This window comes from Lontra canadensis, unplaced genomic scaffold (genome assembly GCF_010015895.1).
Source record: "Lontra canadensis isolate GAN:19392208 unplaced genomic scaffold, GSC_riverotter_1.0 scaffold50, whole genome shotgun sequence".
NCBI lineage: Eukaryota > Metazoa > Chordata > Mammalia > Carnivora > Mustelidae > Lontra > Lontra canadensis.
In genome coordinates, this window is record NW_022631044.1 from 7326726 (window position 1) to 7398476 (window position 71751).

Sequence of the window (71751 nt, forward strand, 5' to 3'; positions counted from 1 at the left end):
TAGATGTGAAGATCATGGAGGAAAAGGCCCTTCTTGGGCCTGGATGGGGATTAAGCTACAGTGTTGTCAGAGGCCAGGTCCTGGAAGCAGAAAACTTCCCTGGGGATGGATCGAGATTGAGGATGACTGTGTGTATCTGTGTGTCCATCTGTCCTGACAGGGTGCTTCCCTTACCCTTGCTGGCTGCATCCCCCTCCTTTCTCTGACCTCAGCATTTAAGCTGTTTACTTAATGCAACTGACCAGAGACCCCCACAGTGCTAATTTCCAACCGAACAATGTACTGCACCTCCAAGCCCACCAGCAACCAGTGAATCAGAATCAGCCACACCTCCAAGTTAGAAATCTCTCAACACCTCCGGTACCAGCTCAGTGAATTCCAGCCACAGGTAAGAATTTGGGAATTTTTCCAATCACTCTGTCTTGCGAGGCTGCATGACAGAGGACTGTAAAGCCCCCTAGTTTGCCCAGAAAGACCGCGAGGGCAGAGCTGCCTGCACGCAGTGAAGGGCTCCTGTGCGTTGTTCCAAGCCGTAACTACCCCGTCCCGGGGAGCCCGATCTGCCCCCAGCCTGCAGCTCCAGGACGGGTTTCCAAAGCACACACAGTTGCACCTGTACACGGATCAAGCCATATGGCAGAGCGCCCTGGTCTCCGGTAACCAGTCGCCGCTGGGAAGCGCGATGCCTGCACGGAGACATAATCCTCGAACCCTTGACCGGGCCAAAGCATTGCACGGGGCTAAAAGTCGGTGAGCAGGGGGCCTGCGCCCCCTGGCCGCCCTCACACGGCGGGGCGCCACCGCCGGTGGGCACGCCCGGGGCCAGCCCCCTCACAGAACCGACTCCTTGGATTCCAGCTCAGGGGCGCTGGATGCAGGGCCGGCGGGGTTCTGGTGCGTCACCAGAGGCGATGTCTCCTCCTCCGATTTGCAGTTGGGGACGGCCTCCACCTTCACTTCGCTCAGCTCCTGCTCGCCTTGCTTCCCGGCCTTCTGGTTGAGGTGGTGGAGAATGCCGGCACCCAGCGCGTCCCCTTCCACGTTCACCACGGTGGTGGTGCGGTCCCTGCGGGGGGAAGAAAAGGCAGGCCTTGCCGCTGCTGCCACACAGCAGCCTGGGCCTCACTTTACTCCAAACTGTTTCGGTCAATATTTCTTACTCTCGGGAAAGTAACAGACCCTGATTGTGGAAAACCTGGAAAGAAGAGAAGCATCAAGAAAACAAAAGTCACCCACCCACACTTCACAACTCCCAGTGAGGTTAGTAACACCTTTCTATGGATGTATTCTATGCGGAGTAGACACCATCCTGAGGGTCACGCACAGCTGGGACAGACAGTGTAGACTGGGTTTCAGACCCAACTTCTCTCCCGCTTAGCAGTACACTGTGGGAACACCCCTTCTTCTTCTCTCAACACTGTGTCTCTGCTGAATGTTCAACTTTTCCTGTATTCTATGGCAGTTGGCAAACACCATCTCATAGCACTGTCCTTTTCCAGAAGCTTGTCTTCCCACAGGTTAGTCCAATAACCACCCTCTCTCCTGAGGCTCAGAGCAAGTACAGTGCCCATTTTGCAGAAAGGGAGAAAAATGTGAACTTGCCTGCCAGCACCACAGAAGCTGAGGGCTGTGTAAGCAGAGGCTACGGGGTGGTGGATGGTTCACGTGACTTCAGGTCTCTACTAGGCCATCTGCCTGGTGCCCTTTGTCCCTGTTTTTAACTAACAGTCTCTTAGAGGCCTGCCTTCCTCAGACAGAAGCAGCTGGCTCTAACACTCTGCTCCAGTCCTGTCCAACACACCAGCTAAGGAACCGAGTTCCCTCTAATGAGCTGTATAGACAATGCGGGTCTTCATTTCACCCTCCTTGTTCTAAAGGATTCTGAGAAGTCCCTGAAAATTTCTGGAGCTTACACAAGAAGTTGGAAACCACCATTCCCAACCACAATGGGCAGAGCCACGAGCCCAGGGCCAGACTCTAGTTTTTAGGTGATGCCATGCCTGGCTCGGGCTAGCCTGGCAGGCAGTGTCTTTTTTCACAAATGTTTACTTGTTTACTATGCTCTACCACAAACCTGGAACTCTTCCATGCACTGTGGATATATTAACTTATTTCATCTCCAACCCAGCTCTGTGTAGGTTCTATTATTATTCCCATCTCACAGGTGAATGGATCAAAGTCCAGAACAGTTCCTATCACACAACTAGTAAATGGTAAAGCTGGGATTTGAACCCAGGTACCTGGATTCCAGGGCTTATTTCTTACCCATATGCTCTACTGTCCAACATTAGCACCTCAGGTGACCTTCCCTATAAAACATGTATTATTTATACCTAAAGAAGGTATCAAATGACTCAAGGAGTCCACACTCAGAATCAACACTCACTGTTCTGTGCCTCTACAGGAGCCCTGGTGATGGTGGCCTGAATCACATCTCCTTCGTAACTCCTCCTCCCCTGAGCCCAATCCACTCACATCAACTGGGTTCATCTCCATTTCCCTTGATGAAATCACTCCTCGCATGTTTCAGGCCAAGGACAATCATTCCCAAAGGCTCACTGCTCCAATGGCTATGACTCTTATGCAGCCAACAATCTCCATTAGACCCTGGTCCCCCCCTTGGGCCTGCACTGAGAGCCCAGCCTGGGTCTTGGACTCCCATTTGCCTGGATGCTCTAACCAAGTTCTCAGTAATGACATTTCATGGTCATTTATGGGCCTTTGACCCTTATACTGTTTAATTTTTCCTAAATTTTGTCTTGCCTGGGACACCTGTGTGGCTCAGTTGGTTAAGGGTCTGCCTTTGGCGCAGGCCATGATCCCAGTCCTGGGACCGAGGCCTGCATCGGGCTCCCTGCTCAGTGGGGAGGCTGCTTCTCCCTCTGCCTACTGCTCCCTCTGCTTGTGTGTGTGTGTGCTCTCTCTTTTCTCTCTCTGACAAATAAACAAAATTACAAAATTTTGTCTTGCCAGCTCAACTCCTTCACAAGGCATGTCTGAAGTGTCTCTTCTCCCAGACACAGCAGGATGCCAAGCTCCTAGGGAAGGCACCACAGACATTCTTTTATTCACTGCCCTTAGGACTTGCTACTTACACAATCCAGTCCACAGCCAGGATCAGAGAAAGGTCATGAGTGGGCAGGCCGATGGCCTCCAGGATAATGGCGATGGTGAGGACCCCTCCAGCTGGTACGCCTGCTGCCCCGACACTGGATGCTGTGGCTGTCACTCTAGGGGATGGCACAGAAGACTAGCCATTAATACAGAGCATGGTGTGGGCACAGAGAAAGGCAAAATATGGTGGCTACAGCTTCGAAACCAAAAACCACACAACCCTAGATGCTGCCAGCTGAGCCCTTCAGAGATGATTCACTCTCTTCAAGTAATGAATTCATGCTGTCATTTTCCAAATGGGACCTCCCCAAGTCATGGTGAGATTGGTATTCATGACGTGTTTCAAAGGAAATCACACACACAACGAAAAACCCCTCGAGTTTTGACCCAGACCTAAGGATGAAGAATAATGAACTTACAGAATCGTGAAAATCTGTCCTGCCTTCAGCTCGATGTTGTTGAGCTGGGCAATAAACACCGCGGCCACACACTGGAAGATGGCTGCCCCGTCCATGTTCACCGTGGCCCCGATAGGGAGGATGAACCTGCTGATCCTCTTGTCCACACCGTTGTTTTCCTCAATGCACTTCATCATGGAGGGGAGGGTTGCTGAGCTGGAGAGGGAGAAACGGCCAACTGTGACAACAGTCCTTTCCAGCCCGGCTAAGAGACTACTCAGTGCAGACCCAGGAACAGAGCAGTTAGCATCATCCTAATGTCTGGTTTTTTTTTCCCTTGAAGAAAGAGGAAAAATTGGAATTGTTTCAAAGCTTCTGTCATGGGCACCTGGGTGGCTCAGATGGTTAAGCGTCTGCCTTCGGCTCAGGTCATGATCCCAGGGTCCTGGGATTGAGTCCCACATTGGGCTCCCTTCTCAGCAGGGACCCTGCTTCTCCTTCTGCCTCCCTTTCTCTCTCTCATGAATAGATAAATAAAATCTTTAAAAAAAAGTTTCAGTCACAATGTGCAATAATGTCAATTCCTGAAGTATTCAAAATCGGACCCTCTAGATTTACCTGTTACGTTTTTACTTGGATACACGTGTTCATATTTCAAGAAACACCACATTGCCTCATGGTGCAAAATGTTCTCAAGACAACAAAGAACTATTTATTCCATATGTGCATCTCCTCTCTTGAATTGTTCCTCTCCCTGCCTCCCTCCCCCCTGGAAGTAAAAGGCAAACTATGACTTTTTTTCCTTTTTGGCTGGCCAAGAAGTGGCAATGGCTGTGAGAGCCTGGAGAGGGACTGTGTTCCTGGATAACTGGAAGAGTAAGTCCTATGCTCTCCAGCCAGCCTCGTGGGAGGCTGCCACAGCTGAGAAGCAGATTTGTTTCTACGCCACAGAAACTTACCTAATTCTTTTTACCACCCCAGCGCGTTATCACAGAAATAGCCACTGAGGATGGGAGGAAACATGCAGTAGGGAGGCAAAAACCAAATTTGTGAATGTAATGTGCTGTCATCCTTTGATAATTTTCCTTCTTCTTTCCTTCCTTCCTGCCTTTCTCCCCTCCTTCCTTTCTTTCTTTCAGATTTTATTTATTTGTTTGAGACACAGAGAGAGAGAGGATAAGTAGGGGGAGCAGCAAGCAGAGGGAGAAGCAGGCTCCCTGCCGAGCAAGGAGCCTGATGCAGGGCTCCATCCCAGGACCCTGGCATCATGACCCGCGCTGAACGCAGCTGCTTAATCAGCTGAGCCACCCAGGCACCCCTTTGAAAGTTTTCTTTAACACACCTGGAAAGCCCAATTTTTTGGAAGGATTTCTAGTAATGACAAAATGCAACTTTTGTACTAAATTAGATAATCCCACAATACTGTGGACTCCCAGAGAGCTAAGCACTTGTTCCTCATCATGATACCTTGGTCTTATTTTGTGATTCATGCATTTAGAGGGAGAATTGGGCAGGCATCATTCTAGAAACTTCCCTGTAAGGAGTTATGTGGTAAGTGATTGCCTTCTTTCACTCAGGCAAAGGTCTTAGTAATTAGGGTGAGGACCCACAATTGGGTTAAACAATGATCTGACCTCTAAGGAGCAAGAAGGAAAAGGGAGTGAGATGATCCCGCATTCTGGCATCCCAGAAACCCACTTCCATAGAAGTATGTGGCTGGACTCACCTGGTTCCACATCACTATGGCTCAGAGCAGCTGAGAGCACCCAACTCACCTGGAGCAGGTGGCAAACGCTGTTGCAAATGGTGTGAGGAGGCCCAGGAGGAACCTGAATGGGTTTTTTCTTGTGAAAATAAAATAAATAAGTGGCAGAACAATTCCTCCATGAATAAAATGGCCCAATATAGATGTGAAGATATATTTTCCAAGGCTGGTCACCAGCACAATGATGTCCTTCATTTCCAAAATCTTGCTTCCAACCAGGAACATGATGCCCACAGGTACATACCTAGGGCATGAGCACAGGTACCTGTCAGTAAGAGTGATGTGATGATGGGCCCAGGAGATCCAGGCCCTTCCTGATACCCAGCATGGGGCCTTTCAACTAAGTGGTCTTCGTTTCTCCCTAGGATGATTCTAAAGGTGCCTGGCTGGTTCAGTCAGGAGCGCACACAACTCCTGTTCTCATGGCGGGGAGTTTGAGACTCAAATGGGGCATGGAGCTTACTTAAAAAAAAAAAAAAAAAAAAAAGAAGGAAGATCTCTCTAGAATGATCCCGAGGAACTGAAAAGGATGGGCCCATTTTATAGGCTGTGAAACTGAGTAAAATTAACATGATAAATCACCATGGGTCATAAAGTCAGGATCAGAACCCAGATTTCTTTCCCCTTGGATATGTTACGCTCTTTTAAAAAAAAAAATTTTAAGATTTTATTTATTTATTTGGAAAAAAGAGAGAGGGAGAGACCACAAGCAGGGGAAGTGGCAGGAGGAGGAGCAGACTCCCTGCTGAGCCTGATGTGAGGCTCGATCCCAGGACCCCAGGATCATGACCTGAGCCGAAGGCAGATGCGTAACCGACTGAACCACCCAGCCGAAGGCAGATGCTTAAACGACTGGAAATATTATGTTCTTAAGAGAGGGATGCTACCAACCACATGGGCTGCCAAGGGGAAAGCCGAGGAACTCAAGATCAAAGCCTCTGGGACTGAGAATTCGACCTTCAGCCTTGGTCAGTCTTGTTCTGAGAACTTAGAAACACAAAAGACTAACACCTATTTTGCAGAATTGCTGTGATACAGAATTGAGCCAAAGCTGGGACTTTTGTTAAGTTTTCAGTTCTTTGTGGTTTGGAAAACATGATTCCGTGGGAAAAAGTCATTAACAATGACCCTCAGGGAACACTCATTCGAACGTGAAGATTTTTTTAATGGTGAGACAGGAAGAAGAAAGGGAAGGAATGAACTATGGGAGCTACAAAACCCCATAAGTCAGCTGTTTTGAATTTAATATAAATTTAGGAAGAATTTTATAACCATTGACTTTATTTGTAAGTTTCAATCACATATAATAATATCACAAATTTGAAAGAGTTCAAAAGGACGAGTCAAGTGTCCCTTCCACATTTGCCTCCCAAGTAATCAGTTTCCTTCCCTGGAGATAGCCACTGTCACTGGTTTCCTGAATTTTCTTTACAGAGATATTCTAAGCAGTGTTATAATGTTAAATTTCATAGACCTCATGAATGCATTCTCCTTTCAAAAAATTAAAATATAGGTTAGGCCCAAATCCCCTTTCGGCACTCACGTCAGACCCCTCCTTTAGATAACTACTCCCACTTGCTATGCATTTAGGTACATCTATATGTATATAAACCCATTTATTTATTTTGAACCTCACATTATATCTCTGAGGTCTTTTCATGTCAATACATGGAAATCTACCTCATTTTGTCTTTTTAAATTGTAGCAAAACATGCATAACATAATATTTACCATTTTAACCTTTTTTAAGTGTGCACTTTAGTGGTTTCAAGTACATTCATATGGCTGTGCAGCCATCACCACTATCCATCTATCCATGTCCTGTATGCTTCCATGTCCTATACTGAAACTACGTATTCATTAAACAATAACCTCTTGTGTCCCCAAGTGGTTCCTGGGATAACCCCCAGTGGTTCCACAATAACCCCACTTGCGTCCCAGTGGTTCCTGGGAACGACTGTTCTATTTTCTGTGTCCATGAATTTGACTATTCCAGGTACCACTTGTAAATGGAATCATACAATATTTGCCCTTTTATGACTAGCTTATTTCACATAGCATCATGTCTTCAAGGTTCATTCATGTCAGAATTTCATTCTTTCTTAAGGCTGAATCATATTTCATTGTATGTATATATCACGTTTTTCTGATCCTTTATCGATGGACATCTGGGTTGTTTCCACCTTTACCTTTTTCTTTTTAAATATTAGCCTCAAAACTGAAATATTATACATCATCTTGCCTTTGTTCTGCTGTTGGACCTCCAGACTGTTCCCAGGTTTGCATCATTACAAACAATGCCGCAAGCAGTCTCTTTGTGCCTACCTTGCTGCGTTCTCTAGGTAGAGACACCAAGAAGTGAACTGGTGAGTTATGGTGTGTGTATATTTTAAATTTTAGTAGATTTCAACAACTTGTTCTCTAAAGTAGCTCTTCGAATTCATAGTCCCACCAGCTGTCCAGAATAATCTTTTCCCTGCACCACTGCTTCTGATTCAGGGATGACTTTGCCCATGGGACATTCGGCAATATCTGGAGATATTTTTGGTTGTCACAGCTTTGCGGAAGGGGTCACTGGCATCTAGTGGATGGAGGCCAGGGATGCTTCTAAACATCCCACCCTTTGCTCAAAACTATCCTCACTCTTATTAATGCCTGATAAGACCAAACTTCTCATTTTCCTAATCCTAGTAAGTTGGGCATCTCTTAAAATGTTTATTGGTCATTCAGGTTTCCTCTTCTATGAATTACCTGCTCACATACTTTGTCTACTTTCTAATAGTATATTCAGTCTTTTTTCTTTTTCAGAACTCCTTGCATTAGTGCTTCTCGGATGATCTTTGGTGTATTTTTATCCAGCTGATCATGGACCAATATTCTTATAAAAGACAACAGAAATAAAATATTAGAAAAGTGGTCAGGTGCTTGGATGTTGCAACAATATGAAATTGCTACAAAAGTTTCTAAACGCTTATTCTTAATTTCCCTGTAAATCTCATTGCAGACAGATAAATAGTTTGTGAACTGGTACCAGTCCTCCAGAAATTGATGCTTTCAGATATGTGTCTGTGTGTCATATATACATTATATATAAATAAATATAATTTTTTTCAGTAATTGTCCTCTTTTGTTCAATGTATCTTTTGTAGGCAAACATTTTGTATTCTGCTGTAGTCAGATTTAGCAGTTTTTTATGGCTTTTACTTTTTGCATTCATTTAGGAAGAGTTTCCATACCCCTATGTTTTCTTCTAATAATTTAGGACACTCCCCTCCTCCCTTCTTCCTTGGATAGTTTTTTTTTTTAAGATTTTATTTATTTATTTGACAGATAAGAGATCACAAGTAGGCAGAGAGGCAGACAGAGAGAGAAAGAGAAGCAGGCCTCCCGCTGAGCAGAGAGCCCGACGCGGCGCTCAACCCCAGGACTCTGGGATCATGACCTGAGCCGAAAGCAGAGGCTTTAACCCACTGAGCCACCCAGGCGCCCCCTCCTTGGATAGTTTAATGTGTGAGTTGGCACCCTGAGTTTTATTGGAACAACCACGTTTATTCATTTATAAATAGTCTACAGTTGCTTTCATCCTATAATGGCAGGGTTGGTAGTTTTGTCAGAGACCACATGGTCTGCCAAGTTTGCTGAGCCTGTATTTAAGCCATTGAGGCATTATTTCTGAGAATAGTGCAGGACAGGCAGGTGCTTTGACATTTTAGTGGGTAATGAGCAAAGGAAAGAAAGCAGAAAGAGCTGCTATTGGAGATCCCTCTCAAACCTGGTTAAGATCCTTTAACCAGGTAAGTCATTTTACACCCCAATTCTGTGTGACATACACTTGGCTGGGCAACAGATCTCCAGGGGCAGTCAGACACACAGCAGGGTCTGCCTGGCCAAACACCTGGTTATGTAATTAGTATATCGATTTGAAGGAATGACTATAAATTGGTTTTCAAATTGAAAACAAATGTCTTAACATAGGAACATCACTTTCTTGCATAATTTCCTTTAATCCAAATGTTGGGAGGATTTTAGACTAAAAAAAAAAAAATAAGACAGGAAAAGAACCTGACATGTGATGAAAACACTTTTTCCTTTCTGAAAAATATTTTTCTGCCCAGAACAACAACAGTCATATGAGCAGTCATGTTTGCAAATGATGGAGTCAGACTGTGAAATTTTTGATTGAGGAAGATAAACACCACCACCAGTGGGGGCTCTGGACTTGGCCTCCCACTCAATTCCAAACTTTACTACCAAATTCCAGGCTTCTCTCCTGAGATAGTTAAGGGTTGCCAGTAAGGAAAATGTTTCATATATGAAAGGATACACTATGTTTCTGGACAATATACAAGTAGAAGCTAAAATGCACAGCAGTTTGGCCCAAGTAAAACAGCAAGGTAAAACTTTTAAGGGATGGGCATTGGGATTGGTAGGCTTTTTGAGAAGTCTCTTTGAGACCTCTGGGCAAATTTTTCTTTTTTTTTTAAGATTTTATTTATTTATTTGACAGAGAGAGATCACAAGCAGGCAGAGAGGCAGGCAGAGAGAGAGGAGGAAGCAGGCTCCCTGCTGAGCAGAGAGCCCAATGCGGGGCTCGATCCCAGGACCCTGAGATCATGACCTGAGCCAAAGGCAGCGGCTTAACCCACTGAGCCACCCAGGCACCCCTCTGGTCAAATTTTTACTTGTTAGCCAGAAATCAATCCATTGGTTTTTATTAAACAACTGTGCTTTTATTGATGTTCCATAAAGAAATATTTATGTAAAGGGAGACCATTCCAAGTTTATGTATGCATGGAGTGAAAATGAATTTGTCTTCCATGCTGTGAAATATTATAGGAAGGGGCCCCTTTGAAGCTTGAAGTCGACTGTTTTAAGATAAATAAACCTTATTTTATGCAGCAGGTAGCATACTTACTGAGTTCATTGCCCTACAAGATGATATGGGCATCCTATATGATATGGATAATGGTGGAACCTCATAACTAAATCGATTACCAGGGATAGAACCATAACGGGTCACTGTGGGTGCTGAAGAAGGGACTGGTAATAATGGCACATTCCTGATTCTCTGAGTGCCTGGACAAGAGGAAGAACTGTCTCCACCTCTACCACCCCCTGTATCAAGTCGGGCCCATGGTACATCAACCACAGGCTGGGTGGCCCCACAGGGCTGACCTAACACAGCAGACTTGGGTTCTTTTCTGGATGGCAAGAGAGAGGAGAGGGAGAGTAGCAGGCAGGCCAAACTTACCACATAATCCATGACACCAGCACCATCGTCGCCTCGTTGAAGGCATTAAAGAAACGGATGAGCTCTTCTCCTTCAGAGCCAAGTTTCTTTAGGGCCACTCCTAACACGAGTGCAAAGAGGACCAATCCTAAAATGTTCATTCCTTCGATCTCGGTGCCAATGGGGATCTATAGGATCGCAGGGGACAGAGGGTCTAAGTTTACAGCGGATGAGTGAGAATTCAAGTAGAGGTCAGACAATAACTTCAAAGGGTTACTTTTATTTTATCAGGTAGCATTTTAAAGGCAGGACTTGAATTCAAGACCCTGAGATCAAGACTTGAGCTGAGGTCAAGAGTTGGATGCCTCACCGACTGAGCCACCCAGACGCCCCCAAAGGGCTGCTTTTAAAAGAAAAGCTGGTTAATATAACGTTGTATGTCAACTACACTGCAGTAGTAACTATAAAAAAAATTTTTTTTTAAAAAATTAAAGAAGAGCTGGTTGGTGAAATTTCTTTCACATCGAGATTGTAACTGTGCCTCCCAAATGTCAATAAATCTTTTGTGGCTAGACTATTATGGTGGCCTCCTACCTGACAAATTTCACAAAAGGTTTTCAGGCTATTCTTTCCTGAGTCACTGACTTAAAATAAAATATATAGATATACTATATTCCTTATTTTGTTTCCATAATGCTCAATCTCACTACTATAAGCATGTATTGGACAAACATTTTATTCCATCAAAGCACATGAAATTCTGAACGGGAAACATACATCAGCATGGTAAAAAGAGAAAGAGCATTTTTTACCATAGATCCCAGCTCTGGGACTAGATAACTTCTCTGATCTTGTGAGATGAAATGAATTGGACTAATTAGTAGCTTTCGACCTTTTTTTTTTTTTTTTTTTTTTAAGTACAACTTCTCCTCAAAGAAAGGCTGGTAAAGCGCAGAGCCCCTCAGCCCTGAGAAGCTGTCTGTGTGGGGTGGGGAAGGGGCAAAGTACCTTCTTCTTCCCATGACAGCTCTGTAGCAGGACCAAATAATCCTTGAGGTCCCTTGTCCCTTCCAGCTCTATCATGAAGGCTGGGACCTCACCCAGTGTCCAGCCATTAATAGCTACTCAAAAAATATGTGTGAATGAATGATGGCTATAGTGAGTTAAGCCTTTGAGACAAGTTCTATATGTAGAGATGGGCTAAATCACCTATTCGTTACATTTCAGGACAGCAGAAGGGGGTTATAAAATATTTTTTGAAGAAAGGGACATCAGTTCCAATTTGATGAAATGGATCTGCTGAAGATTCCAATGCTGCCGATGTTGGCCTTTGGCCATGTTGCTAAGTAACCTAAGGAGCAAACCTAATCTATGTTTTTCAGATAGTTCCTTCAAACCCCAGAGTTTTCGGCCCTGCTGAGAAGAAGATGTATCATGTATGCTCCCTCAATTAAAAAGCATTATTTGCTTTGTAAGTTATTTGCCACAAGTGATCTTATAAAGAGCTTTACCTTCTCATGGGTTATATTTCCAGAGCTGGTATTGTGGGTCACCTCTCTATAATCAGTTGCATACTGGGAACAAGAGGAAAAAGAAGACATTGTCAGTTCATAGGTAAAGGCCGACCAGAGAAACTGAAAAAGGACTGTTGGACCTCTTGCTATTCTTATTCACTCTGAGTGTTCTAGGAATTCCTCACTTGGTTGGCCTGACAAGGGCCTCTAAGAACTACACAAAAGTTACTTAAGACCAAGGCAGCATACACCCCAAGAGGCCTCTGAGTTATCTAGGGACTCACACATTAGGGACAATGGTTTGGAGAAGGTCTGCACAATTTCATGCTGATAGTTTGAAAATTCTAACAGCTGACATGTTATACTATTTGACTTTTGGTATTAATTTCATAATGTTCCACTCTGTTCCAGAACTTATTTGAGCCTGAATGCTTTCAGCACCTACTTTTTTTTAAAGATATATCTATTTGAGAGACAGAGAGCAAGAGTATGAGCTGGGTAGGGGCCAAGGGAGAGGGAGAAGCAGACTCCCCTCTGAGCAGGGAGCCTAATGCAGGGCGATCCCAGGATCCCATTATCATGACCTAAGCCAAATGCAGACACTTAACCTACTGAGCCACCCAGGTTCCCCTCAGCATCTACTTCTGATCTTTCTAATCTGCTTGGTTCCCACTCTGCAAAGCAAAGGATACGAGACAAGATGGTGTTTTCTGGTTAAGTCTTGTGGAAGACTCACTTATCAGAAGTAAAATGACTCTCCAAACTTGGGTCCTACAATCGACCTCACATACTTCTGCACAAGGCACTCAGGGGTCTACCTATCGCAGAATGCACGAATGAATGGAGTATCTTAGAAAATGCCTTTCCTGACCTGTTCTAAGGACACCTGGTTCCGGACTGTCAAGAGGAGCCCATTACGGGGTACTGCTTTGTGCCTGCCTTTGATGCGGTCTGGTCTCTCTCACCTTTGATTTATCAGGCTTTCAGACAAGCAGAGGTGTTCAGCTGTCCCATGATTACCAGTGACGGGAGACAAAACCCACCCCACGCCTTCTGTGACAGGCACTGAAAACCCCATAAAACTTTTATTTTTTTTCCTACCTTACATTATATACATAAGCCACAGCTGTGCTTATATGCAATTTTTTAAAACATTATTTACTTATTTATTTGAGAGAGAGTGAACACAAGCGGTGGGGAGGGGGCAGAGGGAGAGAGAGAAGCAGACTCCCTGCTGTGCAGAAAGCCCGATGCTGGGCTCTATCCCAGGTCTCCAGGATCATGACATGAGCAGAAGGCAGCCACTCAACCAACTGAGCCTCCCACGTACACAGCAGAATTTTTTTTTTTTTTAAAGAGAGAGATTGAGGGAGAGGCTGTAAATAGAAACAGAAGAGTCTGCTTGGAAAAGGCAATGAGATTAGTCCACCTAATCTAGACCTTTATACTCCTTCTTCTTATAAAGCATGGCTACAGGGACGTTACTCGCAGTCTTGCCAAAATTAGGTAAAACTAGAAACAACTTGAATGTCTATCAATAAGGGACAGACAGAATAAAATTATGATATGCTCACATAGTGCAATAGGGCCATTAACATTATGCAGAAGGGTATTTACCAACATGAAAAAATGTTTATAATATGCTGCCTTAAAAAAGAGGTTAAAAACAATGTGTAGTATGTGTACATACCAACAGATATGTTAATACAGTTATTTTTATTTCTAACACGTGTGTGTGTGCACATGTAGAGAGAAAATGTATCTGAAGGATGTGTACCAAAATGTTAATGGGTATCTCTAGGCTGTGATTATGAGTGATTTTTAATTTCTTCCATGTTTTTGCACTTTATTTTTTATTTATTAATTTTTTTAAAGATTATTTATTTGTTTATTTGACAGACAGAGATCACAAGTAGGCAGAGAGGCAGGCAGAGAGGAAGGGAAGCAGGCTCCCTCCTGAGCAAAGAGTCGGACTCGGGGCTCAATCCCAGGATCCTGGGATCATGACCCGAGCCAAAGGCAGAAGCTTTAACCCACTGAGCCACCCAAGCACCCCTATTTTTTATTTTTTACATAAGCATATATTACCTCTATAATCAGAAAAAAGATAAAAGTATATTTTTCAAACATTATAAAATATTTAAGAGACCCCAAAATGTGATTTAAGAGTATTTCTCAGGTGATATGAAAAATGGTGGAACCAGTGGGATATTTTAGAAAACCTTCTTGTTTGTTTTTTGTTGTTGTTGTTATTTCACTTTGTTTTTTACTCCAAGATCCACGCTATAAAAATTTAGGCCCAGGTTACCAAGTTTTGTAACAATACTACCCCTCTCTGACCCACCTTAAATAACCCCATAGCATCATTTATACACCACCCTTGTAAGTTTCCTAATTTTTTGCAAAGCATCAAGCCTTACCGTACGGAAAGCGGCAACCACAAGGTTTGAGGGAAACAGGTTTCTGTTAGAAAAAAAAGCACTTTGTCAGTGTTCTTAAAATTCAGTGTTCAAAGTGTCCACTTTCGGATACCCATTCCTGATAGCCCAACACACAGTGTTTCCTCTCCCTCCCCCTCCAGCAGTTACTGTGGTCTCCGCTTGATCCAAGAACCCAGCCATGCCTCAGCTGCTGGCTGGGTCACAATACTCAGAGCGCACCAATTTTTACCCTTATCTCCATTGTGGTTCTCTGGGAAAACTGCATCACTTTCCTATCCCCTAGAAGTTAAGCCCTACTGCAGTGTTTTTCAACAGGAGTGGTACTGCCCACTGGTGGAATCCAAGGGAGTGCTTTCATTGTTGAAATAACTGGGGGGCATTCCTGCCATTGGGGGAGAGTTATAGGGGGTGGTGCCAGGTCCCAGCCACTCATTCTACTGAGTGTGGCCTTCACACATCCCAAATGTCCCATATGACATACTTGTAGATGAAAACCTTATTTATAAAGACCTCAGCCTAAACTCATTCCAAAACGAGGTTTTGTTTGTCTTTTGGTACAATTTGAACACACACTGAATTTTCTAGGAATGTAATTACTGTGTAAAACATAGAATGAGTTTTTACTTGTTTTGTTCAGAATGTTTCTAAAAATTGCTCATCCTCCTGGAAAATCACATCACCAATGGCAAACTTTAGGATCTGGGTTCCTTAATTACACACACCAGTATCAAGCAACAGCCTGCATTTACAGCTGTCTCATTAATGGTGACTATAAATTCAGAAGCAAGCGCCTAACCACTTCATTTTAGGATCTCTACATATGGAAACACATTATTTTTATTATAAGTTAAGTCTCTTTTTATCCTTCTGTTGAGTCACATTGATGCTCTGAAATTGAAATGCACTGAAATTCTATTTATGGATTTCATTTCAGGATGAAGGATTTTATAAAATATTTGTTGTAAAAGGCGGGCAATAGGACGGGTCAACTTAAGCTAGATTTTGAAGCCAAAATCTCTTCATGGGAACAGTTTTTGATGAGGACCTCCTTTGCAGGCTCTATGCAGGATGCTGGTCTTGATATATAACAAAATCCCACTGATGACCCATTTGTAAAACACTGAATCATTTACAATTTGTGCCGAACACACCCATTAATACTTACTTCTGTGGCTGAGTTGTTTACCTAGCACTGGAATCTCCAGGCAACCATTTGCAGCGCCTTTGGTATCAGAGTTAGGCAGGTCTGACTGCAACCCAGGTTGGCAAGCAATCTAAAATGACTCCTGGTAGTCACACATTGTACAATACCCTCCCCTTGAGTGTGGGTGGGGCCTATGACTTTCATCTAGCCAACAGAATACAGCATGCTGATGGGATGTCATTTTCACGATTAGGTTACATAAAATTGGGGTTTATTTCTTGCTGTTAGACTTTCTTTATTGCAACTCATTCTTTTTTTTTTTAAGTTTTTTTATTTGTTTATTTGACAGACAGAAATCACAAGTAGGCAGAGAGGCAGGCAGAGGGGGGCGGGGAAGCAGGCTCCCTGCCGAGCAGAGAGCCCGATGCATGCGTGGGGCTCAATCCCAGGACCCTGGGATCATGACCTGAGTGGAAGGCAGAGGCTTTAACCCACTGAGCCACCCAGGTACCCGCAACTCATTCTTTATTAAAACTCATTGACCTGTACATCTAAAATGGGTGCATTTTACTATATTTAAATCGTATCTCATATCTCCTTAAAAGGCTAAAAAGTGAGATACAGTGCTAACTGCAAAGAGTTTACAACCAAAAAAATACATACGTTCAAAGGGATGACCACACTTTCTATAGCTCAGCTCTCGGATATTAGTCCCTAGGAAGGCACCAACTGAGGGCAGTGAGATGTAGCAACCATAAAATCATCCTCCTTTCCCCTGGTCCCTCTGGTTGTCACAGAGCAGGCACAGTCCCTCCTGCCTATACTAAGGGCAAGGAGCTGAGGCTATAGAGTAAAGCAAATACACTTCTCTGCACTCTTCACAAATTACGTCCTTGGTGTTGTATCTAAAAAGTCATTACCGTACTGAAGGTCATTTAGGTTTTCTTTGTTTTCTTCCAGAAGTTTCAGAGTTTTGCGTTTTACATATACTGTCTGTGATCCATTTTGAGTCAATTTTTGTGAAAGGTGTAAGGTCAGTATCTAGGGGCCAAATTCCAGCTGTTCCGCCCAATGTGTTGAAAAGACTATCTTTGTGCCATTGTATTGCCTCTACTTCTTTGTTAAAGATCAGCTGACTGTATTTACACAGGCTCTCTGTTCCATTGATCTGTTTGACTGTTCATTCCCCAACACCACACTGTCTGATTACTCTTGTTTAATGGTAAGTCTTATATAGTCGGGTAGTGTCAGCCCTCCGGCTTTGATCTCCTCTCTGCAAGCTTCTTACCCCTCTCTCCTTTGGCTCTTAAACACAGACACTGCTATGAAGGAACTCTAGCTTCCTTACTCCCGAGCTCTCCTGCATTCAGGGATCAGCTGCTTGTCATGCAGGTAGGTTTGCCCCTCACAGCTCTATCTTTAGGCTCACATTCACACAATAACTCTGTGTGCTTTCAAAATAAGAAACATTTGAGCGGGAGGAGATTTTAGAGGTGGTCAAGATCAACACCCTCATTTAACACATGGGGACACCAAGAACCTGGAGACATTAAGCTGGCTTACATCTCCCATTCATGCTCCATACCTAGACTAACATCATCCAATATGGTAGCCATTGGTTGTTGGACACTTGAAATATGGCTGGCGCTAGGGAGGATCTGAATTATTTTATTTCATTTACATGTAAGTGAGATAAATGTAAACACTTGTGGCTGTGTCTATCCTACTGGACAGTGCAGATCTAGAGTTTTGAGATCCAGAGTCTGGGAGTAAGAAGGACCAAATAGTCTTTCCACGCTTCACATTTACACAGTACCCGATTTCACTGGGTGTTAGAGGCCTTCAAATCGCTGAGCTCTTCAACTTACTCAAATTCTCAAATATTTCCTTTTTCTGTTATTGGATCCCTAGAAATTTTCCTAAATTACATAATACCAGATCTACACTGGACCAGTTTCTCTAACATTAGTAGGCTGTGAAAGCAATTCACTAGTTAAAGCCATTATTTTATAAAATATGTAATACATTAGACAGAATTGAAAAAACCCGCATGTATCACATTTAAAATGCTGTTTTGGCACTTGTTTCATGTTGTGTATGAGGGTGGGGTAGGGAGGGGGTAGATGTGTACTGAAGCCATAATTTAAAGTACATTTCTTAGAGTAGGTCTAAGTCAAACACATCTGCAAAAATATCAAGTCCATTCTAAATCCAGAGTCCACGTCCGACCAAATTAGAAAAGAATGAATGGACAAGCCTTTCCAGTGCTAGAAGAACCTTTGGGTACATTACTTAAACCGAGAACCTGGTAGGAGAGGAGGCTGAACTTCTGTTAGTGGTGGTGAACATGCACGCAGCTCACACAATGAAAAACTTCAAAAATGTTCCTTCTTTATACATCTGGTACTGTTTGCTCTTCTGATCCTATTTGTCAAGGGTGGTATGCATTTCCCTGTCCTATAGGAGAAGAATGGAAAACAATTTACTGTTGCTTAGGTATATTTTTTTGTTCCAGAAATATTTCCTCTTATTTAAGTTCAAAAATTCTTTACTGAATTTATGAAGATTTCAAAGACTGTTCAGAACAGGATATAGCACGGTATGTACACCTGCTAAACATTTATTATCCTTAGTGTTTATTGTTACAGAGTCGGTTAACAGGGACATGCCCCTTCAGATCTTGGTACCCCCCACAAAGCTGGGAACAGAGGAAGGGCTGGGGGTAGTGGGCTCACACTCTGGTGACAGTAGGGGGCAGGAGAGTAATCTATCCTCTTTTTGAGGCCCATCTCCAGTTTTAGATTCCAGCTGGAAAGGTTAATGCCAGGGCCCTGGCGTGGGGTCGGGAAGTAAGATTGAAAACAGTTTTAATTCTTGTAACAAGTGACCTGGGGCTATCCCTGAGGGGCAGGGACACTTGACAGTATCAGCAAGACACTCCAGTATTAATTCATTTAATCTTCATAACAAATGCAGGTAATAGATACTATTATTAGTCTCATTTTACAGATAAGAAAATTGAGGAAAAGAGAGGCTTAAAGACTTGTCCACACAGCTAGTAAGTGATAGAGCTGGATTCAAAATCAGGTAATTGATCCCTGTGTCTGCTTTTAATCACCCCCCCTCCCCAACACAACCTCACTGGGTGTATGCTCTTTTCAGTCTCAGAACTATTCAGGTAGTCTCCTGGGTGGCAGAAGGAAAGGTGTCAAGGTAAAACCTTTTATTATTTTTTTAAATAACACGCTGCCACTTTCTCCCTTTGGTGACTAATTAGGCTGAGAAACCTCCATTAATTTGGATCCATGTTAGATTTGCTAAGAATCTTCCTCTTGCCTATAGAAGAGAGATGTAGGCATAGGCCAAACAGCCTCCCATGGCCAACAGTTAAAAGAAATTATTCAGGGCGCCTGGGTGGCTCAGTGGGTTAAGCCGCTGCCTTCGGCTCAGGTCATGATCTCAGGGTCCTGGGATCGAGTCCCGCATCGGGCTCTCTGCTCAACAGGGAGACTGCTACCCTTCCTCTCTCTCTGCCTGCCTCTCTGCCTGCTTGTGATCTCTGTCTGTCAAATAAATAAATAAAATATTTAAAAAAAAAAAAAGAAATTATTCACTATTCACTCTCTTGACTGCAACCTAGGGGCTAGGATTAGAGCTCAGTCTCTGATAGGTTTCTTTGAAGCTAAGAAATGTGTTCTTTGCAAGTTGAAAGGCATCATACTCACACCAGTCCTTGACCAGAAAAGTCAGTCCCTCACGCCTCCCTCTGTGAAGGAAAAGGCTCAGAGCACTGTCAGTGTTGAAAAAATGAGCACAAGAACTAAACAATAAAGCCTAAAAAACTGGGCAATGGGCAAAATCTCACTTGTGTCTACCAGGCACAGGGCTGTGCCCTGCTACACTTTTGCAAAAGACAGTGGCCTCTGGGAGGGAGACAAACCATAAGAGTCTCTTAATTTCAAGAAATAAACTGAGGGTTGCTGGGGGGCCGAGGGGGAGGGATGGGGTGGCTGGGTTATGGACTTTGGGGAGGGTATGTGCTATGGTTAGTGCTGTGAATTGTGTAAGACTGATGAATCACAGACCTGTATCCAAGAAGCAAATAATACATTATATGTTAATTTAAAAAAAAAAAAAAAAGACAGTGGCCTTGGGCCGTTCTTCCAGATGCCAGTGAAGACAGAGCGCTGGGCCCAGGAGCTGTCCCTACCTGCCACCTTTGCAGATAAGCCTCTGGTTTTCCAACTGAAAACTACAAATTTTAATACCCAAGGGAATGTTAGAAGCCAGTTCTTTCCACTTATAGCTGAAGAAAATTGAGGTCAACTTTAGAGACCACAAATATGTAATACAGGGGCCGGGGCAGGGGGCGGGTGGGGGGGAATGCAGAAATTGCAATGTCAGAGAGGATACATGAGAATTTCTGCTCCCTTTTAGAATGGAAGGCTCTTCTAGGTTCAGTTTTGACTTTTGTACATTTTCCAAATTTCCCATGTGTTGCTTTTTTTTTTTTAAGATTTTTATTTATTTATTTGAGAGAGAACATAGAGGGAGAGTGAGAAGGAGAAAAGCAGACTCCCTGCTGAGCAGAGAGCCTGATGCAGGGCACAGGGCTCGATCCCAGGACCCTGAGATCATGACCTGAGCCAAAGGCAGATGCTTAACCTACTGAGTCCGCCAGGTGCCCCCTCAACTTTTCCCCCCAGTGTTGATTCTCTTAGTCCAAAACATAGTAACTGTTCACTTCTTTTTCTCCAAGCTCCATGTAGTTCCCAAAATACCTAAAAACATAAGCTTCAAGTCATCCTGAGCTCTCCCAAACATACCCTCCCCGCAACATTCATTCTCTTTTCTTTCAGACTATGAAAAGAGGGCCATCCCCATAAGTTCATGTGAAACAAAGACAACTTCCCGATAGCTCTGTAATACCACTCCGTGTATAACCAGAGCAAGCAGAGTGGGCCAGCCCTGGTCTAACAGCTTTACAAACATTAACTCATGTAACCCTCAGAGGAAACTTCCAAGGTAGATACTTTGAGGATGCCGGTTACAGAGATGAGGAAGCTAAGACACAGGGGTTAGGGACATGCTCTAGGACTCACAATCAGTAAGCCTTGTTAGGGACCAAGAAGTTCCATAATGAGTTCCTCATAACCTGTTTCCTGGTCTCTTTGGTGCTGCATCTGTTTCATTTTGGACGAACAGTCACAGCTTGAGAACTTGGGTCCCACCCAGTTCTGAGAGTCCTTTACTGTTCTGGGTTCCCAGGCATAAAGCTCTGGGAGACTCAGGAGGAGACTAGGACTTTCCCACCTGCCAGTTGCTCTCCATCACCCCTTCTCAGTTCTCAAAGGGCCTGCTTCTAGCACCTGTGCCTCATAGACACTCCCTGGCCTTTGTTATTTCTAATCCATTGTGTGATGGGAAATCAAACCACTCAGCAATGGCATTCTGAAAATCTTCTAAAAGTTATAATGAATGTCTATGAGCTTCATTCCTTTCTGACTTATAGTTCCATCTTGAGAAAAATTAGAAATCGTAGCAGAGAGACCCTAAGGAGTACCCCCACCAGCAAAGCCTGGTCATCAGAGTCTCTCTGATGAGAAGTCAGAGACTTCTCCCACTCCTTCTGCCTGTTTGAGTTCTGGGCAGTTACCCAGTGACGGCCTGCAGGATAATTGAGGTGGTTGACAGCCGGCTCACTTCATTCAGTGCCCACAGGCAGAAAGGACTGCGCCCTGCCTTTGCCAAGGAACGTGCCCAGAGTCCCACAAAATCAGCATCTGCAGGGTTTCTTTGATGGAAGTAAATTTAAAACTTTGACCCAGGGACCCAGGAAGCACTGAGGTTATGGCTCAAAACTCAGTTCCCTCTCACCAGCTGCTCAAGGTGAAGGCCAGTCAGAGCAGCAGTACACAGGCCTTCCTTCACTGCCGGGGCTCAGGTCCTCTGTTTAGAGCAAGTGGGCATCTGCCCTGACCCAAATCACATTCTTACCTGATGCCCTTTTGGCCCAGAGCAAACATTTCTGAGATGGCTGGACTAAATCAGCACCATGACACCATTACTATAGCAAACTGACTTGGGGAGGGAAGAGTGGGAGAAACAGAGCCCTGAATGCTGGGGCATAAGACCCATATTTTCCCTAATCCCTCTTTTGATAAACCACTCTGTGACCTTGAGCAAATCACTTAATCTCTCTCAGTTTCCTCAGTTGTAAAATAGGATCATACCACCTGCCCTACCTTTATCCATGAGCTGCTGGAGGCTGGCTGTAAGAAATCTTATGAAAGGCTGCCTATTTCCAACAAGCCACAACAAAGGTTCTCTTAGTCCTTTCCAGCACCTGCAGCCCAAGTCACTGAGAAGTCTGCACCCAGACAGACCACTCAGCCATGATGCTGGGTTACCATTCACTTCATTTTTTTTTTTTTTTAAAGACCCCATCCATTTATTTGACACAGAGAGTGAGCACAAGCAGGGAGAGTGGGAAAGGGAGAAGCAGGCTCTCCACTGAGCAGGGAGCCCGATGCGGACCGATCCCAGGACTCTGGGATCATGACTAGAGCCAAAGGCAGATGCTTAACCAAAGAGTGAACTCACCATACACTTCAGAAGCAACAGCTGTAGGGCTTGGTTCTAAACCTAGAAAACCACAATCAGGAACTAAGATGTCCTTCCTGAGACAGGTGGTAATAAAATAACCCCTCACCCTATCTTGCCCCCTTTGGGGGCTACTGTCCCTCTTTTGGAGATAAAAGAATGCTACTGAGCTTCCCTCTGGGGTACCACCAGCAGGTCAGAGCTGGGCATCCATACTTCCTTTCCAGGGTCACTGACCCCTGCAAAAAAGAATCTTTTAACCCCATAACCACCTTTCCTCCTGGAGAAAGCTGACTAATAGGTGAATGTAATAAGCCAAAGGCTTTCTCAACCTTAGTAGACTTTGTTTTCAGCACCCACCTAAAAGCCCCAACACTTTTAAGAGTTTCGAAAGACTCCAAATATCAAGGGGCTAGATACTAAAGACTGTGATCATATTAAAGTCCTAATAGGCCACCTCCACCTGCCTTTTTGGTAAGAACTTTTTGATCCCCCTCAATGGAGGTTTTGTGTGTGTGTGTGTGTGTGTGTGTGTGTGTGTGTGTTTAATACAAAAGCCTTGGACTTTTTATTGTTGTTTTTGTAGTTTCAAATGAACACACTCTCAAGTGGCAGACAGTGATCACATTTTCCAGAGGGAGAAAAGGAAATAGCAGGAAGCCAAGTAACTTTGCCCAGGGTTTGCTGTTTTTCACAGCCTCAGCCATGAGGAACTCTGCCTCAGTGACTCCAGACAAAACATACCTCCAAGGCTCCGAATCCAGAATTTTTGGAAACCTGGAGAAGGAGCCAACTGAGCTCCTCACTCAGCTGAACTTGGCCAGGACGGTAAATTCCTCCAGTCTGCAATTTTCCCATCTGTGAACTCTGGGCTAACGGAGAAACTGAGAGAGGCTGAGGCTTCGGAAAATCCAGAAACAACACTGCATCTCAAGGGATAAAATGCAACTTCTGGGAGTCACAAAAAGCAAGCCAACTCCTTCCCCTCTAGAACTCACCCTTCCAGAAATAAAGCTCCTTGAAACTCACAGTATTCTACAATGGTCCTGACTATGGGGTGGCCAGCAACCTGTCCCAAGTCCTCCAGAGAGCCATGTTTCTGGACAGTGGGCCTCATACCACTAACCCCAGCCTCGTTATCCTTGGGTCCAATGACAAATCTTCAAAAATTGCCACCTTCCTCTCAGCCAAAGGGCTGAAACAGGGAAGTCCAGAGATTACAGCTGAGGATGATACAGGCAAAATCTAACTAATGCTCCCAGAAGCTTTCGGGCATCGTGGGGAAAAAAACAGGGTGAAGCTATTGGGGTGTGGTTGGGACGTTTTTACTGGTAAGGGCAGCCAGATGGTATAAGGAGCACAGCATAGGTGAGACACTGTCTTTTCCCTAACACACACTCCGCCTAACGGTAGGCTGGTTCATCACCCGCAGCAGATTAAGAATGAACTCTTAGCAATTTATGAGGGTGGTGTGCGCGTCTGTGTGTGTGTGCGCGCGCGTGCGTGCCCGCGCGCGCGCTGGAGTGCATTAGAGAGCTCACTGTGTGCACTTGGCGAGGGGTGGGGGGCGTTACCTGGCCAGATCGAGGAAAGAGTCCACTGTCTCTTTGGGGACCGGAGGGGACCCCGACTCCTCCAGCCCGAGGTCGCTGGACTGGAGGGTCTGTGCGCCAGAGCCGGGCTTGATGATAAACGCCAAAGCGACGGCGAGCGCCGAGGCGCCAAGCGTGGTGAGGCCGAAGTAGGCGACGGCGATGCCGCCCAGGCGCCCGAGAGAGCTGGCGTCGAGGGAGGCGGCGCCCGACACCAGGCTGCAGACAACCAGCGGCAGGATGATCATGCGCAGCATGCGGAGCAGCATCTCGCCGGGGAAGGACAGGTAGGCGACTTGCGTGCGGGTGAGGCCAAGCCCGCGCAGCGCTGCGCCCAGTCCGGCGCCCGCCACCACTCCAGACACCGTGAGCAGCACCAGCGCGTGCCGCTGTAGGAAGCCCGCGCAGCGCCGCGCGCGTCCCGCCGCGGATCCCGGCGCGCCAGGCCCTGCTGCAGGCCCTGCCTGGGCGCCGTCCAGGTAGCCGTTGGTTTCGCTACTCTTCTCCATGGCGCTGCCCGCGGCCCCAAGCTGAAGGAGGCGGGGGACTTGGCTCTGGGATAAGCTGGGAATCTCAATGAACGGATCTGGCAGAGCGTCCGCCGGCTGTACCTCGCGGGTTAAGCCGGCCCGCGGGGAGCTCCCGGCGTGGGTGCAGAAGCAGGTGGGGAAAGGACCAGGAGAGGCGAGGGAGAGCAGGCTGGAGCCCCGGCCTGAGTGGTTCGCGCCGCGCCCAACCTTTCCACAGCAGCCGCGAGCTGGAGATGATGCAACGCGGGAGCCGAGAGAGAGGACGCAGATGGGAAGAGGGGAGGGAGCCGGGAGCAGCCCAAGCCCGCCCCCTTCACACCCGCCGCCCCGCCCCCCCGCGGCTTCGGCCAATCAGCGCCGGGAACCGCCGCCGGGCGCCCCTCGCCAAGGCTGCCGGCGCGGGGGGAGGGGCGGCAGGGCTGGGGGCGCTGCCGGGGCCGCTGGGGGGCCGGCCAATCCGGGCGCCCGTAGCCACCTCCCTGCCCAGCTAACTGGAGCGGGCTCCGGGTGACCGCGGCTGGGCACGGCCTGAGGGACGGCCCGGGCTCGTTGGCACCTGCCAGGGCCTCTCGGGCTGGCCAGGGTCTGGGCCTTCGGAGTCAGAAGGCCCGGGAGAATGTGGAACCCAGCTACGTTTTTGGTCCTGAGGATTGTGGGAGGGGAAGGGTTCCCTCCAGGGTGGGCGTCTTCGCCCCCGCGGTCTGTCCGAAAACGCACCGGTCTCTCTTGCAAAAGGGCCGCGTGCGGCTAGGCCCCCACCCCGGACGGTCCTCCGGTCGTGTCCTCCTCCAGCCTAAAACCCCTCCTCCAGGAGTCCTGTACGAGAAAGCACGCCGGGTGCCCAGCGCGGGCCTGGCCCTGAGACGGAAGATGGGTGATGGATGAATTAGAAAAACCTTATCCCACGTTCGATAAGGGCTCTGACAAAGCCTCAGCTGTAAGTGAAACGGGATCCCAGGTGGCACCAAACCCAGCTCCCGGGCTCGCCAGCGCGCGCTCGCGCTCTCCTAGGCAGAGGGGCTTAAAGCCTCCGGGATAGGCCCTTGGTTGCCCCACAGCTGTGTGCGGGCTGTGTGTGGGGGCTGTATGTAGGCTGAAGACGCAAAACTCCTACAGAATCAATGGCTCTCTCGCCACCACATCCAGTTGCATTTCTACTGGGTAGTAGACAAGCCACAGGATTTTAACCTCTTCCATCTCCCGGACCCCAGCCGTGGCAGGAAAACTGTATATACAGTGGTTAGCCAGCCTGCAAAGATGGTTTCTTAATGTTAACATTCGATTCATTTCCTTTTTATTTCAACCTTTAATTAGTATCTGCTCCGGTCATGGCAGATACACGAGAGACCTCTGCAGAGTCGTTTACTACCTCTGTCACATGTATTAGTTTTCTCATATTTTCTCATGCTGCGCTTGAAAGGAATTGGTCTTTTAAGACTTCTGTGAAAAAGAAGTCTTCTTACATGTGGCTAAACTGAGTTAAGGAGGAAGGCAATTATTCTAGATCTCTTGCTGAAAAGGAGTCATCTTAGAACATGTCATGACAGATATTCGTGCAAATCAAAATGCCTTCCTAAGGAACTTTAAGGAGCTGTCCAAATTTTGAGATCAGGGAGGATTTCCTTGCTTGAAGCCAGCCAGCCAGCCAGCCACTGGTTGGAGTTTGCAGGGGGTTTTTTTGTTTATTTGTTTTTGATGGAGGGAGGGGAGCATGTGAACATATTTTTATGTTTTCAGAACACAGTTTATTTCTCTGTGTGCACTGAAGAAAGGATTTTCTACAGATACACTCTCTATTTTGCCAACCAGCCCCTCCCTTTGTTTTGATGACCACTTTTAACCAAAGGACTCTCAAATCATGTTCTGGAAATGAATTTTCAGTTACCTGCTTTATATCTCCACCTAAATATCCTGCAGGCATACCAACACAACATATCCAAAACCAAACTCATGGTGGCATTCCTCAAGGCTCCTCATCCTTCTGGACCCCTTATTTCTGTTACTAACATTACTGACCATTACTGTATGAAGCTTCAGGTGACCTTTGGTTCTTCCTTCTCTAGTGTCTCTTCTCTTCTGATCAATTGGCAAGTCCCACAAACAGTCCTTTCGCAATATTTATCACATCTGTGCCTCCCATCCATCCCCACTGCTACCATCCTGGCTCAGGTCTTATTTCCTCACTTGTTATCTCAGCTGCCAAAATGTTCTCCTAATTAGTCTTCCCATCTCCAATGCTCTTCTTTTTTTTTTTTAAGATTTTATTTATTTATTTGACAGAGAGAGATCACAAGTAGGCAGAGAGGCTGGGAGAGAGAGAGGAGGAAGCAGGCTCTCTGCCGAGCAGAGAGCCAGATGCAGGGCTAGATCCCAGGACCCTGGGATCATGACCTGAGCTGAAGGCAGAGGCTTTAACCCACTGAACCACCCAGGCGCCCCTCCAATGCTCTTCTATATTTTGCCTTGCCAGAGGCCAGTCTTCCTAATGAATAATATACATGTTAGGATTAAGTTCCACTTTTCCAGTAGGAAAAAAAGAAGGAGCAATGTCTTCTCCCTTTAAGAACATTTCCTAGAGGGGCACCTGGGTGGCTCAGTGGGTTAAAGCCTCTGCCTTCGGCTCAGGTCATGATCCCAGGGTCCTGGGATGGAGCCCCGCATCGGGCTCTCTGCTCACCACGGAGCCTGCTTCCTCCTCTCTCTCTCTGCCTGCCTCTCTGCCTACTTGTGATCTCTGTCTGTCAAATAAATAAATAAAATCTTAAAAAAATTTAAAAAAAAAGAACATTTCCTAGAAGTTGTTCATGCTATGTGCTTTGTATTTCATTAACCAGAATTTACAACATGACTTTACCTAGCTGTAAGAGAAGTTAAGAAATGTCTTTATTTTGCACAGGCATATCCCCAGTTAAAAATTGGTGCTTCTGATGAGTAAGTTGTGGGAATAAAAGGGACAGTGTAGGGAATATAGTCAATGTTATTGTAATAGCGTATGGTGACAGATGGCAGCTACACTTGGGGGGGGTGAGCACAGCTTGACATATAGACTTTTTGAATCACTATGTTGTACACTTGAAATTAATGTGACACTGTGTGTCCACTGTACTTCAATAAATAAATTAATTTAAATTTTTTTTAAAAGACTGGTGCTTCTGTTACTAAAGAAGCAGGAAGGGATGGATTCTAGGGCAACTCCTCCATACCACTTCTTGTTCAAAAGCTTTCAGTGGCTCCCACTAAATTAAGAATGTGCTCTTCATCCTGGCATTGAAGACCTACCAGGATCTGACATTGGCTCTCTCTGCCAGGCTTGTACCTTATAGGCATGCTACAAACACAGGGCTGTGTGCTGCTTCCACATTTTTCTTGCCTCTGCACTTAGCCCCAGTTCACTTCTCTCCCAAAGCCTTTCTGCAGCCCCCTTGCTCCCACTGTGCTTGCTGCCCACACTTTTGTGCACCCCAGAGCTGTGTTAACAGTCAACCCTCCATTGGGAGTGAGGAAAGCCCTGCCTTAAGGAACGCCCTGCCGTGCTGGCACTTTCCCTGGACATAAGTGTGGTGCCCGGTGGGAGAGCAGTGTTGGGAGTGCCTCATGCCGTGCCTCATGTTTGAACTAGAAACCCCTCTCTTTAAGTAGGAGCTGGTGTCTGGGGGCTTCTTTTGGGGAATGGCTGCCCTGGAGCTGCTCTGCCTCCACGGGAGGCAAATCAAGAAACAGGTTATCGGCTCCTAGCCTCCCCAACAGTTGCTGAAGGGTTTAACTTTCTGCTTTCTTTTTCTCTCCCCTTTTTTTTTTCTTAATTCCTCCCCTTCTGCACTTCCATTACATTTCTTTCATCTTTTCATAATTTTACATGCCTCCTCCCTGCCAGTATTTAGTACAAAAAAATCATTGATTCTTATATTTAGACACATCCCCTTACAACACTTACATGTGTTTTCTCTGGATATTAGATGTGTAAGTACCACATTACAAAATACCTTGCAAGTGGTGCAGTCTGATACCACTCGCCATCACCACCACCACCATCATTAGGTGCTTGAAACTCTCAATAGGCTGGAGTACTGCTCGGTAAGTATTTCCTCTCTTGTTTCTCCCACTTGGATAGGAGTATATTTACTTACCCTTTTGATTTTGAGCTTAACCATATGACCTACTTGGCCAATGAAATAAGTGGACATAAAGTAAGCAGAGGCATCGACATGTTTTGTGCACTTAGACTCCTGCTGACGTGCGAGTTGGCACGTCCCAGGTAGATGCTGCCCCTTTAGCCTGGCATCAGGACAAAGGTGAGAAACATGTCTGAATCCAGCCTGCTCCTGCAAATCCAACCACCTTGCTGCCTAAAGACATCCCAGGCAGCCCACGGACCCCTAAGAAAGAAAAATAAAATGCTGTTGTTGAAACTTACTGAGTTTTGGAGTCATGTGTTATGCTGTCTCATTGTGGCAATAGCTGAGTCATATAAATCCTCCCTTTGACATCTGTTCCAGTTATGTTTTTATAGAACAAACCACTCCAAAACATAGCAGCATAAAGGTACAGCCATTTTCTGATGCTCATGAATCTGTAGGCCAGAAATTCAGATGGGAGACTTAGCGGGCCAGCCTTCATGACTGGACATGGCTGCTCCAGCTCGACCCAAGCCACATGCCTGGCGAGCTGCTGGGATCCTTGGTTCCTTTCCACATTACGTCTGCCGAGGCTGGAATGTCCAAGATGGCTCTTCATTCCCACCACGGATGCCTGGGCTAGTGTGGCTGGAATAGTGAGGCTGTCAGGGCATCTCTCTCTCTCTTCTGTTTGTCTATCTGTCTCTTAGTGTGGCAAGTGTGGGCTTCCTCACAGCATGGTGATTGATCTTAGTGTAGTCAAACTTCTTAGAGTGGTTGACTTTCCTCCTTCCCTCCCTTGACCACCTTCTGGTGGTCAAGCAAGTCACTAAGACCAGCCCTGACTCAGAGGAGAATTAGACTCCACCTCTAAAAAAGGGAGTAGCAAAGAATTTGCTGCCATCTTTGATCCACATAAAGCTTAAACATGCATGTGTTCTAGATCCACACACATATGTCAGCTGCTTCTAGAAGTGCCCTCGCTCTGAGGTCTCTTTGGACGACTCTGTTAGAAAGTTCCTTTGGGATCATTTAGTCATGTTCTTAAAGCCATGGCTGCATCACCTGTCATGAAGAAGAATTCATTTCCCTCACTAAAGCGATGCTATGGATTTTTTTTAATATAAGAAGTCATAGATATGGTGTTTTTCCTACATTGTCAACAGTGACTGTTTATCACTCCTAATATACTTATGTATTGGCTAATACTTGGTATTGTACACACTTGCAGGCTTCTGCTAGTCAAGAGATATTATCAGTTCTGTTTTCACATCTGATGCCAGTTCAGTATTTTCCTCATTATTTCACTAGGATGATAATGACATCACTAGAATCACATAGTAGGAATTATCTTCTGCCATGAATGAACTAAAAAAGGAAAATGGTATCCCACACAGGCCAATTTGGATTCCAGAATACGTCTTTACCTTTACTGAGAGATACCAGATAGTTTAACAATTATAACAACTATATTTAAAAAGTTAAACTTTAGTCTCATTCTTTCTGTGTCAGCAAAACACAGCTTTGTAGAAGATGCAGTGTGACTTTTAAAAAAGATTATTTGCCTTTCACATAGATCAGATTACTTGGCAAACAAAGCAAGTGAGGTGAAAATCCAAAATAATAAATAAGGTATTTTTCTTGTGTGGTGGACAACTTCGTGAGCAGAGGCATTGTGGCGTCAAAACACTGGTGACTTTGTAATTGATGATCCTTTCTCAAGCCTCCCCTTAGTATCATCTCTAGCCACCAAAAGGAAGGAAAAGGGAAAAGGGGGCCATAAAGATGCCCCTAGAATCAAAAGGTCAGGTGCAGACTCAGATAAACACTGTGAGTCAACACTAAAAGGGAATTTGGTCAGAGTGGGAGTAAAAGGCAGAATGAAACAGAAATAAGTCTGTTTCTTTGGTTTTAGAGAGTAGCTAAAGCTATGTTAGCTGACATGTGCTTCTTAGAGAGAACAGTGAACCGGAGCATCAGAAGAAATGCGTACAAGATGGGAATATAGGTTAGTCTGGTATCTGCGTTTTGTGGACAAGGGTTCTACAGGTAGGGATTTGATTCATTGACACAATCAGATTCTTACGGAGTTGCTTAATGAGCATAAATCATTCTGCAAGGTCCACTGAGTGAAATACAAAAAAAAAAAAAAAAGGAGTATGGATTACTTGGGGAGCTGATCAAAGTGCATATCCCTGAGCCTGGAGGATGGCCTAGGAACCTGCATTTCAACAAGCCAATCCTCCCCTGCATTACCCCACGCCTTGTTTCAATCAAAAAGTATTTACAAGGGCATTGAGTTAACAGAGTTTAGAATTAAAGAAAAGGTCTAGGGTTAGGTGTTCGAAGCCTATCGATTAAATCCTTCTTCCTGAGGAGAGATCTTCCTCAGCTTATAGGGTTATGTCCCCAAACTGAAAATATCATAAGTTGAAAATGCATTTAATATACCTAAACTATGGTCCATCATAGCTTAGCTTAGCCTACCTTAAGTGCACTCAGAACATTTGTCTTAACCTACAGCTGGGCAAAATCCTCTAACACAAAGCCTATTTTATAATAAAGCATTGAATATCCATTGTCATTATTGAATATTGTACTGGTGAAAAAAAATGCAGTGATTGTGTGGGTGCAGATTGGTTGTAAGTGTATCAGTCATCAACCCTGCTGATTGTGTGGTTGACTGAGAGCCAGAGCTGCCACTGCCCAGCATCATGAGAGAGGATCTTACTGCATATCACTAGCCTGGGAAAAATACCCAAATTTAAAATTCAAAGTACTGTTTCTACTGAATGCACATCAATTTCACATCATGGTAAAGTCAAAAATCATAAACCATACCACCTGTACAATGCTAAGAGAAGAAGCAGTTGGAATTAGAGGAGAGGGACGTTGGATAGGGTAGAAGAGAAATGGACATCAATCAGAATGGGTTATAGTTCTCCCAAGAATTTAGTTTAATTTAATTTAAGCCTGGCCCTAGAATTCTCTGAGGCCTGTTTGGGAAAGAGTGGCAGACTTCTGAAAAGATAATTAACCTTACAAATAGAACTCAGTGGTCATCAAACTTGACTCTCATTAGAGTCATCTAGAAAGAGTTTAGAAAGAATAGATTCCAGGGCTCAAGTCCTGGAAATTTTATTTTTGTAGCTCTGGGGTAGGACTCAGTCATATATTATTTATGCTTCCAGTTAACAGATTAACCAGATATAACAACCCAATCCAATGGAATCTGAATTAAAAGAAAAGCAAAGTAAAATTTTGAGACCATTAGGGAAAGTTAATGTATGTTAAACCTAATGTTGAGTTTCTTAGATGTGACAATAGTGTTCTGGATAATAGGACAATGTCCCCATTCTTGGGATAGTGCTGAGAAGTATTTAGGGATAGTGTCATGGTGTTTGCACACCACTCTTGGATGGCTTGGCAAAGGGGAAATGTTTGTACCTATACAGAGACCAATGTGATGGGGGAGGCAAGATGTTAACTGGCTGTTAAAGCTAGATAAGGAGTATATGGATGATAACTGTTTTGTTCTTGAGATTTTCTTCAGGCTAAAAATTTTTCAAAATTTAAAACATTAATTATTTTTACAAGAGAGAATAAATGATGGCAAGGGGGTGGTGGTGTGTGTGGTAGGAAGGCTCCATTCTTGATTTTGTTGCACAGGAGATTTGGGTAACATTACCGGGAAGTATGAGTTACAGAAGCTTGAACAGTGAGAGAGAGGTCACTGTGGGCTACAACTGAGGTTCTCCATGCATTTTCTTATAGGACACACATGACAAATGATGCTTATACTCAGTGCCCACAACTACAGTGAACCTAGGCTTAGATGTAGTTCCTGGCTACTGACCTGAACCACAACAGATTTTCCTCCTACTTAAGAAAGAATGTTGGCCTGCAAGTAAGTGATGTTATCATATGGATAACTTTGAATTCATTCAAATTTATTTTTAAAACAATCATGCCCAAACTTCTCTATTTTTGTGTGGAAGGGTTTTGAAAATCCAACCGATCACTGTAATGTACAAAGAAAATATAGATTACTTGCTATCTGTAGCTGATCTAATCTTTGTTCTGGGCAGCCACAGCACTGGGCCACTGCGGGGGTGGGGGGGCTGTGGGAGGGGAAGAAAATAGTCTTAACTTGACAGTGAATGTCATGGAAGTTTTTCTCCAGTTTAAATAGCTTCATGTGGATAACTCAGAGTCTCTTGGTAAATACTCAGCAGTTCAGAATTCCTCTCTATTGAGTTACTCTACAATGAGGTGGTTATAGAAAATTTAAGAGAGGTTAAAATTTTTTATAAGCTGAGAAAGAGTGGTGCTTCACCAATTGGGAAAAGGCACAGACATTGTGGTAGATTCTGAAAATAGCCTCATTCTTCATCTCTCCCTGTATCCTGACTTTTTGTTATGTTACTTTTCAGTGTCCTCCAACTCAGTCTGGACTCAACGATATGATTTTCTTTAGCCAATGGGTATACCTGACCCAAGGCAAGCAGAAATTTGAAATAGGTTTACACATTAGGTTTTTCTCTTGTGCCATTGCCATCAGAACATGCCTGGGGGGAAGAGAGACACGCGGAGCACAGCTGAGTCCTCAGTCATCATAGCAGAGTTCATCCTCGATCAACTACCAGCCAGACTACCCCAAACGTGGAAGTGGAACCAGCCAGTCAGCTGAGCTGTCTAGCCGCCCCCACCACCACTCCAAGAAACATGAGCAATAAAAACCACTGTTGTGTGCCATGAAAGTTTTGTGGTTCTTTGTTATAGTGTTAGTCCATATCCACTAAGCAGCAGATGCTGAGATGGAAGAAAACATACAAGGATTTTATGCAGGGAGTAGCAATGTGAGAGAAAAAAGGGTGGAGGGAACTGCGCCCCAAGACAGCTGTCAGAAGGCAATGCAAGTCTGACCCAGATGAAGGAAGGAGAGAAGGAAAGTTGGGTAGGCGAGTCTGCCATGCAGTCCAAGGGAAATTCAGCCTCAGCTATGGTGGCCACCATGTGCAACATGCAAACATTGGATTATTTCATTATATTCCCTTTGTGATCATTCCCAGGTATTTACTCACAATAAAAACATATATTATTTCATTATACTGATTTTCCTCAAACTATGCAGTAGGTAAACTTTATTTATTTGTTTATTTATTTGGAGGGGTGCAGGAAGGGCAGAGGGAGGAGAAATAATCTTAAGCAGGTTCAATGCCCAGTGTGGAGCCCCACGTGGGCCCCAATCTCACGACCCTGAGGTCATGACCTGAGCTGAAATCAAGAGTCAGACGCTTAGGCAACTGAGCCACCCAAGCACCCCTATTTTCAAACTTCATTTTTGGATGAAAGGAAGTGCTAGGCCTGACATGGTTAGGCCTCATGTAGAATGAGGATCAAAACGCTATATAAGGATTATCAAAGAGAAGGGAAATATACCCATGTTCATAGCGGCATTATCACAATAGCCGAAAAGGTAGAAGCAACCCAATTATCTATTGATGGATGGATAAATAAAATGTGGTGTATATATGTGTGTACCTAACAGAATATTAAAAAACCTTAAGGGGTGCCTGGCTCTTGATCTTTGGGTTGTGAATTCGAACCCCATGTTGCATATAGAGATTACTTTAAAGTAAAATCTTTTAAAAAAAAGAGAGAAGGAAATTCTGACATATGCTACAACATAGATGAACCTTGAAGATATTATGCCAAGTGAAATAAGCCAGTCACAAAAGGGCAAATATTGTATGATTCTGCTAAAACCAGTTACCTAGAGTAGGCAAATTCATAGAGACAGGAAGTAGAATGGTGGTTACCATTGGCTGGGGAGAGGGAAATTGTGAGTTATTGTTTCATAGAGAAAACAGAATTTCAGTTTTGCGTCATGAGAAGAGTTCTGGAGAAGAGCTGCACAATATGAATATACTTAATACTACTAAACTTGAAGATGATAAATGTGTATTATGTATATTTTACCACAATAAAAGAAAGACAAAGAAAGGGAGTGCACTTCCAGTCCCCAGGTCAGACCCTGAGTAAACTCTAAACGGATACCAGCACGTGATAGTGTCCATTAACGTTATCCTGATATTTAAATATGGTTTCATGTAAATGTGTGTGTGTGTGTATACACACACACACATATATTCAATGACACTAAAATTGATAAGAAATATGATATATGAAGAACTGGTAACTCAGGAAATACTTCAAACCAGAACAAGATTTTTTAAATTATTTATTTAATATTTTTTTTTCCAGGGGAAAGTGCGAAAGATTTTTTTTAAAAATATGACTGAAAGAAGTTAAGAGTTTAACTGGAAAGTCCCAGTGACCTCATGACCTCTGTGCTATTTATCCAGCTATTGTTGCCCACACCAGGCCCACCCTTCTCCGCTTCTGGGCCTGTTGGGGCTGAGCCACATTTCCCACATTTCCCGCATTCCCTTGCCAGCCTGCTCCTTGCGGTTCTGGGAAGCAGTGGTGGGAAATGGGTGAGCTGAAGGGAGGGGAGGAGGACTTCTTTCCTCTTCCTCCCTCCTGTTAGAAGATAACTGGCAGCAGCAGACAGTCCTAGCTCCAGCTTCTAGCTTCTCTCCACAGTCCCCACCGCAGTCCCCAGCCCTGCACAGCCCTCACAGGTGCCAACACCAGCCGGCTACATCTTCCTCAGCAGCGGGAGCTCCCTCGGGTCTGCGCCCCTCAAGGAGGATGGAGCACGCACCTGCTCAGAGAACTTTGGGTGCCAGCCCTGCCAAGCCCTCCTCAAAGACTTCGTTTCTAGAAATACCACCTCTTCCCATTTGCTCCCCAGCCCAGCAGTAGCTGCTAGGTTATTAATCTCTGATTTACCTCAGCATCCCTTTTTCACTACACCTCCCCACCACCCACTTAGCTGACACCTTTGTAATCAACTGCTTATATTATCTTTCATCTAGTGGAAATTCCTGGTGTGATTGCTGTTTTCCTGCCTGGATCCTGACTGATGGAATCTTTGAAAGATGTACCACTTCTGTCAGTAAAGTCATCTGTTAGTGATGCTGCCTCCACCTGTGTTTGTAGGGAGCAGTCTGCTATGGATCCCTATAGCAGCAAGATTTTCAAATACTTTAATACTATTTTCAAAGTTTTCCATTTGTTTGTTTTGAGAGAGAGAGAGAGAGAGTGACTGTGAGTGGGGAGGGGCAGAGGGAGAAGGAGAGAGAATCCCAACCAGGCTCCACACTCAGAGCAGAGCCTGACATGGGTCTCTATCTCACTACCCTGAGATCATGACCTGAGCTGAAACCAGGAGTGTGATGCTTAACCAACTGAGCCACCCAGGCACCCCTCTAATATTATTTTCTACTAAAAGGAATCAGGGCTCCTTGGAGAGTGGCTGGCTTTCGGACTCTGTTTGGAGCAGAAAGTAGAAATGGGTTGGAAAATCTCATTGTTGTGAAAAAGCATAAATGCTTGCAGAGATTTCGGGGACTCACATTGGCCAGACTCTAACAACTTGAGCACTGAAAAAAAAAAAATTCTGTGCAAAACAAGAGTACATAATGATACTCAAACAACTAAAATATAGTACATTCAAAAGAAAAGGCAATTATAAGTCTCAAATAGTGTTTGCAGAAAATGCTCTTTGTGCTAATGCAAACCACATACATCAGCATCAGATTTAGTTAGCAGCTAAGCATTACCAGGAAAATCCAGGACATAGCAATTCAGCTTAGCCCTCAAAAATACTTGCTTGGGACAAGATCACCCTGGAAGGAGAACTTTGATCCTGTTTTCCCTAACCTAGGAATGTATCTGGCATGTTCGAGGAACACTAAGGAGGTGGGTGTGGCTGGAGTAAAATGAATAAGGGAAGAGGGACAGGAGCTGTGGTCAGAAAGGTGTCGTGAGAGCCAGCCCGGCGGGGCCTCGTGGGGCACTATGGTGACTTTGGCTTTTATTGTGAGATGGAGAACTGCCGCAGACCTCTGGGGGCGTGATTCAGCTGGTTTGAAATGACCTGCTGTGTTAAGAATAAGACTGTCAGGGGATCTAAAATAGAAGCAGCGAGCCTTGCTGGGAGGCTGTTGTAACTACCCAAGCCGAGGTGATGGTGGGTTAGGTCAGGGTAGCGGCACAGCAGGTGGTGAGAAATGGTTCAAATCTGAACATATTTTGAAGGTAGTGCCAAAGGTTTTTGCCAATGGATTGGACAAGATGTGAGAGAAGGGGAAGAGACAGGGACAACTCTGAGTTTTGGGCCTAAAAATTAGAAAACTGGAACTGACATCCACCTGAGATGGGGAAGGTTGAGAGCAGCAGGATTTTCAGGGATCTCCTGGACACATACTGCTCCATCTCTGAGGGTTGTCTCAGGGCTAATGTTCAGTCCCTCCTACCTGTTCTTATCTGCTGCTGTTTGGATTGGCCGATAGGCCGTGTCCTCCATCTTGATGGTTGTATGTCTTTTCTAATGGGTTGGGACTGACTACTCAACATTTTGAATATTGTTAGTTATTTTGGATCATGGTCAAATTCCATGGTCATTTCCCTTGGTCTCAAAATCACCACAGCCTGAAGTTCTTTATCCTGACCTGAGGTCTCCTTGGACAGTCAACTCCCCCAGCAGCCCTGAATCTGCTCCTGGGCCTGTGGGGACTTCTGGATCCCTTGCACTTCTGGGAAAAAGTGAAGCAAGAGTGAGATCTTTTGGGCCAGGATTCTGTTTTATTTATCCACCTATTCCCAGCATCTTGCAGGCTGCTGAGAGCATTGTAGATACTATGATACAGTATGGGACTTGTTGAGCTGTGTAGGAGCATGGAGTAGTGGTCTGGTGGTTTGCTGAGCTGTGTAGAAGTATGGAGCTCTGGTTTGTTAAATGGTATAGCATATGGCATGAGGAGTCAGACTATGTTCCTGTCTTTCCTGGCTACTTATTAGCTATGTGATCTTGGGCAAGTTACTTAACCTTCCTATGCTACGTATAATTACATAGAAGACAGAGCTAACAACCACAGCATGTTGCTGAGAATTGCATGAGCTATATACGTAAAATAATTAGCATAGCTCCTGGTACATCATAAAATGTTTAATAAATGTTGCCTAAAGTAATAATTGTATAATATATGTTTATTACTATTTTGTGTGGTCCAGTTCAGTTACTTGAATGAGTTAATTTATCAGAATAAATAGAAAAGAAAAGCAACACTCAGAATCCTAATTCCATCCAAAGAAAATGAATTTGAATTCTTGTCTGATTATTGAAAGAAAGAATCCACCAAAACTTTGCAGTGTAACAGAAAGGCAGGTAGACATCATCTGGTGAACTTGTCAAATGTAAATCCTTGTCTTCTTTTTTCTTTCCCTTGTATTCTGGCCTAGCTTCCTTGGACTCCTATTTCCTCTGAGAGTGCTGGGGGGTGAGTCACCACCATCAGGAAGGCAGTTGGAGAGGAGAGAGGATTGAAAATTCAAGCCGTACCATGAAAGGTCATCACCAGTGAATAGGAAGAAGACTGGGCATTTGGCCCTGTTTGGCAGCTGACCTTGGCCCTTGGCAAGCCTCCCCCATGGGTTTGGCATACTGTAGAAATGGGCAGGTCATCCTCACTCCTCTCCACCCTGTACCTCCTTCCACACCCATGGCTGGTGTGAAGGTCACAGATCTTTCTTTTGAATCATCTATGTGTTTAGGTAGCTCAAGTCCAAACTAACTGGGAACACTCACTGTTCTAAACTGGAACCAGACGTTCATTTTGATGTGAAAGACAGAAGGTTCCATTTAGTAGTATATGAGTAATGTTAATCTGTACAGGAGTCAAGGTCAACATCAACAGTGGCAAGCCATATTGATAATATACACCTTTTATTTATTTTTTTTAAGATTTTTTATTTATTATTTATTCGACAGACAGAGATCACAAGTAAGCAGAGAGGCAGGCAGAGAGAGAAGAAGGGAAGCAGGCTTGCCACCAAGCAGAGAGCCCGATGCGGGTCTCAATCCCAGGACCCTGGGATCATGACCTGAGCAGAAGGCAGAGGCTTTAACCCACTGAGCCACCCAGGTACCCCGATAATATACACCTTTTAAAAAATATTTTATTTATTTATTTGAGAGAGACAGAGATAGTGACAGAGATGGAGAGAGCATGAGCAGGGAGGAGAGGGAGAAGCAGACCCCCCACGGAGCAGGAAATTCACTGGGGGGGGTTGATCCCGGATCCCTGAGATAAGGACCTGAGACCAAGGCAGATGCTTAACCGACTGAGCCACCCAAGTGCCCAATAATATATACCTTTAATGTACTTTACTTCTATGGTTTTCCTTCCTGAAATCCATAACCCCTAATCATGAGAAGACGATCAGACAAATCCCCAAAGAGAGGCATCCTACAAAATACATGACCAGCACTCAAAACTGCTAGAGTCATCAAAAACAATGACAGTCTGAGAAATTACCACAGCCAAGAGGAGCTTAAAGAGACATGAGGACCAAATGTAGTATGGCGTCCTGGATGGGATCCTGAGCAGAAAAGGATATTAGGTAAAAACTAAGGAAATCTCAATACAGTGCCAGGATTGGTTTGTTAATTGTGACAAATGTACCATTCTAAAGTAAGATGGTAAAAATAGGGGAAAGCGGGTGTGGGTATATGGGAACTCGGTATTACTGTCACAGTCTTTTCTGTAAACCTAAGACTACTCTAAAATTAAAAGTTTATTTTTAAAATCCTGCATAGGAGAAGTCTGCAATGCAATACCTTAGCTCGTTAACCTTGGAAAGGGGGTGCTACCACTTTGAAGCCCTACTATGTGCAGGGATAGGGATTGGAGAGATTAGAGTAGATAAGACGGACATGGCCTGCCCTAGCAAAGTGTTCAGTCTGGCAGGGAAGGGTTTTGTATACTTTGGCATTGCTGGAATTTCTCTTAATCAACATGACCCACTTTCATAATCTGATTTTTTATGAGTAAAAAAAATCTAAGAGGAAGCTGAATAAAAGTAACAACCAGCACGTTCTCCCTATGGATGTTAACCGGGATTTTCTAGGGCACACTGACTCTTATTCTTGGACTACAGGGTGGTTGGGTTTTTTTTAAGTTTATTTATTTTTTTCTAGTAATCTCTACACCCAACATGGGGCTTGAACCCATGACCCCGAGATCAAGACTCCCACCCTCTTCTGACTGAACCAGCCAGGTCCCCTTGGACTACGATTTTTAAACACTTTTTTAAGGTTAAACTGGAAATCTTATCAGTTTAGGATAGAGTTTCCCAAACTCCTTAACCTTAACCATGGAATACACTAAAAATGACGAGGTATTGTTCGAACAGCAGCAGACATGGATCTGCTGTAATACCAGCTGGTACTAGAGAAGACAGGGGGAGGGGTCTCAGAGAAGAATTTCCTTAAGGAAAAACATTCAAGCACAACGTCTTTCTATTTTTCATGTTCTTATAAAACTCATAAAATAATTTTAATATAGGTTGTGTCCTATCTGTGTTCTAATTTTTTGTATGTTTTGTGTCTCTTATATTGTTCTAAATATTGCATGTCTTTTATTTTTTTTTAAGATTTTATTTATTTATTTGACAGAGATGACAAGTAGACAGAGAGGCAGGCAGAAAGAGAGAGAGAGAGAGGAGGAAGCAGGCTCCCTGCCGAGCAGAGAGCCCAATGCGGGGCTTGATCCCAGGACCCTGGAATCATGACCTGAGCTGAAGGCAGAGGCTTAACCCACTGAACCACCCAGGCGCCCCTACTGTATGTCTTTTAAAAATCACCTGTCTTTCTTTTGGGAACAGCCTTGGTGTGGCTGAGAAGTCTATCGGGTGCGCCTCTGGCCTCTGGTTTCAGGCCAGGGTGCTATGAAAAGTCCCACCTTGGCCAGATACACTGGCACAAAGGCAAAAAGGATGTCAGCTATATGTTGTGTGATATTTGTGTCCTCTTAAACTAGGCTACTCCAGATCGTGTTTCTTGTTTCAGCTCGGGCAACACACTCAGATTTTTTTTTTTTCTCTTAGGAAGTTGAAGCTCAGTTTGTGTCTCTTCACTTTAAAGTATTCTAAATTTGTGTCATTTCAGATACCACTTAGAATCCCAAGGCCCTTCTTTGTATTTAAAGCTTCCTTATTTTGTCCATAGATTAATGTTAAACATGTTAATACCGTACAACTGTTTGCTATTGAATAAGCAGTACTTAATAACATGAATATATGCTGAAATCATGTGACCAGGGGTGTGACATTTATGGTAATCGATCAATAAATGATGTACATGGACATACAATAGGGTTGGGTTTGCCTGCACTTAACAAGAATCTGACAGTGGTTTAACTAAAATCATTTTTCCCCCATAAGAAGAAATTTGGACATGAACATACCAGAACTGGTACAGTGACTGTATGATGTCCTGAAGGACCCCAACTCTGTCTTGTTCCTTGGGTCACCATCCTTAGCATGTGACTTTTGTTCTCAGGGTCACAAGCTGGCTGCTGCAACTCCAGATGTGAAGTCTGTATCTCAAACATGAGAAAGGGCAAGGACAAAAGGTCAAAGTTGCCAAGCAGGTGAGTCTTTCCCTTTCATCAGGAAAACATCTTTCCAGAAACCCATTTAGTAGACATACTCTTACATTTCACTGCACCTGCCAAACTCTGTTACGCGGCTGCTACTCACTATGAAAGAGCTCAGAAAAATCAAGTCTTACAGCCTGGGGCACCCTGAACAACATGAGGGTTCCACTGGTAAGGTGCGTGTTGTGGAGGTAATTTCTGGGAATGTGAGCATGAGCTTACACGTGAGTTGGTAACTGCTACTCCTCCCTCACAGCCCAGAGCATGTGTCCTCCAGGGATGGTTTCAGAGAGGTGTGCTAAAGGCAGATCTTTAAATAATGATATTTATTTAGTTGATTTTTTACATATCTGTTTTTCTAGAATAAATTTGGGTAGAAAAACAGCATCAATATCAATTATTTTTATGGAACATCATTCAATTTCTTTGGAGCACAGTTCAGGAAAATTCTGGCCTAAGTCATAGAAGTAACTTACTCCGTATGACAGAGTTTACAGTAAGAAAACTGAAAACCAGGGCACGTGCGTGGCTCAGTGGGTTAAAGCCTCTGCCTTCGGCTCAGGTCATGATCCCAGGGTCCTGGGATCGAGCCCCATATCAGGCTCTCTGCTCGGCAGGGAACCTGCTTCCTCCTCTCTCTCTCTCTCTGTCTGTCAAATGAATAAATAAAATCTTAAAAAAAAAAAAGAAAACTGAAAACCTATCTCAAGATTTCTTTAAAGTATATCCTCTCTTAGATTAAAATTTTAACTTAATTTACAATTTAACAATTGATTTCTGTATCTCAGCACCGAACCTGTTGTATCCTCCTTAGGACTACAAGTTTTCATTTCCAAATTCCAAATGGATAAATAGTAACACATGGTTCACATTCTGGGTAACTCTTTTAAAAACAGTAATGTGTGCTAGTTAATCTGACTCATTTTTAGTCTCTGCTTCACGGTTTTGACATTCTCCTGGCTACAGCTACAAGTCTTCTTTTATTCTTTTTACTGACATAGTCTCTGTCCTGAGTGAAATTGATCCTCCTTTCTCACACTCAATTCTGAATGACTTTATTTTTAAGTATAAAAATAATGGTGTTATGAAAATAATGCATGCTCATTGTAAAAAAAACAACACCACACGTTTATGTCTTCCCTAGCCCTATCCCTTTCACAGATAACTGTTAACTCTCTTCCCACCCCAATCCCTTAATCTTCATCTCAGAAGTAGTATCTGGTAGGTGGCTCTAAGAGAAAGATCTGGGTATGCTGGTTCCAGCCCCTTCCTTTTTTGGGATAGACCTATGTTCTGACATCTCTTCTGTGCAGTATAAAGCATTCACCCAGCTGGGCCCCAGACTGGGGAGTGTGTCTAATTCAGAGGTTAAGCCTTCCTAAACCCACTGGCCACAGACTTCAGACATGTTATCTTAACAGCTTTACAGACAATAAGAGGGATATTTTCATTTCCACCAGCCAGACTCCTGTGTCTGCATCTCAAATAGTTCAAACTCAGGAGGGAAAGGGGGGGGGTAGAAAAAGGATATTATTTCTTGGACTTCCTAAAACCCTAATAATCTTTATCTATGTATCAGAATGTTCCCCATCTTTTATGGCCCAGGCCAAATGCCATCCTTACTACCCCTCCTCCTGAAAGTGGACACAACCTGCCCTTGCTACAGTCTCTTCAATGTCCTTCCTTTCCTCATTTTTGGTCACTTGCTAAATTTGGCGAGAGAGTGAGCTGTGTACTTACAAACCTTAGTGCTACACAGCATAGGTTGTTCTCAACTTTAATGGCTGGGCTTTAAGATTACCTAAACTTTCTTTTTACGTTCTAACTGACCCTCCTAAACGGAGGGTTATATGCCAGATTGAGACTCTCAAGATTCAGCTGAGAAAAACGAACATTTCCAGCTATCACGCAGGAAGTTGCTTGCTATATCATTTTTGTCACTGTGACAGTTTGGGGATATTACTTAAATATTTTATTATATTTGCAGTGGTTCTATTATAAGACAAATTTAAAGTGGAAAACGAGAGCTCATTCTGGTGATCAAAAATAAGGAGTTTAGACTCAATTCAGTTAAGGCAAAGACGGAAATCATTAAGCATGTTGAATGCCAGGAACAGTTGACCTCGATTTGGATATTTGTTTTGTGTATGGTACCTGACTTTTTTTTTTTTTTAAAGATTTTATTTATTTGACAGACAGAGATCACAAGTAGGCAGAGAGGCAGGCAGAGAGAGGGAAGGAAAGCAGGCTCCCTGCCCAGCAGAGAGCCCGATGTGGGGCTCAATCCCAGGACCCTGGGATCATGACCTAAGCCAAAGGCAGAGGCTTTAACCCACTGAGCCACCCAGGCGCCCCGGTATCTGACTTTTGTATTTAACTGTGAAGAAAAGGATCAAAATGGGGGGGGGGAGTATAACATGGTGTATTAGTCTGGGTTCTCCAGAGAAATTGGCCATGATTGTATCACCCTGTAACTAGGATTGAGTGGACCAAGGGAGGTCACCTGACTCAGGGTGGGACAATCAGCTTCCCTTTTTTCCGGATATGGAGCTGGGAGTCAGAGACTGCGAGAGTTTCTCAACTTGGGAGTACAGCATGCTAAGTGAACTTGGGAGCCACTGGAGAGAGGAAGGCGATGAGCATATTCCATTTTGTGGGCCCAAGAAACAGAGAAACCAAGCTGTAGAGAGAATGAGGATAAAACAGAATCACAGAGAAAGGTAGAGACAAAGAAGGGTCCCAATGGCTCTCCTGTTCCTTACTCTACTCCTCCCTGAGATATCTTAGCATTCTTGCCCTGGGGTTCTGGGATATACCCTTGCATCCTTATAATTTTCCTTTTTTTGCAATCACAACGTCTCACTACCAAAGAGTCTTAACTAAACACCTATAATAATACATACAAAACCAAGAAAGTCAGTGACTCACCATATTCTTTTTTCATTGTGGTAAAATGTAAATAACATAAAAGTTATTATTTTGGCCTGTTTTTAAGTGTCCAGTTCTGTGGCATTAAGTGCATTCACCCTGTTCTACAACTATCATCCATCTCCAGTTCTTCCTGACATTTTCTTAATCTGGATCCTCTGTGATGTAAGACACTTCACTGTGGTTTCTGAGCATGAACTAAGGTGGTGCTGTATTCTAGCACTTTGAGATGGCTTTTGGGCTCATTCATTTTAGTTATATTCCTAATTTGAATTTATTGTCAGGGGACTTGCTTCTTCTTCATAATTTTAGAGTTTAGAAAAATACCATTACTGAAGGGTTCTAGTTCTAGTGCTCATTATAAAAACTCTGGCTGTTCAATAAAATTCACTGACCATTGCTTTGATTTCATATCCTTTTGCTAAACATCAAAAATAGCTTTACAGGGGCACCTGGGTGGCTCAGAGGGTTAGGCCTCTGCCTTCGGCTCGGGTCATGGTCTCAGGGTCCTGGGATCGAGCCCCGCGTCGGGCTCTCTGCTCAGCAGGGAGCCTGCTTCTCCCTCTCTCTCTCTGCCTGCCTCTCTGCCTACTTGTGATCTATCTCTGTCAAATAAATAAATAAAATATTTAAAAAAAATAGCTTTACACCTAGACCGACATTCATATGATCCCCATTTTACATCACACCTTCACTCAAGGAATTTATAGACAGTCCCTTAATATAATATAAAAAATAATTAAATTACTTGTTAAAGATCCAAAATTAATACATAGAAGGCACAGAAATACATGACACACGTTAGAGGGAATGTGTGCTTGGCTACATCTGTGCCTCTCATGTTTTCACCTCTTGCAATATACTTTATCATTTCCCAACTTTTCTTCTTCTAAGTTATGGGATTTTTAGGCCTCTTCGGTTATCTACTTAATTCACAGGCTTCTCAACTTTTTTATAAGATAGGTTCACAATATGTATGAACAACAGAGGCGCGAGAGGTCCTTCTACTGCTAGGAGAAGAGAAGGGACATGTCTATGGCACAGCCTCTGCCGGGAATTCCCGAAACCTCCACGTTGTTGATGAAGCAACAACAGTTCTCTAATGGAATGATTTTTGATTCACATAGTGAATTTTGAGTAAAAATGTTGCTAAGTTTTTATAGCAAATATTGGGAGAGAGAGTGTTTAGATGGTGCTGGGGATCTAATGATGAAGACAAATGATGGTCTCCCTCTTTGAGAAAACCCCCTCCATTGGGCGGGGAGCCGCTGGCCTCAGTTCTGGAGCTGCTCTGTACAGTGGGCTCTTTTCAGGGGCTAACTCTGAAGGATTATGGACACTCCCAACCCCTTCGTTCACAGCATTCTTCCAGTTAGGTCACACTGGTCTCGTTTCAGATGCAAACATCACAAGCGCTTCCTCCCACGGGCACACAGGGAATTGTCCACAAGGGCTTTATCTTTTACCTTCTCTTGGGCGCTTCCATGAAGAACCGGGAACAGAAAGGAGTTAATTCACTAAATCATTAAAGAGGCCAGTAGTGTCTTGAGTGTGGGAGGACGGAGATGATTAAGACTTGGAACACCGACCTCTGAGGCTTGCAGTTTGGAGGAGTCATAAGAGGAATTCTGAAAACTCAAGGCTTTTGTCTCCTGGGAAGGCTATGCTCACCACATAATACCACTCATTCATTATGTGTTAAATAATAACTATGATTTAATGCATAATCGCTATAAATAATCATTATAAAGAATGCATTGCCTTCTTTGTAAAAACAAAACAGAAATTCTTGTGCTCACTGCTTCCCATAAGAAGCTGCACAGCGAGGGAGTCCTTACCTTAACACTGCTGCTTCGGTCCCTGGGGGTAAGGGACTCTGTGTGTATGTGCTTGGGAAGTTGCGGGGATGGTCCCATTCCAAGTCTATAGTCTGTGAACTGGGTGGATGCCTTCCTCTCCTTTCTGGGAGGGAAAACTCTGAGATGCTGAGCAAATGGGTGACTTTGGCAGCTTCTCCTGATGAAGAAATCAATGGTGTCTATTTTTCAAGGATCACTGAGGGGTGCCTGGGTGGCTCAGTGGATTAAAGCCTCTGCCTTCGGCTCGGGTCACGATCCCAGAGTCCTGGGATCGAGCCCCACATCGGGCTCTCTGCTTCATGGAGAGCCTGCTTCCTCCTCTCTCTCTGCCTGCCTCTCTGCCTACTTGTGATCTCTGTCAAATAAATAAAATCTTAAAAAAAAAAAAAATAAAGGATCACTGAGGGATAAATGGTATCCATGTTTCTACCTGCCTCCCCACCTCCATGGCTGTGTCCTGGAACTAGTAGCTTCTCTTGCCTCATGGGGCAATTAATAGGCCTTTGTTTTCTAAAGCTCAGGCATGTAAAACTGCTAGAATAAAACATACGCAATAAGCTTCTAGACATTGGTCTTGGTGATGATTTTCTGAATCTGACTCCAAAAGCAATGAAAACAAAAGCAAAAATAAACAAGTGGGACTACATCAACCTAAAAAGCTTCTGCACAATGAAGGTAACAGTCAACAAAACAAAAAGGCAACCTACTGAATGAAGATTTGCAAATGATATATCTGATAAGAGGTTAATATCCAAAATATATAAAGAACTCATACAATTCAATAACAAAAAACAATCTGATTAAAAAATGGGCAGGAGATTTGAATACATGTTTTTCCAAAGAACATACACAAATAAGCCAACAGGCACATGAAAAGATGCTCAACATCCGTAATCATCAGGGAAATGCAAGTAAAAATCACAATGAGATATCCCCTTACACCTGTCAGAATGGCTAGCATCAGTAAGACAAGAAATAGGGGCGTCTGGGTGACTCAGTCGTTGGGTGTCTGCCTTCGGCTCAGGTCATAATCCCAGGTTCCTGAGATAGAGCCCTGCATCGGGCTCCCTGCTTGGTGGGGAGCCTGCTTCTCCCTCTCCCATTCCCCCTACTTGTGTTCCCTTTCTCACTATCCCTCTCCCTCTGTCAAATAAATAAATAAAACCTTTAAAAAAAATAAGACAAGAAATAACAAATATTGGTGAGAATGTGGAAAAAAGGGAACACTCATGTCCTATTGATGGGAATGTAAATTGGTGCAGCCATTATGGAAAACAGTAAAGAGTTTCCTTAAAAAATTAAAAATAGGGGGTGCCTGGGTGGCTCAGTGGGTTAAGGCCTCTGCCTTCGGCTCAGGTCATGATTCCAGGGTCCTGGGATCAAGTCCTACATCGAGTTCCCTGCTCAGCAGGGAGCCTGCTTCCTCCTCTCTCTCTGACTGCTTCTCTGCCTACTTGTGATCTCTGTCTGTCAAATAAATAAAATCTTTAAAAAAATTAAAAATAGAAATACCATATGATCCAATAGGTTCATTACTGGATATCTATCCAAAGAAAATGAAAATACTAATCCAAGAAGATACATACACACCTTTGTTCACTGTGGCATTATTTACAATAGCCAAGATATGGAAACAACATAAACAACCAAAGTGCCCTTTGATGGAAGCATGAGTAAAGATGTGGTACACACACACATGGGGGGTGGGGGGATACTACTCAGCCATAAAAAAGAATGAAATTTTGCCTCTCGTAACAATATGGATAAGTCTTGAGGGTATTAGGGTAACTGAAATAAGCCCAACAAAGAAAGACAGTACCACATGATTTCACTTAAGTATGAAATCTAAAAAAACAAAACAAATAAAACAAAACCCAGATACATATATACAGAGATTAGTGATTATCAGAGGGGAGGAGCGTTGGGGGCAAAGTGGGTGAAGGGGATCAAGAAGTGCAAAGTTGCGGTCATGAAATAAGTAAGTCCTGGTGTTGTAATATATAGAATAGGGAATATAGTCAATAACATTGTGTCAGCTTTGTAAGGTGCCGATGGTAACTAAACTTACTGCCCTGACTATTTTGCAATGTTTATAAATGTTGAATCACAATGTTGTACACTTGAATATAATAGCTCAGTTACACCTCAATAAAAAAGTAAAAATAAAATAAATAAAATAATAAAATTTTAAAAACAAAAACACCCCTAATGTACCCACTAAGGAGTTCTTTAAGTGTTAACTAACTAGGTAATTGTTAAATGCTTTCTAAGTGGTTCCGGACCTTAGCATGCATCTAAATCTCCGGGGGTCTTGCTAAAACTCAAAATTGCTGGACCCTATTCCAGAGTTTCTGACTTTGTAGGTTTAGTTTGGGGTCTAAATTTGCATTTTTAAGTTCCCACATGATGCTGATGCTTGCTGGTCTACAACCATACTTCCAGGAACCACTGATTTCATATTATTTAGAGCTCCGTGATGGGTTGTTTATAAGTGTTGGACTGTTTTTAGTGATTGAGAGGATGTTGGTTGTGTTTTTTTGTTTGGTTGGGAATGCATTATTTTTTCCCCCTGCATTATAACTAATGCAGTATAGACATTGGATATCCTAAAATCACCAGCAAATTTTTAGGAACAGATTAGATTCACATAATCTGTTATGCCCATGCAGCCAACTTGAGACCACCTGGGGAGTTTGTTGGAAACCACCTTCTGGCCCAGCGGGCCCACATTCAGGACTGGATGGCTTCTGATGGGTGGGCCGTGCTGGGAGAGAAGAGCAGACTGAAAGGGATTTCATAGCCCTGTGAAGAAAAGAGACAAAAGCTCCCCCCCCCACCACCACCCCATTCTGCTGAAAGGCTAAAAAGCCCTTTCATTGCTAATGAACACAATTTGGAGAACTTGGCTGGGAGCCTGGAGCTGAGGGAACCAGAGCCATGGAAAAGGTACTAAGTGTCCTGTGAAAGCCCCACAGAGCAAGTTAGGGAGCCCAGGCTTGGCTATTGAATGGCGTCAATGGAAGGGACCAGATGGCCACCAGGCTCTTGGTGGGACCTGAGGAGGTGTCATTATCCCAGCCCGGAGGGGGCCTCAGGACAGTGTAGCCTGGGATGCCAGATGGGGATTTCAACATTTTGGAGAAATGGATCAGGCTAAGGAGTGTTTATTTGCCCAAGGAGTCAGGAAGCCTTAGCTGTCTTACCCCAGTATCATTTCTCCAAACTTGCCACCAGCTTCTTCAGTCAGGTCTGAAAACTCAACTTTCTTCTTGATATTAAATCAGGAGATCTGTACATTCAAGTTTCTTCCAGCCTATGAGAGGAGCTTGTTAGAGGTTCCAGGAAGTGAGATCTGGGCCTTTCCACTTCTGTGTGTGTTTCCTTCAAGGTTGCAATGTTCATGTTGATCTTCTCTCTCATATTTCTTAGTTCTCTGTCTGACCAATGGCGAAATGGGGCCAGGAATACCTGTATCCAACTGGCATGAGGGTACTGTGGAAATCATTTCATTTGAAAGATGAATGAATGAATTATTGAAATATTTATAAAAAGTGGAAGTCTTTGTGTTTTGAGATTATTTGTAAGAAGTTCTGAATTCCATAAGGGTGAGGGTTTGTCTGATTTTTCACTGATATCCCCAGCTCTTAGTACAATGACTGACACATCAAAAAAAAAAAAAAATCGTTGAATGAATGAATGGGAAAAAGGAAAAACATAGAACTATAGAACTTAACAAGAGAGGTCCCAGGGTCAAAGTCAGAGCCCGATTTGTAAGCCCTGGCAAGGTTTATATTTTTCCTCACACTAGATGGGATCAGGAGTCCAACACCAGGAAGGCGTCCTCCATGGAGCAACTCAGTTCTCCCGTTCACGTTCTCTCACTGCTTTGCATTTTGAAGACAAATAACTTAAGCTCTAATTATTGGCTCCTTTTTTTGGCAAGGAAGTAAAAACATTCCAGTCCAGCTCTAAGCATAATGTGTCTGGTCCTATTCACTTGTAAAAAGTGAAACAAAACAAAACAAAAACCTAAAACCTGGAAACTTTCTTGGCATTCTGTGTTCTCATTCCAGGTTCCTGAAGGAGTCAAAACACACATTATCTGTGAACCCTTTCTCAGTCACAGCTAAAGTCAGCTTGGCCTCCCAGAGCTTCTCCAACATCTCTGATCCACTGGCAGGTCAGCTTCCAGCCAGGATGCTCTGGCGGACAGTCATCAATGGGAAAGGCCTGGAGAAGTCTTGTGGTCTCTTCACTGTAGAGGTTACATGGTTTGCTATGGTCACCCAGCTGTCCAGAGACAGACCCTGTTCACGTCCCAGCCCAATGGCACTTTATAGAAAGGACACTGCTCATCAGCTGACCTGGACAGCCTTCAGACCGCAGGGCCCGTGGGGAGAGGGTACGGGTGGTGAAACCCGCAGGCTGTGGCTTAATGGCCAGCAGGGAAGTTGCACACCTCCCCCCGCCCCGCCCCCCCAGCCTGACTGCCCTTCCTCTCTTGGCTGCAGCACCAGAGAGGCAACATCTGTGCGTGTGGCCACCCCTGCCTGCTCCAGCCTGTCCCGAACCTTCCCCAGCTCTTCCTCTCGGCATCGGAGCCCTTCTGTGGGTTAGTGCAGGGCAGAGAAAAGGCACAGAAAGGCTTGTGTCACCTGTAAACAGTGGTTCCCTTGAGTGGTGGGATGGGAAAGTGCAGATGGAGACGATTAACTTTTCCTGTACTCACCTTTGTGTTGCCCAACTTGTTACAACCACCATCTACAACACATGCCATTTAAAAAAATGCAATAAAATTAAAGTTAGTTGTAAAAGGATGCATACCGTATGATATCATGTATATAAAATCTCAAACTACAAAAACAATACTGTGCATTGTGTATGGGGCTAAACATACATAGTAAAAGCCCCAAACCTGCCCAGACACTACATACTAGCTGCAGAGAGCTATTATGGAAGGGAGGTGCAGTGGGGGTGAGGGAGGCCACTTTGAGCCATGACATTGTGTTTCCTTAAAAATAAAAAAACAAAAAACCCAAAACCTCAAAGCAAATATGGCAAAAGGTTAATGTTCATTAGAGTGGGTGATGGGTGGTTGGGTGATTGTTAACATTATTCTCTACAATTTTCCAAACGTTTGAAATACTTCATAAGCTCAAAGATTAGCTGCAATAAAGGGAGAAAAGGACTGAGTTTACCTTATTTGTAACTTACCATCTTAGCAACTCCCTGTCCATTGCCAGGATAGGAGAAATTGGGGAAGGAAAGGAGAGAGGAAGGATTGCAATGAGTTTGGGTGAGCTAGTCTGCTTTTCTGATTTTCCTTAATCTTTATCTCAGTCACTTGGAGCTACTATAATCAAATACCATAGACTGGGTGGCTTAAACAACAAACATTTCTTCCTCGGAGTTCTAGAGGCCGGTGAGCTCAAAATCAATGTGCTAGAAGAATCCATGTGTGGTGAGGGTCCTCCTCCTGATTTACAGACAGCCACTATCCTTTGCATCCTCTTCTCTTTTTAAGATTTTATTTTTATTTATTTTAGAGAGAGCAAGGGAGAGTGGGAGCGAGGCGGGGGGAAGCAAAGGGAAAGGGAGAGAGAATCTGAAGCAGACTCTTCACTCAGCACAGCGCCCAGCAGGTGGCTTGATCCCACGACCCCGAGATCATGACCTGAGCCCAAATCAAGAGCTGCATGCTTAACTGACTGAGCCACAAAGGTGCCCTGCACCCTCTTCTTATAAGGGCACTAATCCCACCACCAGGGTCCTACCCTCATGATACCATTTAAGTGTAATCACCTCCCAAAGGCCTCACCTCTAGACACCATCACACTGGGAATTGGGGCTTCAGCATATGACTTTTGAGGAACACAAACATGCAAACTGTAGTATTCTTCCACAATGTCTATTTGGCAATAAATAAGAAAGAGGCAAAATTAATGTACTCTGGATAAATGGATGGATGCAAGGATGGAAGGATGGATGGGTGAGTAGACATCCTAATGAACAGATGGCTTCCGGGTTCTTGGTGCAGCTTAGAATCTGCCTGCATCAGAACGCCTGGGAGGCTCAGCGGGTTGGGCTTCCGCTCAGGTCACAATTTCATGGTCCTGGGATCAAGTCCCTCATTGGGGTCCTTGCTCAATGGGGAGCCTGCTTCTTCCTCTGCCTGCCTCTCCCTCATCTGTGTTCTCTCTCTCTCTCTTTGACAAATAAATAAAATCTTAAGAAAAAAAAAAGTATCTGCATCCATCATGAAGGCTCACAGAGGCCATCCCCTGCAGCTATGGGATTGCTCTCTGCTCACTTCCGAATGTGATACACAGCATTCATGAAACAAGGCCCTTGTGCTTTTGCCTGTCAAACCACAAGTACCTGCATGTTATACTAAGCAGTTAGAACACAGAGTACCTACTGCCGATTATCCCCTTGTGCCAGGGGTGAAATATCCCTGGCGTCCTTCCCCAGTCCCAAGTTGAGACCTGCAGGAGCAGGCATGGGAGTTCAAGGGGACAGTGGCTCGCCTGCTTTCCAGGTGATGGGAATAAAGTGTGTGGCCATCCCAGAAGCACTACCTCAATCTTTTTCTTTTTTTAAAAATATTTTATTTATTCATTTGACACAGAGAAAAAGAGTGTAAAAGAACACAAGCAAGGGGAGCTGCAGAGGGAGAGAGAGGAGCAGGCTCCTTGCTGGGAGGAGGGAGACAACATGAGGCTCAATCCCAGGACTCTGGGATCATGACCTGAGCCGAATGCAGATGCTTAACGGACTAAGCCACCCAGGCACACCTCAGTGTTTTCTTTAAAAAAAAGAAAAGAAAAGAAAAGAAAAAACCCCCAAGGGCTGCCTGGGTGCCTCATTTGGTCGAGCCTCTGACTCTTGATTTCTCCCTGGTCATGATCTCAGGGTCATGGGATTGAGCCCAGTGCAGAGTCTGCCTGCCCCTCTCTCTTTCCCTCTCCCCCTTGGTGTGTGTGCACTCTCTCCCTCTCAAGTAAATAAATAAAATCTTCAAAAAAAAAAAAAAATCCCCAAGAAGTAGTGGGCAAGGCAGGTGTTCTTCATTTTACCCTTTTTCTTGGAGTGTGTAACCTGGATTTGGGGAGTGGAGGGCCTGGCTGGGGTCCCAGCTAAGGGCATGTCTCCTGCCTTGGAGAGCAGAGCCAAGCTCACCCATCAGCTGGCACAGGTGGATGTTAGAAGGCAGCCTGGTGGGGAAGTGCCCAGGCCCCCAGGGAAGCTAATATTTGCTGAGCTCTTAGTATGCTCCAGGCGCTGTGCCCAGTCCAATAGTGTTTAACTCCTGCAGCAGCTTTGAGTTAGGTGAGCTGTGTGGCTGGGATGTCAGCTGTGCCTACAGGATGGGATGTGCTGGGAATGAACTTGCTGAGAGGGGACTGGGACCCGGCTGGAGAGGACCAGATGCTGCACCAAGGATCCATCCACGGTGATGGGAGTGATCAGGGGCTTTTCACAGGGCTGCAGCATGACCTGACTTGGCTTCTGGAGCGGTACATCTGGCCTCAGGGTGAGAATGGAGTGGAGGGGTCAGGAATGCATGCTGGGAGGCATTGGGCAGGTCGTGGCTGCAGTCGGGCCTGACTGTACCAGTGGGTGGGACTCGTGCTGGGCCCTGGGCAAGAACAGCAAGGCTGACTCTCAGGTCTGGAGAGCATCACTGGGGAAGAGAGCCAGAGAGGAGGCAGCAGTCAGGCAGGAAGAAGAAACTATAGATGGTGGATGGCGTCTTGCTCAGGCTCTGCCCCCAACCTGGGATCTCGGTTTCTGCTTCTGTGAGATCGTGGCACTGGGCACAGTCTCTCCCATTGGGATGACTCCGAAGCCTTCTGTACCTCGGCCTAGAGCTGACACCACCAGGAGTGCCAGAGAAGCAGCCAAAGTGGCCGGAGGGGTGGGCACCAGGGGCCACTGGGCCTCACGGCAAGCAGAAGGACGAGGCTAAGGCCAGGAGTGAGCAAGCACCGCCAAGGCTCTCGGGTGTGGCCAGGACACCGATGTCTCCAATGCAGAGCTCCGGCGGGGGCTGCCAGTGCTGGCATGAACCATGTCCTCTCTTCACAGCAACATGTTTTCCCGGGCAGGCACTGTCTGGCCTCTAATCAAATGGATTTTGCAATTCTCACCCTCAGGTTTAAGCTTGGACTAGGGAGCAGGAAAGAGCGAACACTAAGTTGGCTTCGAAATCACTCTGGTCTTCTAGTTCAGTCTCCTTGGAGGCAAGGGCTGGCGTGGACCTCCTAAAGATCCCCTTGATCTTGTCTTACTGGCAGCCTCTGGCTAGAACCCTACCTTGGAAACCCCACACCGACCTGGGGGGCTTCCTGCCTTGGAGCTGAGCACCTGCTAAGTTTTTCTGGCCCTGCCTTGTGTTAGAATTAGGACAGGTTCTTGAGCACTGTGGCTAAGTCCTCAGCCTGGTGGGGTTCAAAGCCTGACCCCTTTCAATGCATTTCTATGCACCTTCAGCTATATTGCCATGGTAGGTGACTTGGACTCTCTGTGCCTCAGTTTCCTCGTGCCTGCAGAGGAAGCATGGTGGGGCCCACTCTGGCTCTGTTTAGTGGGGATGATAATGCTACCTACTTAACTCTTAGGAATGTTAAGTGAGAAAAGAACCATAAAACATTTAGCCAGGCACACTGTAGAGCCAGACACACTGTAAGATCTCAATTAACTGATGGCTGTCACCATAATTAAGCATTTGCCATCAGGACTGAGTACCCACCCTGCTCCAGGCTTGGGGATACAGTGCTTACCTATGAGCCTGGCAAGCAGGGTCCCTGTCCTCAGACTTACTGTCTGGAGGGGAGGCAGACAAGTTAACCGTAACACATTAACTAGTACACATACACTCCACTAGGGACACAGGAGGTACGGTAGGAGCACATATTGGGGGCACTTTCCCCAGAGCTGGGGTTCCCAGCCCTAGCAGCCTCCCTCTTGTGGTCTGGAGTATTCTCTCCTTGCCTGGAAATATCTTCCCCCAGAAATCTGCATGACCCATTCCATCATATCATTCAAGACTCTGATCAAATGTCACCTCCTTCCAAGGAGCCTTCCCTGATCTTTTTGCCTAAGATAACTCCCACCCACCCCATCCCCTTAATTTATTTGTCAGAGAGAGAGAGGGAACACAAGCAGGGGGAGTGGGAGAGGGAGAGGCAGGCTGCCTACTAAGCAAGGAGCCCCGATGTGGGACTCCATCCCAGGAGCCTGGGATCATGACCTGAGCCGAAGGCAGATGCTTAACCAACTGAGCCCCCCAGGGTCCCGATTTACCTTCTATAAAGTGAGCTTGATGAGGCCCATTCTTTAGCCCTTACGTATCCCTGGTGCCCAGAAAAATGCCTGGATCACAGGGGGCCATCAGCAAATGTCTCTGATGAATGAAGTGACCTCCACACTGGATCCTGAAGGACGGACAAGGGTTGGTTAAGGAAAGGATCAGGGAGGGAAAAGAAGATCTTCCAGATGGAGGGAACTGCATGGCAAAGGCTGGTGGAAGGCGAGCAGAACATTGCAGCAAATAATTCAATATGTCAAGTGTGTGTTAGCCTGGGTGTGCTGAGAAGCAGAAGCCAAGAAGAGATGAGATGTGCAGTGGATCTGACCCAGAGGCCTGCTGTGCTTGGCCCCTGATTGGGAGTAGCTGAAGGGATGTGTGGCCTTGGTGTGAACGCATTGAAGCTTCCAGAAGGATGGAAGTCCTTCAGTCCACTCTGCCCCCTGCAGCAGCAGATCTCAGCAGCACAGTTCCATGACCGCTCGAACAAGTGAGAGGGCGAGGGAGGAAGCGGGGAGACATGAGTCTGGAGAGCCGAGCAGCTACTGGATCGTGAAGATCGACAGAGTTGGGCTTTATCTTAGAGGCCGCCAGTGCCACAGTATGATTTCATGCAGGGGGAGTAATTGTACTCACTTGGATGTCAAAAGGATTACTTTGGCCACAGTGTAGAAAAAGAAAATCCAACCCTATTAGAAGTCTACAGCAGAATTCCAGGCCGCTGCGGTCTAGCCGGTCATGCAGCGTTTTCGGATTGGCTCCTTTCCCACAGTAATGCACATCTAAGGTTCTTCCATGGCTTTTCACGGCTTGATGGTCCAATTCTTTTTAGAACTGAATAAAAGTCCACTGTCTGAATGTCCTATGGTTTATCCATTCATCTCCTGAAGGACATCTTGGTTGCTTCCAAGTTTTGGCAGTTATGAATAAAACTGCTATAAATATGCATGTGCTGTTTTTGTGTGGATGTATGTTTTCAACTCATTTGTGTAAATACTAAGGAGGTGATCTCTGGGTCAGCTGGTAAGCGTATTCTTAGCTTTGTAAGAAACCTCCAAACTGTATTCTGAGGTAGCTGTATCATTTTGCATTCCCACCAGCAATGAATGAGAGCTTCTGTTGCTCCACATCCTTGCCAGCAATCCGTATTGTCAGTGTTTCAGATTTTAGCCATTCTAATAGGTATGTTGTGATATCTTGCTGTTGTTTTAATTGCAAGTCTTTAATGATCATGACCCTTTTATAAAATTAAATTTATGGTATAACTCTGAATTATTCCAGATGTTTGCTTTACTTTTTCTGAGATTCTTCTTGTTTTGTATAGAAACTTTTTTATATAGAATCTCTTTTCAAGAGTGTATTTTGTTTACTATGACTCTCTCTGCTTCCAAAATAGCTACTTAAATTATTTTTCAAATAATTCAAATAATACAATAAGTACACAAAGTATACAAATAAGTTTGAAGCAGGCTCCCCAGTGAGCAGAGAGCCTGATGAGAGGCTCAATCCTAGGACCCTGGGATTGTAACCTGAGCTGAAGGCAGATGCCCAACTAACTGAGCCACCCAGGTGCCCCTTGAAAGGACCTCTTATGCAAATGAGGACCCATAAAATGCTAGGTTTAAAAAAGTAGTTACCACTTTGGGTTGGTGGCTATTCTCCTCATTCCTCCCTGCAAAAATTTTAGTAAACTGGAAAAGTCACATTTGAAAATTTTCTGAGACTATTGCTTTGTTTCTATAAAAACTAGAAAAAGGACAAGTGAAACCAGCTTGGAGAGGTATGTGACTTCAAGGCCACACACCTGGTTAGCACTGGGGGGAGGGGGTAGCTGAGCTCTGAGACCTTGTGGTTTCAAGACGAACACAAGGCTAACCCTAGGTCTGAGTTTCTTTCCAGAATCTCCTGCCCTCCCAAACCCTTACTTAGCTGGCAGGACTAGCAAACAGTGCAGCCACAAGAGTTAAATGGTGCGCTAGGCCGGAAGAATTGACCTGGTTTAAATATTGGCAGGAAATGGTGTGGGGGGCTCAGCGGAGGCTGTCTGCCCTTGGTTTCCCACTGACCTAGCCAATGAGCAAGCAGCACCGGACCATAAAAGGTCCTGAGAGCACTATGTAGGGTAGGGTTTTGTTCCCCACTTGCACACAGCAGGGCAAGATCAATATTTGCTAACTGATGGAGAAAGGAAGGTAGAGATGAGGTCCGAGTCCTTGACAACACCCCTTAGCCCTTATCTGTGTGGCTGTTCAATAACCTGGTGGAAGGTGCTGAGCTCTAGACCTTGTGGTTTGAGGACAAACACAAGACTGACCCTAGGGGTCAGAAAGCCTAGGGGTTTTCTTTCCAGAAAGATATGAGTTTCTGGCAGCTGTGGAGGGAAGCCGCCACGTTTTGTAACCAGGCCTGACAGGAAGATTAGAGGCAGCGGCCACTTGAAAGGCTTTGAGAACAAAATCAATACAGGGCCTGCAAGCCAAGAGCTCATAGCTTTCAGCTGTTTGTGGGTGCTGAACTGGAAAGTTGAGAGGGGCCCCAGCTGCCTTGGAAGGAGGGGCAGGCTACTGGCAAAACCCATCTAGTAGGGGTGCCTGGGTGGCTCAGTGGGTTAAGGCCTCTGCCTTCGGCTCAGGTCATGATCTCAGGGTCCACGGATAGAGCCCCTCATCAGGCTCTCTGCTCAGCAGGGAGCCTGCTTCCCCCTCTCTCTCTGCCTGCCTCTCCACCTACTTGTGATCTCTGCCTGTCAAATAAATAAATAAAATCTTTAAAAAAACAAAACAAAACAAAAAAAACCCACCATTTAGTAGCCACTCAGGGAAGTCCCCACAAGACAGAAATCTAATCTTTCTTACATCTGAGGTCAATGGCCTCCACAGGAAGGAAGGGACAGGATTCAAACAGAACAGTAGTAAAATCACTGATCCTATGAAATGGCTACTGGTTACCAGGCCTTTACTTATTGATCTTCTCAACAAGCTGGTGAATCCACCATAGGAAGGTCATATGACTTACCCAAGGTTACCCAGCTGGTATAGTTAAGAGCTGTGATTCCAGCCCATCTAGCCCGGAACAGCACCTGGTTCCTTCCACAGTGCCAACTCCCAAAGAGGACAACAACGTGATTTAGACACTGAATAAGGAAAGGGAGCATTTTTTTTTTTTAAGATTTTATTTGTTTATTTGACAGACAGAGATCACAAGCAGGCAGAGGGGCAAGCAGAGAGAGAGGAGGAAGCAGGCTCCCCGCCGAGCAGAGAGCCCGATGCGGGGTTCGATCCCAGGACCCTGGGATCCTGACCTGAGCCGAAAGCAGAAGCTTTAACCCACTGAGCCACCCAGGCGCCCCAAGGGAGCATATTCTTAAGTTCTCAAAGAATAGATTTAAAACATTCTGCTGTGTTAATAAGAATTTTCTTTCTTAGGGCGCCTGCGTGGCTCAGTTGGTTGAGCATCTGAGTCTTGGTTTTGGCTCAGGTCATGATCTCATGGGTCATGGCATTGAGCCCTGCCTCAGGCTCGTGCTCAGCAGGGAATAGGCTTGAGTCTCTCTCTCCCTCCACCCTTCCCCCAATGTGCATGCACCTGTGTGTGTGTGTGTGTGTGTGTGTGTGTGTGTGACACACACTCACTCTCTCCTAAATAAATTAAAAAAAAATTTTTTTTTAAAGAATTTTCTTTCTCGGGGTGCCTGGGTGGCTCAGTGGGTTAAAGCCTCTGCCTTCGGCTTGGGTCATGATCCCAGGGTCCTAGGATCAAGCCCCGCATCTGGCTCTCTGCTCAGCAGGGAGCCTGCTTCCTCCTCTCTCTCTCTCTCTGCCTGCTTCTCTGCCTATTTGTGATCTCTCTCTGACAAATAAACAAATAAAAATCTTTAAAAAAAAAAAGAATTTTCTTTCTCACTTTAGAAAATTGGCATTGGCTCTACCCACCCTAAACACGGTCAGCCCTGCTATGCTTGTCAGGCTTCTTTAAAGATACTCCCATCCCATCCCCAAGTCTGGAGAGAAGTTTGTGCCTCCGTCTCTACCGTGGCACATCAACTATCATCCCTATGGAGAATCTAACAAAGCAGGGAGATGGGTATTTAATTCTAAATTTTCCTTAAGGATTTCCTGATTTGGCCTAATTTCTCCCCAGACTGGTGGAACAAGAATAGCAACATAACTTATGTAAACTAGAAAATGGTACAGTGGTTTTTAAGTTACACCAAATTGTACATTGAATTTAAGACTTACTGCCCTAAGACCCTCACAACTTTATATGAAAAAGCAGCTACAGAACTGTACAGACAGTATGATCCGTTTCTGTAAAACTGACTGCTCTATATAAATTCATTCATGTTTGTAGGAAGTAATCTGAGAGGATGCTTGCTAAACAGCTAACAATGGTGAGGCTCAAGGCTCTGTGCCTTGTTTGTGTAAAGAGTCCTTAGAACACTTTTTCCTTCCCACACTGCTTTATTGTTTCAGACTTCTAGGACACTATGAATTATTATTATTATTTTTTTAAGATTTTATTTATTTGACAGAGAGAGAGATCACAAGTAGAGAGAGAGAGAGAGAGAGGAGGAAGCAGGCTCCCTGCCTAGCAGAGAGCCGGATGTGGCACTCGACTCCAGGACCCTGAGATCATGACCTGAGCTGAAGGCAGAGGCTTAACCCACTAAGCCACCCAGGCAGCCCCTGAATTATTATTTAAAAATAATTTATTCTTAAATTTTCACATAAGTAGACTTCCGCAAGGTATGACAAGTGTATAGAATTGTGTAACTATCACCACAATCACTTAGTTCTTATCACCCCGAAAAAAAAAAAAAATCCCTCTATCTGAATCCTTGGAACTAGTGAGCTGTTCTCAGTCACTCTAGATTGCCTTTTCCAAATGTCACAGAAATGGAATCTTACAGCATGTTGCCTTTTGAGTCTGGCTTCTTTCACTTGACATCATTAATCTGAGATTCATCTGTGTTGTTGCCTGCTTCGGGAGTTCATTCCTTTCTTGCTGAGCAGTACTGCATTGTGTGATGTCTGCGTTTTGATGATCCACTCACCCCTTGGAAAACATTTGGGTTATTAGTGGGTTTTGGCAGTTATGAAGAAAGCAGCTATACATGTTCATGTACAGGTTTTTAAATGAACATAGCTTATTTGGGGTAAACAGGAATAGGATTGCTGGGTCATATCCTCAGTGTATATTTAACTCTATAGGAGGAACGACAAGGGGCGCCTTGGTGGCTCAGTGGGTTAAGCCTCTGCCTTTGGCTCAGGTCATGATCTCAGGGTCCCAGGATTGAACCCTGCATTGGGTTCTTTGCTCAGCGGGGAGCCTGCTTCCTCCTCTCTCTCTCTGCCTGCCTCTCTATTTGTGATATCTCTCCCTGTCAGATAAATAAATAAAATCTTAAAAATAAAAAAAACAACTTTATAGGAAATTGTCCACTGCTTTCTAAAACCAAATAATATACGAGAGTTCCAGCAGCTCTGCATCCTCTCCGGAACTTGAACTAGATATGATAAGTGTTTTTGATTGTAGCCATTCTCATAAGTGTGTGATAATACATCACTGTGGTTTTAATTTGCGTTTCCCTACCAACTGATCCCGTTCAACACTGTTTTTTAGTATATGTGCTGCCGAAGCGAGCACCCGTTCAACACTGTTTTATATGCTTCATTCATTAGCCATCTTTTTGGGTATAGAGTCTGTATAAATCTTTCACACATTGTTGTTCTATTGTTTTGTTTTTGTTGAGTTATATTAATCTTTTTAAGAACTTATTGTATTGAAATAATGTATAACTGACCTACAATAAACTGCATGTATTTAAAACGTACAGTTGTTAAATTTGACATAAACATGCATCTGTGAAACCATTGCCACAATCAAGATGAGTTTATCCATTATCCACAGGAATTTCATACCCCTTTATAAATTCCTTCCATTCCCCTTCCCGCTACCACTCCATCCCCAGGCAACCAGGGACCTGTTTCCTGTGATCAGAGATTAGTTTGCATTTCATAGAATTTTATAGAAATGGAATCAATGTATTGTGGACTCTTTTCGTCGGACTTCTTTTGCTCTGCTTAATTGTTCTGAGATTCATCCGTGTTCTTGCGTGTATCAATACTTCATTCCTTTTTATTGCTGGGAGTATTTCATGGAATCGATACACCTTAATTTTTTATTAATTAACCTGTAGGTGGACATTTGGGTTGTTTTCAGTTTTTAGCCATTACAAATAAAGCTGCTATGAATATTCATGCACAATTCTTGTCTGGGCATATTTTTTCATTTACCTGGGGTAAACACAGTAACTAGGAGTAGGTATTTGGTTGGGACATACAGTAGGTGTATGTTTAACATTTTAAGAAACTGCTAAACTGTTTCCAGGTAGTTGCACCACTTCACGTTGTTATCTTAACTAAATGGAAGTAATCTTTAAAAAATGGTTTTGGGGCACCTGGGTGGCTCAGTGGGTTAAGCCTCTGCCTTCGGCTCAGTTCATGATCTCAGGGTCCTGGGATGGAGCCCGCATCAGGCTCTCTGCTCAGCAGGGAGCCTGCTTCCTCCTCTCTCTGCCTGCCTCTCTGCCTACTTGTGATCTCTGTCAAATAAATAAATAAAATCTTAAAGAAAAATAAAAAATAAAAAATGTTTTTACCCATATTTATTGATGCCTACACATAAACTATACAAGCTCTCCTCAGTCACAGATTTTGGGGTAAGAGTGGGGAAGAGAGCTAAGTTTTTCCTCCTAATAAAGGAAAGAATGAAGGGGTAGTATTGGGGGAGAGCCCTTACGGGGAGCCAGGAATCTCGTTGTCACTCGTGGCAGAAAAAGAAAATTAAAAGACCCGGTGACTGTATAACTTTAATGGAGTTAGGAAGAACATAAATGTCTCCTTTGGGATTTTTTTTTTTTAAGATTTTTTTTTTTTTTTTTTTAACAGACAGAGATCACAAGTAGGCAGAGAGGCAGGCAGAGAAAGGATAGGGGGAGCAGGCTCCCCACTGAGCAGAGAGCCAGATGTGGGGCTCCATCCCAGGACCCTGGGATCATGACCCAAGCCAAAGGCAGAGGTTTAATCCACTAAGCCACTCAGGCACCCCTCTCCTGCGGGATTTTATGGGCATGTGGGGCAAGGCTGTGCTATGTAAAGACCCCTCTTCAATCTTTTTTTTTTTTTTTTTTTTAATTTGACAGAGAGAGACACACAGAGAGAGGGAACACAAACAGGGGGAGCAGGAGAGGGAGAAGCAGACTTCCCGCCAAGCAGGGAGCCTGATGTGGGCCTCAATCCCAATACCCTGGGATCAGGATCCGAGCTGAAGGCGCCCGCCCTCTTCAATCTTAAAAGCTATCTAAATGAAACACATTAGCCACCAAACCCTCACTCATCTCAAGGGCCACCAGTAGAACGCACTGTATACTCTGGGATTCTTTCTTAGAGTGTAGTAGTGAAAAAACCCTTCCCTCTACCTCTTAGGTTTAATACCCAGGGCACACAAAGCACAATGATAAAAGGCAGATTAACAGGAGAGAGGATTATTCTGCATACATATGAGGAAGTCTTACAGAAAAAAAGTGAAAAACTCCAAAGAAGTGGTGAGACTGGGGGGATTTACATACCACTCCACTTTCTAATTTAGAGCGCATGCGTGAGCACTCACACGTGTGTGTGTGTGTGTGTGTGTGTGTGTGTGTGTGTGCCCATGCATGAAGGAGGGAGGGGCAGAGGGAGAGAGGATCTTAAGCAGGCTCCACGCTCGGGGCAGTGGAGGTATACCATTTTCACTAAGGGTGAAATACTGTAGAAAGTCACAAGACAAAGGTGGAGAAATTGGCTTCTAGGTATATACATTGTGGGAAGGTAAATATATATGGGAAATTAATGGAAGATAAGGGTTATCGTTGTAGAGACTGAAGCTGGGGCCTTCTCCATTTGTAAGTCTTCTCTCTGGTAATTACGAGTGGTCTTCCTCTTCCTGGTATAGAAGAGGAGACCCCTTTACAAATGAAAACTGGCACCTGAGGAACTCAGGAGGGACTCAGGTTCTTTTCCTATAACCCCCCTATAGTGACAAGTGCTGCAATTGTTTTCTGTAACTCCCCCTCCAACCACTGGAGGCCCATCTGATTTGTCTGCACTCCCTCTGAGATTCCACTCCCATTAAAATCCAGATTCATGCCATTTCCACCTATTTCTGGGGGAAGTGACCCAGCCTTGGATTGGAACCAGGCACAGAGAGTGGTCTCTATAGGTTTTGTGCCCAAAGTGGGGCTCAGTGAGCTTTGAGAGTCTTAATCCCCTCCTTGGAACAGATCAAAGACTACAAGTGGGGAACCTTGCAGAGAAAGGATGGGCACTATTACTGGGACATGAACTCTCACTCATAGCTCCCCAGCCCTCAGACCGGTCCACACTAGCTTTCTGATTGTTCTTCTGAGAGAGCAGAGGACATCATGGAGTGGGACAAGGAGGAAGGCAATGGGGTGGGGGAGAACGGTTCTGAGTAATTCCTTTGGGGTCACATCCTTTTTTTTTTTTTTTTTTTTGAGGGAGAGAGAGAGAGAGCACAAGCAGGGGGAATGGGAAAGGGAGAAGCAGACTCCCCGCTGAGCAGGGAGTTGGATGCAGGACTGGATCCCAGAACTCTGGGGTCAGGACCCCGGTCAAAGGCAGTTGTTTAACCAACTGAACCACCCAGGCACCCCGTCACATCCTTCTTTTGAACCATGATTCTATAATTTGTTCCACCTGAGCTTCTCAGAAGTTTAGAGTAGTGGTTCTCAAAAAGCACTGCCTGAAACAGCAGACCCAGCATCACCTGGGAACTTGTTTGAAATGCAAATTATCTGGCCACCCTAGCCCTCCCACCAAATTGGAAACTTCAGAGGAAGCTCAGCAGTTAAAAAAAAAAAAAAAAAATCCCCCACCATCCCACTCCCACCCCTCACACACAGACACACGCCTGACTGGCAAAGAGCCATAGCTCGAGTCTGTGATGAGGAGCGCAGATCAGTCCATTGAGAAGTTTAGAAAATCCTAAATCTTCCCTCCCCCTACCTTTCCAACAGAAGCCTCTTGCTTCCAGTAAGACTTTCACACAGTCCTTATTCAATTCTTCGTGCCGACCTTATTTTTGCATTCCAACTGGGCACAAAGCTGAGTCCTGTTTTCCCATTATCCGTCAGATGAATGCTTGGATTTGTGTCCCAGCGGCCCGGTCGTGCTTGGTAATCCGAAACAGAGACCTGGAAGTCCCAGGGCAGTTTCTGACTTCCCCATTGGGGAGCCTGCTGGAAGCCTGTGAAAGAGGAAAAGACGTTGGTGACACAGCGCCACCCTGTGGCGGCTAGGAGAAGAGCCATTCTTGGCCTCTCAGTCTTCACTAACCTTAAACCTCATCAAATCCAAACGTAACAGCCATTTAAAGAGCATTTCCTATGCTATAGGCACCCTGATCATTGCTTTTTCTTGTAATAGCCTCTGCTTTTTCTATGCAGTAGATAAGATCCACACAACTAATAAGAGCATGGAGTCTGCAGAGGCTGCAGGAGTGCCCTGAGCCTGCTCTGTCCTTGTAACCTGCCAGTTGGTGGGGAATGCTCCTTATATAAGGTCGTGCTTTTGAAGCTCACACGTTCAGACAGCACGTGGGATTCTTGTTAAAATTCACATTCTGATTCAGCAGATCTGGGTTGGAATCCAAGATCCTACATTTCTAAGGGCTCCCAGGTTACACCAATCCTGTCTTGTGGACTACACTGAAAGCCAAGACCTCGAGCAGTGAGTGCTGTCAGAGAGAACTTTCTGTGATGATGGAAGCATTCTAACTCCATGTTGTGGCCACTAGCCATGTGTGGCTATTGATCACTTGAAATGTGGCTACTTGCAACCAAGAAACTAGATTTCAATTTTAGTTAATTTCAATTAATTTTAATATATGAAGGCCCCTGTGGCTAATGTCTATCATACTGGACAGAGAAGTGTCCCTCATGAGGGGTGGCTCAGGCTGACTTTGAGATGGCTTGTCATGGAAGAGCCAAAATTCCATGGCAGGTTAAAGCAGGACCATCAATTACCAGATTTTTAGAGAGATTAATATACCCCAACTTTGCCATTTTACATACGAACTGAGTCTCAGGCAAAGTGACTTGTCCCAGAGCCACAGAGCTAATACAGCATGCTTTTCACTGTTAGGGTACGGAGTCAACCACCCCTCAATTAGACAGAGAACACTCTCGATAATGCAAGTCACACAGCGAGGTTTATTTCCAGCTAGCTGGGGCCCAAGTATCCTCCCGGCGCAGCGGGTTTCAACAAGGACCGCGAGCACTCAAAGCCAAGGGTTTATATAGCATTTTCAAGGCACTTTTTCATAGCTATATACACATCTTGCGCCCCACTTTGACAGTTTAACTTTGTTTAACCTTTTGCCACCCCGGCGTCACCCTGGCGCCATCCTGGCGGTTAAGTGAGATTTAAGTTTAGAAGAAATTTAACTTTATTTACATTTCCTTCTGCCTCAGCCTCCTTCAGTTTTATGGTGGGGAGGGCGACCTTAGGCCTCGAGGTACTGAGCCATTTGTCTCTGGAAATTGGGCCATTGAAAAGATGGCCTTTTTGTTGTAAATCACCAGGACATTTGCAAACCAAGGGAGACTCCTGTCTTGAAGGATTGTGATCTCTGCAAGTTAACTATTTGTTTTTCTTTAACATTTGGTCCCTGTGGAGCCACCACCTAACCGCCCTGGTGGTATAGGATTAAGTTGTTTTTTCAGGTTTTAGTTAGTTCCTCTTATCTCAAGTCTCGTTTGCAGCGTCGGCCTGTTAGGGACACTCAGTAAAATGGCTTCCCGGCCTTCAGGATGGCCATTCTTATGCTAACCCACTCTTACAGTGAGTGCAAAGTGCCAGCTTTTGCTTTGCCAAGATGGCTGTACTTATGTCAGGGCTAGACTCGAGGTGGGTACAGCCTTGTTTTTCTTGGCCTCCACACCTGGAGCTGGTTTCTGGTACTTGTTTTTGAAGTCCCCTGGGGGAAGGGGAGCAGGGACAGTTTAAGGGTTAAACAACAAAGTTATTGTTTAACCTCAATGGAAGCCTCTGGCTAAAATAAAAATATAAAATAGGTCCTTACATCACCACTCAGACTTTCCTCTAGGCCCACTGGCCTCCAAAGGAAAAATATATGTCCCCCGATTTAGGAACTCCTCTGTGAGTACAACAGCACAGTTAATAGATTGGAATCAAATGTTACTCATTAGTTTATACAATATATGAATCGGTTAACCAAGTTTAAAAGTAATTCAACTTCCCAAGGAAATAAGCTGATTTTTAGCTATAGCATGCTGAGATGTTGAGCTATTAAGACCTGGGTCACATGAAAAGAATGATCCTGGGATGTTTTGCAAGGCAACCCAGATTAAAGGCAGCCCCCGTCTTGGCCCCCACTGGTGTAGCTGAGGTGTCTGACTTTGCACAGAACATATGTCTCACTGCAGCTGGTACAGGCCTGCCGGACACCACTCATAACAAGATGACTGAACAGGTTGTCCTTTACCATGCTGGAAGGAAAGACTTACTTGACTAATCATTTAAAAAAAAATATATATATATATATATACACATATATATATATATGTTTATTTATATATGTGTATATATATATTTTAAAGATTTTATTTATTTGACAGAGAGAGATCACAAGCAGATGGAGAGGCAGGCAGAGAGAGAGAGAGAGGAGGAAGCAGGCTCCCCACTGAGCAGAGAGCCCGATGCGGGACTCTATCCCAGGACCTTGAGATCATGACCTGAGTCGAAGGCAGCGGCCCAACCCACTGAGCCACCCAGGCACCCATTAAAAATATATTTTTTTTGTTGTAAAGCGATATATGCATATTATATAGAAATAAAATTGCACAGAAAGTATTATATTAGTTCTCTATTGCTGCATGACAGATTATTTCTAGAACCTAGCAGCTTAAATCTACAAACATTGTGTTATCTTGATCAGCAGAGTGTTGAGCCCCATGGTTCTGCCTCAGGGGCTCTTGGGAGGGGGCAGTCTGGATATCCTCTAGGGCTGCCATTGTCATCTGCAGGCCGGACTGAGGCCAAAGGATCCTGCCCAAGCTCACTCATGCTGCTGTTGGGTTAATAAGGTTACTCGTGATGTAGCTGGACCAAGGGGTGAAGAGCAACTGACTCTGTTTGGGAACAGAGAGGTTGAGCCACTTGCCACTGACAAATCCAAAGGCAGAGAGAATTTATTCCACTGGGCCCAGCTCAGCAAGGCAGCAGACTAGCGTCTCAAGGACGGTCTCCAAAATGCCAAAAACACTTCTAGGTTTATGTAAGCAAAATGCAGGACAAAGGTCAGTGGCTACTGTAGGAAGGCAGTGAAGGTCAAGTTGATCATTTTCTTGGGTGGGGTCTTGCTGGCTCAGGGTAGTCCTTATTGCCTGAAGGATAGTTTCAGTTTCCATCAGGGAATGCTTTCCCCATGGGGTCTTTGGCCCAAGTTGAGATAAACTGGCAAGAAGAACTTAATTACAAAGTTTGAGGTCAAAATGGAGGTAGTTGAAGTCCTCCTTCAATGACAGTTTTCCCCAAGAGTAAATGATGAGAAAGCAAGACAGAGAGCCCAGGATGGAAACTAGCATTTTATAACCTCCACACTAAGAGCCATATTATCACTTCTGCCAGGCCTCCACCTTACCTGTAAAATTTTATGGCCCTGCTGAAGATCTGGATTCCCTATCCTGCCATGGAAACATTAGACAACTTGAAATTTTCAAAGCAAGATGGCAGACTGAGTTCCAGAAAGGCTGAGATGAGCAACATAAAGAAGACAGAATTCTTGGAAAAGTAGACATCAAAAGTTTTTCTCTTGTTGTATGCTGGGGATAAAGTCAGGGCCTACTTATTCATTAGGCACATAAGTACGGTGCCTAATAGGTATGTGCCCAGGACTCATGACATGCTTAGGGGCCCATGAAAATACTTTCTTTTCTAAATTAGGAGAAAAAATGGAAATTTCAAGTTGGACAAAATGTTTTGAAAGGGTCCGTAGACAAAAGGACAAGACTGATACAAAGCGAAGGTCAAGCAAAGCTTTATTTCGCGCCAAGCATCGAGAATCAAACTGACCGGCCAGGGCCTCTTGCAATGAGGTGACCCCTCCCAGCCTCACAGACTAACTTTTATAGAGTAAAGGCCATGTGGTTGAGCCTGGCCACACACAGGTGGCCAACTGAATTACATTCTACCCCATGATAGTCATCTAATTCAGCCTGTGACTTTGGCTAGAATTGGCGCCTTTGTCTGGTGCCCAAAAGGCGGGGGCTCACACTTCCTGGCGGGTAATACGTGCGCTTTTACTTGATTGGACGTCTCCACCTGGCCAAACTCGTCCTTGTTGGGTAGGGAGGTAATACATGCGCTTTCACTGATTGGACGTCTCCATCTGGCCGGACACATCCTTGTATCTGGGCTCCATTATTTTTGCCCAGCCTGACATGTCCTGGTATCTGTGCTCCGTTATTGGGGCTATTTGGCCGTATTTCACCAGTTCTGTTTCTAAGTGCTTTCCTCTTGGGGGGAAGGGGCAGGTTCAATCTAAGTTTACTGCATAAACAACAAAATGGCTCGCTCTGGCTAAGTAGGCCCTTACAGTTTTAGCATATAATATTAAGATAGTCACCTTTAGGGTGCCTGGGTGGCTCAGTGGGTTGAGGGTCCGACTCTTGATTTCAGCTCAGATCGTGATCTCAGGGTCATGGGATCGAGCCCCACATCGGGCTCCGTGCTCAGTGAAGAGTCTGCTTGTCTCTCTCCCTCTGCTCCTCCCCATTGCTCATGCTCTCATTCTCTTTCCTAAATAAATAAATAGATAAGTAAAATCTTTTAAAGATATAGATATATAATGGTCATCTTTATACCAACTCAGTAATAAAATAAAATTTTTAGCATGTTTTTGTGGATGAAGGGGATCACAAAGACGAAAGTGCTTGGGACCCACAAATAATCATACACTACAGCCCGGGAGAAAGGATTTCATAACTGACATCAATCCAGGGGACTACACACTTCTTGGAGATGAGTATGGACATGGCATTGCCACCACTTATAAATGTCCTTTTCCTTAATGAGTGTGTTCAAATTTCCCTAGTTACAATGAACTGGCTCTGTCTTTGCCTCTTAAAGCTCCTATCAGGACCCCAGAAAGCCATAACTGCTAGAGGGAAGGGAGCTGGACCAAAGCAATGCATATGGACACAGAGGATTCCTCCAGCATCCTCTCCGTGCTTGTATTTTTCCCCTCGGCCTCTGATTCAGAGAAGTCCAGCAGATTCCAGGGAAGCCTGTCCCTTACCTAATCCAGGCTGCCCTATGCCCATCTGTCCTGGCCACAGTGATGATCACCCCGACCATCACCAACCCAACCCAGCTGGAGTCAGTCTTAGAACTTTTGCCAGAAACTATGGGGTACAAACATTCTTCCCTGGAAGGCATAGTGTACAAAAGTGACTCTGAATTCCTACATAATTTGCCACCATGATCAAAGCCAAAGGAAATCTCAGAAAAACAGCCACAGCCTTGATCAACCACACCTGAGCCCTACGACTAGATTTTTTGTTGTTGTTAATTACATAAGCCTATAAATTCCCTTTTACTGTCAAAGCCAGTTTGGATAGGGTTTTCTGCTACTTTCAACCAACCTTACTGAAACTAAATGTAGCATTATTATTCCCACTTTATAAATTAGGAACAGAGGGTAAGTCGCTTGCCATAAATCACAGTCCAGATTAATCTTAACATGTGTTTTGCATTGATATCAAATGTTCTGTTTTCACAGATTTCACAAATTTTATCTGGCTCTCCAAGCATGTGTTACCTTGTAAACACTGTAAGTATGAACAGACGTAAGCAGAAAGGAATCACTGTATATAAGACTTTCTTCTTACTCTTTTGTCCTACTATACGACTCCTTTAAAGAGCTACCCCATTCTGGGAAAGCACCCCCCAATCACCCACATACCTGAAGAATTGGAAGTTCAGGAATTGGGAGGTTAGATCAGAATTTGAAAGGGGTACCCTCTCTGTGTCCCATCTGGTCTTCTCAGCCCTCCACCCACCCACTCTTGGCTGCCAACTTCATTGCCTTTTTACCATTGACACCACTGATACCCTCATCTCATTCCTTTCCATCTATCTCAGCCTGCTTTTGAATCTGTTTGTTGGCTCAGCATATCCGGACAATTGTACCTCTTGTAGTCTGGCCTGGTCCCCTTGACCTCCCCTTCCCATGCATGGTCTAGGTACAAGATCTTTATCTTTGACAATTAAAAGGTGCAAGAGGACTTTTTGCTTAGCTTAGCAAGGTTATCTCCCACTAAGATCCCTTGATATGCTGAGTTCTGAAGGAGGGATACATTTGCAGAACCATTTCAGAAATTTAAAAGAGAAAAGGAATTAAGTCCCCTTAAGCCTACCTTCTGAGATTTAAACATGCAAAAAATTGCCGGGATGTCATTGACCCAGTCTGATACCAGGAAAGGACACGCAGGGCCACAAAGGGGAAGTTTTCAGGAGGTTATGGGGAATCTGGGATGGTGACCTCCATACAAGTTGCATATAGGCAATCCAGAAGCAGCCATCTTGGCATAGTGTCAGGGTTTGCGAATACATATGCATATTAATTAAAAGCATTGCTACCTTCAGTCATGGCATGTGGCACTATTGTGGGCTAGCAAGGACCTGTACCCGCAAGGGCATCACCAAAGTATGGGCAGTGTGTGCTGGCCCTGTGCAAAACCAGTATTTCAACAGCGACACCTTGTGGCAGCAGCTGAAACAACAGTGCTGATAACACACTACTGGCCTCTTTGCAGAGAATGTAGGATTCTTATAAAGTTTAAGGGTACTTCTCAAGAGGCAGATGATTTCCTGCTAATAAAGGTAGAGGAACACTACTAATGGTAAAAATAAACCTTTTGGTGATGATGTGGAGAGAATGGAGCCCTTGTGCTCTGTTGGTGAGGATGTGAATTGGTGAATTTCCACTGTGGAAAACAGTATGCAGGTTCCTCAAAAAATTAAAAATAGAGTTACCAAATGAACCAGTAATTCTAGTACTGGGTATTTATCCAGATAAAACAAAAACACTAATTCAGAAAAGATCTATGTACCCCTGCGTTTACTGCAGCATTACTTAAAATAGCCAAGTATAGAAGCAACACAAGTGTTGGAGATACATACACATACAAGTGAGTATTACAGACACATATATATGAATACTCCTCCAGCGTAAAAAGAAATGTGATTGGGGCGCCTGGGTGGCTCAGTCATTAAGCGTCCGCCTTCGGCTCAGGTTGTGATCCTGGGGTCCTGGGATTGAGCCCCATGTCAGGCTCCCCGCTCAGTGGGAAGTTCTCTCTCTCCCACTCCTCCTGCTTGTGTTCCCTCTGTCTTTCTGTCAAATATGTAAATAAATAAATCTATCTTAAAAAAAAAAAAAAAGAAAGAGATCTTGTGATTTGCAACAACATGGATGCACCTCGACGGTATAATGCTAACTGAAATGTCTGACAGAGAAAGACAAATACCATACAATGTGGAATTTTAGGAAC

At 44.6% G+C, this 71751-nt stretch overlaps 1 protein-coding gene and 2 long non-coding RNA genes across 4 annotated transcripts in view; 1 reads left to right on the forward strand and 2 right to left on the reverse strand.

The window, feature by feature from the left end:
* Window positions 1-268: 268 nt before the first annotated feature.
* SLC1A4 (solute carrier family 1 member 4) lies at window positions 269-24638 on the reverse strand. Its single transcript, XM_032873776.1, has 8 exons — window positions 23784-24638; window positions 14442-14484; window positions 12019-12081; window positions 10529-10695; window positions 5288-5521; window positions 3534-3728; window positions 3096-3230; window positions 269-1066 (listed from the first exon to the last, which is right to left on the reverse strand). Exons 1-8 carry the CDS (start codon window positions 24308-24310, stop codon window positions 832-834), a joined length of 1599 nt encoding a protein of 532 aa, XP_032729667.1. The 5' UTR covers window positions 24311-24638; the 3' UTR covers window positions 269-831.
* Window positions 23981-33523, forward strand: LOC116877199. Of its 2 annotated transcripts, XR_004384573.1 has the most exons (4): window positions 24002-24088; window positions 28288-28405; window positions 32221-32353; window positions 32880-33523. It is a non-coding gene; the product is annotated as an uncharacterized LOC116877199 (long non-coding RNA). The 2 variants fall into 2 exon arrangements; XR_004384574.1 differs by lacking the exon at window positions 28288-28405 and having other exon boundaries at window positions 23981-24088.
* Window positions 33524-68965: 35442 nt separating this feature from the next.
* The window catches only part of LOC116877200, a 15194-nt gene continuing 12408 nt past the window's right edge, over window positions 68966-71751 (reverse strand). The window contains exon 3 of the long non-coding RNA XR_004384575.1: window positions 68966-68995. This is a non-coding gene — a long non-coding RNA (uncharacterized LOC116877200). The remainder of the gene's footprint in view (window positions 68996-71751) is intronic.

Coding starts and splice junctions, on each gene's coding strand:
- SLC1A4 (XM_032873776.1), bottom strand. CDS start 24,310: ATGGAGAAGAGTAGCGAAACCAACGGCTACCTGGACGGCGCCCAGGCA. Junction 5,522..10,528: donor CTGGTGTCATGGATTATGTG/GTAAGTTTGGCC, acceptor CTCATGCCCTAG/GTATGTACCTGTGGGCATCA. Junction 3,231..3,533: donor GGACAGATTTTCACGATTCT/GTAAGTTCATTA, acceptor GCCATCCCCTAG/AGTGACAGCCACAGCATCCA.